This window comes from Dendrobates tinctorius, unplaced genomic scaffold, assembly GCF_039654945.1.
Source record: "Dendrobates tinctorius isolate UK_male_01 unplaced genomic scaffold, ASM3965494v1 ptg000011l, whole genome shotgun sequence".
Lineage (NCBI taxonomy): Eukaryota > Metazoa > Chordata > Amphibia > Anura > Dendrobatidae > Dendrobates > Dendrobates tinctorius.
The window spans coordinates 82228834-82300922 of NW_027361679.1; the positions used below are offsets into that span (position 1 = coordinate 82228834).

At 43.9% G+C, this 72089-nt stretch overlaps 1 long non-coding RNA gene across 1 annotated transcript; it reads left to right on the forward strand.

Annotated features, from left to right (window-relative positions):
• The first annotated feature begins 15054 nt into the window (after nt 1-15054).
• On the forward strand, nt 15055-33761 carry LOC141100112 (uncharacterized). Its single transcript, XR_012234602.1, has 3 exons — nt 15055-15101; nt 17787-17848; nt 33729-33761. It is a non-coding gene; the product is annotated as an uncharacterized lncRNA (long non-coding RNA).
• Nucleotides 33762-72089: the final 38328 nt, after the last annotated feature.

Consider the following 72089-nt stretch of genomic DNA (forward strand, 5'->3'; position numbering starts at 1 on the left):
TCCGTCACTGTGGCCGCCTTAGGCCCATAAACCAACAGTACTCCTACTGAACAGTCGTCTCTCTCAATACGGTATGCTTTACCTCAGTGCCTCGTCTTTTCTGCGGTACTTTCCTGTCAGGACCACCCCCCTGACGTTCTCTCTCCTCAGTCCCCCCTGCTTTGGTTTTCCTCAGAGTGCACAGACTGTCGTAGTCCTCCTGTCACTTGAGATCCCCCTGGGGACTGGAACTTTCTGGAACCCTCCCTCAAATTTATACTTTCCTGGTTCCCTGTAACTCCGCCCCCCATGACCAATGGTTTCCTAAGCCCTAAGCTGATGTCAAGTCCTTTGCTCACACTCCTCCCTGCCGTCTAATGGTCAACCCAGGTACTGCACGTCCACTACACTTTCCTAGCTGTTTCCCCACTGTAGTAACTGACAACTATCTGAACTGCGCAAACCTTTCCTTCTCTATACTGACTGGTCCGTCCGTCCGTCAGGTCACCTTCTCTACAGGTGTGTCACAGAATTTTATACCATTGGGCAGCCATGCGGAGAGACTATGTTTGGCTGTTGTCCAACATTAAAAGACGCTTTTTATTGTAAAAAATAGTTTTTGCATCACCACATTTTGAGAGCTATAATTTTTCCATATTTTGGCTCACAGAGTCATGTGAGGTCTTGTTTTTTGTGGGACGAGTTGACGCTTTTATTGGTACCATTTTCGGGTACATGACATTTTTTGATCGCTTTTTATTCTGATTGATAAAGCAGTTTTATTCTTCGGGTCAGTATGATGACAATGATACCTCATTTATATTTTTTTCATGTTTTGGTGCTTTTATACAATAAAAACTATTTTATAGAAAAAATAATTCATTTTGCATCACTTTATTCTGATAGCTATAACTTTTTTATTTTTTCGCCGATGAAGCTGTATGGCAGCTCATTTTTTGGGGGGACGCTTTTAGTAGTACCATATTTATTTATATCTGTCTTTTTGATCGCATGTTATTCCACTTTTTGTTCAGCAGTATGATGATAAAGCATTGTTTTTTTCCTTGTTTTTTTATGGGGTTCATTAAAGGGGTTAACTAGTGGTACAGTTTTATAGGTCGGGTCATTACGGACGCGGGGAAACCAAATATGTGTACTTTTATTCTTTAGATTTTTTTTTATTCAAATATTTAATTAGTGATAGAATAAATATTGATTTTTTATTATTTATTTTTTATATTTTTACAATCATTTAAAAAAAATTTTTAAATTCATTCTATGTATTACACTTTGTACCACTATGGGACAAACATTTTTCGCAGGCTGATCGTTTCTATAGCATGCAGATGTAGCAGCATCTGCATGCTGTAGAAGCTGTCAGCGCTGCAATATGTGCACACTGACTTGAGAGACTTCCTGATCATGCACTGCGCATGACAGGAAGTTTCTTAGCTCTGGTAACCCGGATGTCGTCATGACGACATCTGGTTACCATAGCAGCGATCGGGACCCCGCGTCACACTGAGGGGTCTCCGATCCAAAGGCAGAGGGGCTGTCAGCCATCTGCCTGCTCCCACAATGCTGCAATCGAGTTCGATCGCAGTATTCCGGGGGTTAAAGTGCCGGGAGCGGTCTGTGACTACTCCTGGCACCTAGTGCCGGGTGTCAGTTGTAAGACGTCCATGTGCGCGGCCGATCGCTACAACGTACTATTCCTTCCATGGGCAGTAAGGCCCAGGTCAAATGGACGGAATAGTATGCTTGATGGCAGAAAGGGGTTAAAGGTAATCCGTCACTCAATTTTTGCCACCTAATCTGAGAGCAGAATGATGTAAAAACAGACCCAGAATCTATCAATGTGTCATTTACTGAGCTGTTTGCTGCAGCTTTGATAAAATCATTGTTTTATTTTATCAGCAGGAGCTCATCATTAGGTCACGTTCACATGTTCAGTATTTGTACCTCTCTTGGTTTTGGCTTATAAATACTGATGTAAAGTTCTGATCAAGCAGAGGAAAAGTATAAGGCCACATTCACACGTGCAGCATTTGTTCAATATTTTACATCAGTATTTGTAAGCCAAAAACAGGAGTGGAACAATCAGAGGAAAAGTATAATAGAAACATGTCACCACTTCTGGATTTATCACCCACTCCTGGTTTTGACCTACAAATACTGATGGGAAATACTGACCAAATACTGAATGTGTGAATGTGGCTTAATAGAAATACGTCACCACTTCTGTAATTTTCCCCGACTCCTGATTTTGGCTTACAAATACTGATGGAAAATACTGACCAAATACTGAACATGTGAACGTGACCTTAGGCTGAGTACATACAGTACGTTGAGTATTTGGTGAGGTATTTACCTCAGTATTTGTAAGCAGGCCCGGATTGGTAATATAACCAACTGGGCATTTTCCCGCTGGGCCGCTGTCATGTGGGCCGCGGGCGGCAGCGCCAGATCATCTGGCCACTTGCCAGCTGATGCGGCCACTGGCCTGGCTGTTGCTCCTGCACGGCGGTTATAGTTTCCAACACTGCAGGGAGATAAGCCGCCACGCCCCCCCACGCACCCCATCCTCACATGAGACCTCCCCCCGCAGCCACCACAGCGTCGCTTGCCTGCTCTCCTCTCTGTTCACAAGACCTGTGATGAGGTCACAGGAGGGGAGGAGTCAGCTCATGCTTCCTCACAATTTGGTTTCTCAAGTCCTCAGACAGTTCTTTGGTCTTCTTTCTTTTCTCCATGCTCAATGTGGTACACACAAGGACACAGGACAGAGGTTGAGTCAACTTTAATCCATGTCAACTGGCTGCAAGTGTGATTTAGTTATTGCCAACACCTGTTAGGTGCCCAGGTAAGTTACAGGTGCTGTTAATTACACAAATTAGAGAAGCATCACATGATTTTTCGCACAGTGCCAATACTTTTGTCCACCCTCTTTTTTATGTTTGGTGTGGAATTATATCCAATTTGGCTTTAGGACAATTCTTTTTGTGTTTTTTCATTTAAGACAAATTAAATGAAGATAATAATACCAAAGAATTTGTGTTTGCAATCGTTTTCAGGAAGAAACTGAGTATTATCTGACAAAATTGCAGGGGTGTCAATACTTTTGGCCACAACTGTATAAGTCTCCGTACGCCGACTTGGCACTTTCCACAAGGAGAATTTTCACCCCATTAATACATCTAGAATCATAGAATCATCTGGTCCAACCCCCTGCTCAAAGCAGGATTCACTAAATCATCCCAGTCATATGTCTGTCCAGCCTCTGTTTGAAGACTTCTGTTGAAGGAGAACTCACCACTTCTCGTGGCAGCCTGTTCCACTCATTGATCACTCTAACTGTCAAAAAGTTTTTTCTAATATCTAATCTGTGTCTCCTCCCATTCAGTTTCATCCCATTGCTTCTAGTCGTTCCTTGTGCAAATGAGAATAAAGATGATCCTTCTACAATGTGACAGCCCTTGAGATATTTCTATGACAGGGCAGAATTGATACAGGAACATATTCCTGGCAGAAATGTTGTACTTTAAATATAAAAGCCACTGCCCCATTTGGAATGTAATGACATGGGTCCTGCACCGTCAGCCAAAAGCCACATGGTATATAGCACCTTTGTTATACAGGGGATCGGATCTTCGATAGTTACCCTATAGGGAACATTGAAAAAGATTTGTAAAGTATTACACAATTTGCTTTATTATTATGCAGTTGCTTGATATATTTTTAACAATGTTACTAAATGAGAGTTGTGACTTTTCAATATGTTTTACACCACTTTTCTGGCAAAAACACTGAGGAATAACCCTAAATATGGTAATGTACTGAACATTGAAACTTCAAGATCATCAACTTAACCCCTTCACCTCCAAGGGTGGTTTGCACGTTCATAACCGGGCCAATTTTTACAATTCTGACCACTGTACCTTTATGAGGTCATAACTCTGGAACGCTTCCATGGATCCCAGTGATTCTGACTTTGTTTTCTCGTGACATATTGTACTTCATGTTAGTGGTAAAATTTCATTCAAATAACTTGCGTTTATTTGTGAAAAAAATGGAAATTTGGCAAAATTTTTGAAAATTTCGCAATTTTCCAACTTTGAATTTTTATGCCCTTAAATCACAGAGATACAGCACACAAAAAACTTGATAACTAACATTTCCCATATGTTTACTTTACATCAGCACAATTTTGGAACCAAAATTTTTTTTTGTTAGGAAGTTATAAGGGTTAAAAGTTGACCAGCGATTTCTCATTTTTACAACACCATTTTATTTTTAGGACCACATCACATTTGAAGCCACTTTGAGGGGTCTATATGATAGAAAATACCCAAAAGTGACACCATTCTAAAAACTGCACCCCTTAAGGTGCTCAAAACCACATTCAAGAAGTTTATTAACCCTTTAGGTGCGTCACAGGAATTTTTTTGAATATTTAAAAAAAAAATGAACATCTAACTTTTTTTCACAAAAAAAATACTTCAGGTTCAATTTTTTTTATTTTACCAAGGGTAACAGGAGAAATTGGACTGCAAAAGTTATTGTGCAATTTGTTCTGAGTATGCTGATACCTGATTTGTGGGGGGGAATGACTGTTTCTGCGCATGGCAGAGCTCAGAATGGAAGGAGCGCCGTTTGACTTTTTCAATGCAAAATTGGCTGGAATTCAGATCGGACGCCATGTCACGTTTGGAGACTCCCTGATGTATCTAAACAGTGGAAACCCCCTACAAGTGGCCCCATTTTGGAAACTAGACCCCCCAAGGAACTTATCTAGATATGTGGTGAGAACTTTGAACCCACAAGGGCTTTACAGAAGTTTATAACGTACAGCGGTACATATTTTTTCCGCAAAAATGATCTTTTCACCCCAATTTTTATTTTCCCAAGGGTAACAGGACCCTAAAAGTTATTGTGCAATTTGTCCTGAGTACGCTGATAACCCACATGTGGGGGTAAACCACTATTTGGGCGCATGGCAGAGCTTGGAAGGGAAGCAGCGCCATTTGACGTTTTTGGCTGGAATTGAGATCAGACACCATGTCGCGATTGGAAAACCCCTGATGTACCAAAACAGTGGAAACCCCCCACAAATGACACCATTTTGGAAACTAGACCCCCTAAGGAACTTATCTAGATGTGTGGTGAGAACTTTGAACCCCCAAGGGCTTCACAGAAGTTTATAACATACAGCCGTGCAATTAAAAAATCATATTTTTCGCACAAAAATGATCTTTTCACCCTCAATTCTTATTTTTCCAAGGGTAACAGGACCCTAAAAGTTATTGTGCAATTTGTCCTGAGTACGCTGATATCCCACATGTGGGGGTAAACCACTATTTGGGAGCATGGCAGAGCTCGGAAGGGAAGCAGCGCCATTTGACGTTTTTGGCTGGAATTGAGATCGGACACCATGTCGCGATTGGAAAACCCCTGATGTACCAAAACAGTGGAAACCCCCCACAAATGACACCATCTTGGAAACTAGACCCCCTAAGGAACTTATCTAGATGTGTGGTGAGAACTTTGAACCCCCAAGGGCTTCACAGAAGTTTATAACATAAAGCCGTACAATTAAAAAATCATATTTTTTCCACAAAAATGATCTTTTCACCCTCAATTCTTATTTTTCTAATCGTAACAGCACCCTAAAAGTTATTGTGCAATTTGTCCTGAGTACGCTGATACCCCACATGTGGGGGTAAACCACTATTTGGGCGCATGGCAGAGCTCGGAAGGGAAGCAGCGCCATTTGACGTTTTTGGCTGGAATTGAGATCGGACACCATGTCGCGATTGGAAAACCCCTGATGTACCTAAACAGTGGAAACCCCCCACAAATGACACCATTTTGTAAACTAGACCCCCCAAGGAACTTATCTAGATGTGTGGTGAGCACTTTGAACCCCCCAGTGCTTCACAGAAGTTTATAACGCCCGGGCGTGAAAATAAAAAATTCGTATTTTTTCCACAAACATGATATTTTAGTCACCATTTTTTTATTTTCCCAAGGGTACCAGGAGAAATTGGACCCCAAAAGTTGTTGTCCAATTTGTCTTGAGTATGCTGATACCCCATATGTGGAAGAAAACTACTGTATGGACACACGTCAGGGCTCGGAAGGGAAGTAGTGACGTTTTGGAATGCAGACTTTGATGGAATGGTCTGCGGGTGTCATGTTGCCTTTGGAGAGCCCCTAATGTACCTAAACAGTGGAAACACCCACAAATGACCCCATTTTGGAAACGAGAACCCCTAAGGAACTTATCTAGATGTGTGGTGAGCACTTTGAACCCCCAAGGGCTTCACAGAAGTTTATAATGCCCGGGCATGAAAATAAAAAAATTGTATTTTTTCCACAAACATGATCAATTAGTCCCCAATTTTTTCACTTTCCCAAGGGTAACAGGAGAAATTGGACCCAAAAAGTTGTTGTCCAATTTGTCATGAGTACTCTGACACCCCATATGTGGGAGAAAACTACTGTATGGACACACGCCGGGGCTCGGAAGGGAAGCAGTGACGTTTTGGAATGCAGACTTTGATGGAATGGTCTGCGGGTGTCATGTGCGTTTGGAGAGCCCCTTATGTACCTAAACTATTGAAACTCCCCAGAAGTGACCCCATTTTGGACACTAGACCCCCCACGGAACTTATCTAGATGTGTGGTGAGCACTTTGAACCCCCAAGTGCTTCACAGAAGTTTATAACGCTCAGACGTGAAAATAAAAAAATCATTTTTTTCCACAAAAATGATATTTTTGCCTCCAATTTTTTATTTTCCTAAGGGTAACAGGAGAAATTGGACCCCAAAAATTGTTTTGCAATTTGTCCTGAGTAGGCTGATACCCTACATGTGGGGGTAAAACACTGTTTGGGCGCATGGCAGAGCTTGGAAGGGAAGAAGCACCATTTGACTTTTTCAACTCAGAATTGGCTGGAATTGAGATCAGACGCAATGTTGCATTTGGAGAGCCCCTGATGTGCCCAAACAGTGGAAACCCCCAATTCTAACTCCAACCCGAACCCCAACACACCCCTAACCCTAATCTCAGCCCTAACCCTAACCCTAGCCCTAACCCTAGCCCTAACCCTACCCTAACCCTAGCCCTAACCCTAACCCTAATGGAAAAATGGAAATAAATACATTTTTTTTTATTTTACTATTTTTCCCTAACTAAGGGGGTGATAACGGGGGGTTTGATTTACTATTTATGGCGGTTTTTATGTTTGGCAGCTGTCGCACGCTAAAACACGCTTTTTATTGTAAAAATAGTTTTTGCATCACCACATATTGAGAGCTATAATTTTTCTGTATTTTGACCCACCGAGTCATGTGAGGTCTTATTTTTTGCGGGACGAGTTGACGTTTTTATTGGTATCATTTTCGGGCACGTGACATTTTTTGATCGCTTTTTATTCCGATTTTGGGGACGCAGAATGAACAAAAACCAGCGTTTCATGAATTTCTTTTGGGGGAGTGCGTTTACACCGTTCCGCGTGCTGTAAAATTGATAAAGCAGTTTTATTCTTCGGGTCAGTACGGTTGCAGCGATACCTCATTTAGGTTGTTTTTTATGTTTTGTCGGTTTTATGCAATGAAAACTATTTTATATAAAAAATAATTATTTTTGCATCGCTTTATTCTGCGAGCTATAACTTTTTAATTTTTTCGCTGATGATGCTGTGTGGCAGCTCGTTTTTTGCGGGACAAGATGACGTTTTCAGCGGTACCATGGATATTTATATGCGTCTTTTTGATCGCGCGTTATTACACTTTTTGTTTGGCGGTATGATAATAAATCATTATTTTTTGCTTCGTTTTTTATTTTTATTTTTTAAGGGGTTCGCTAAAGGGGTTAACTAATGGGACAGTTTTATAGGGCGGGTCATTACGGACGCGGCGATACCTAATATGTGTACTTTTATTGTTTTTTTTTTATTTCCAAAAAATGGATTTATTTGGGGGAATATTTTTTTTTTTTTTCTAATTTATTTGGCGATTTTTTTAAAATTATTTTAACACTTTTTTTTTTTTTTAACTTTATTAAATAGTCCCAGGTGGGACATCACTGATCGCTGATCTGTCACATCACAGATCACTGTGACAGATTAGCAATCTGTCACAGGCATTGAAGAAGACTTCCTCTTGCCTGCGCTTTGCAGGCACTGAGGAAGCCAGCTTCCTGCAGGCCCCCGAAGGCCCCCGTCGCCATCTTGGATTCGGGGGCCTGCAGGAAAGGAGCCCCCCGCAGCAGCGCTGCACATTGCGCTGCCGTGGGGGGCTCAAGGAAGCACGGAGGGAGACCCCTCCCTGCCGATGCTTCCCTTTAACCCCCGGTACACCGCGATCGTGTTTGATCGCGGTGTGCAAGGGGTTAACGTGTCGGGGCAGTCCGTGACCGCCCCTGACACATTGTGCCGGGTGTCAGCTGTGATAATCAGCTGACACCCGGCCACGATCAGCGGCGCTCACCACGTGCTTTAGATGGTAATCCTAGTTGGTTTTCAAGAAAATCTCACCTTAGAATAGCAGGTAAGGTTCATTCCAGCTTCCCATTTTGTTTTGTTAGATCGTTGTGACATTTTGACTTTTTCTTGACTGGATGGGTTTCCATTGTAGTGTAAATGTCAAAGACTCATAGTGCAGTTACAGGCTACATAGTGCAAGGGGTTCACTTTCTTTACACAGTAAGTTAAAGTTGATAGCTCTCCCTTCAAAGAGTTATATGGTAAAAACAACTTCAGCATTTTTGGGAGTTCATATAATCTATAATCTTTACATATTAACCTGGGGTACCTCTGATTTTAGTTACAGTATATCAAATATGGCTTATACGATATTATGGGGGATATCGCATGTATTACAGGAAGTCGTATATCCCATTGTAACTAAATAAGTGTAAGAAAACTACGCTAAAAAATGCACATTGCAAATAGACTAGAACTCTAGTGCAATCTATGAGAGGTAGAAATCCTAAAAGTCAATATCAACCCTTTAAAAAGTTTGCCAAATGTCTTAGGATAACCAGCCAATGTTTCTCCTCATAGAGAATGCTATGTAGGGTTAGGGAGAATTATAGATGTGCAATGGTCTCCTGGAAATTTAGATTTGCAAATACAGTCCTGGCCACTCTGAAGAGACTGCTTTCATATTTACATTTCCAGAGTTGCTTTGCATGGCCTATAAGTCTCCGTACGCCGACTTGGCACTTTCCACAAGGAGAATTTTCACCCCATTAATACATCTAGAATCATCTGGTCCAACCCCCTGCTCAAAGCAGGATTCACTAAATCATTCCAGTCAGATGTCTGTCCAGCCTCTGTTTGAAGACTTCAATTGAAGGAGAACTCACCACTTCTCGTGGCAACTTGTTCCACTCATAGATCACTCAAACTGTCAAAAAGTTTTTTCCAATATCCAATCTGTGTCTCCTCCCCTTCAGTTTCATCCCATTGCTTCTAGTCTTTCCTTGTGCAAATAAGAATAAAGATGATCCTTCAACAAAGTGACAGCCCTTGAGATATTTCTATGGCAGGGCAGAATTGATACAGGAACATATTCCTGGCAGAAATGTTGTACTTTAAATATAAAAGCCACTGCCCCATTTGGAATGTAATGACATGGGTCCTGCTCCGTCAGCCAAAAGCCACATGGTATATAGCACCTTTATTATACAAGGGATCGGATCTTTGATAGTTACCCTATAGGGAACATTAAAAAATATTTGCAAAGTAATACAGAATTTGCTTTATTATTATGCAGTTGCTTGATATATTTTTAACAATGTTATTAACCCCATCACGACCCATGACGCCTATGTAGGTGTCATGAAAAGTTATGCCCAAACGACCCATGACGCCCCCGTAGGTGTCATGCTATAAATAGGGTTCCTGCGGGTTGGGTGACCGGGGTCACTGAAATGTCACCCGACCCGCAGATACAGGACAACATTGAGTTAAGCCCAGGGGGTTGGCTTCTCCCCCACGTGGTTAGGATCGCTCTGATTGGCTGTTAAAAGTGAAACAGCCAATCAGAGCGAAAGTAATATTTCATCAATGAAAACTGATGAAATATTACAATCCAGCCATGGTCGATGCTGCACTAGCATCGGACATGGCTGGAGACACTAATTTAACCCCCCCACACCGGCTGGCGGGGGCGATTGGCCCCCGCCACGGACTGACGGCAGCGATGGGCCGCTGCCATCACGATCTGCTCCCCCTCCCCTTCCCTCCTGTCCCCCCTGCTGTCCGATCCCCCCTCACCCTCCCCGGTACCTCCTATGTCCCGCTCTGCCTCCCGGTGTCCCGCCGTCCTTCCTGCATGGGCGCCGCCATCTTGGAAGATGGCGGGCGCATGCGCAGTGCGCCCGCCGGCATTTCCCGGCTGCAGATTCAATTTTTTTTATTTTGATCACTGTGATAAACTCTCACAGTGATCAAAATAAAAAAAAAGTAAATCACCACCCCCTTATCACCCCCATAGGCAGGCACATGTAATAAAATAAAGAAAATATTTTTATTTTTCAATTAAGGCTAGGGTTAGGGCTAGGGTTAGGGTTAGGGCTAGGGCTAGAGTTAGGGCTAGGGTTAGGGTTGGAATTAGGGTTAGGGTTGGAATTAGGGTTAGGGTTGGTATTAGGTTTAGGGTTGGTGTTAGGGTTGGAATTAGGGTTAGGGTTGGAATTAAGGTTAGGGTGGGATTAGGTTTGGGGTTAGGGTTGGAGTTAGGGTTAGGAATAGGTTTAGGGGTGGGTTGGGGTTGGGATTAGGGAAAGGCTTGTGGTTATGGTTAGCGATGTATTGGGGTTAGGGTTGTGTTAGGGTTACGATTAGGGTTGGGATTAGGGTTAGGGGTGTGTTGGGGTTAGGATTCGAGCTAGAATTGAGGGGTTTCCACTGTTTAGGCACATAAGGGGGTCTCCAAATGCGACATGGAGCCACCATTTATTCCAGCCAATTTTGCGTTCAAAAAGTCAAACAGTGCTCCCTCCATTCCGAGCCCCGACGTGTGCCCAAACAGTGGTTTACCCCCACATATGGGATATCAGCGCACTCAGGAAAAATTGCACAACATCTTTGGGGGTCTAAATTCTCCTGTTACCCTTGGGAAAATAAAAAATAGGGGGCTAAAAAAATTATTTTTGTGGAAAAAAAATTATTTTTTATTTTCACGCCTGGGCATTATAAAATTCTGTGAAGCACTTGGGGGTTCAAAGTGCTCACCACACATCTACATAAGTTCCTTGGGCAGTCTAGTTTCCAAAATGGGGTTACTTGTGGGGGGTTTCCACTGTTTAGGCACATCAGGGGCTCTGCAAACGTAACATGACACCCACAGACCATTCCATCAAGTCGGCATTTCAAAACGTCACTACTTCCCTTCCGAGCCCCGACGTGTGCCCAAACAGTGGTTTACTCCCACATGTGGGGTACCATTGTACTCGAGACAAACTGGACAACAACGTTTGGGGTCAAATTTATCCTGTTACCCTTTTTAAAATAAAATATTGTGGGCTAAATAATCATTTTTTGAGGAAAAAAAATATTTTTTATTTTCACGGCTCTGCGTTATAAACTGCTGTGAAGAACTTGTGGGTTCAAAGTGCTCACCACACATCTAGATTAGTTCCTTGGGTGGTTTAGTTTCCAAAATTGGGTCAATTGTGGGGGGTTTCCTCTGTTTAGGCGCATCAGGGGCTTTGCAAACGTAACATGATGCCCGCAGACCATTCCATCAAGTCGGCATTTCAAAACGTCACTACTTCCCTTCCAAGCCCCGACATGTGCCCAAACAGTGGTTCCCCCCACATATGGGGTACAAGCGTACTCAGGACAAACTGGACAACAACTTTTGGGGTCCAGTTTATCCTGTTACCCTAGTGAAAATAAAAAATTGTGGGCTAAAAATAATTTTTGAGGAAAAAAAATGATTTTTTATTTTCATGGCTCTGCGTTATAAACTGCAGTGAAACACTTGGGAGTTCAAAATGCTCACCACACATCTAGATAAGTTCCTTGGGTGGTCTAGTTTCCAGAATGGGGTCACTTGTGGGGGGTTTCTACAGTTTAGGTACATCAGGGGCTCTGCAAACGTAACATGACGCCCGCGGACCATTCCATCAAGTCAGCATTTCAAAACGTCACTACTTCCCTTCCAAGCCCCGACGTGTGCCCAAACAGTGGTTCCCCCCCACATATGGGGTACCAGCGTACTCAGGACAAACTGGACAACAACTTTTGGGGTCCAATTTCTCCTGTAATCATTGTGAAAATAAAAATTAGTGGGCTAAAAATCATTTTTTGAGGAAAAAAAATATTTTTATTTTCACGACTCTGCGTTGTAAACTTCTGTGAAGCACCTGGAGGTTCAAAGTGCTCACTATGCATCTAGATAAGTTCTTTAGGGGTCTAGTTTCCAAAATGGGGTCATTTGTGGGGAAGCTCCAAAGCTTAGGCACACAGGGGCTCTCCAAACACGACATGGTGTCCGCTAACGAATGGAGCTAATTTTCCGCTCAAAAAGTCAAATAGTGCTCCTTCCCTTCTGAGCCCTGCCGTGCGCCCAAACAGTGGTTCCCCCCCACATATGGGGTACCAGCGTACTCCGGACAAACTGGACAACAACTTTTGTGGTCCAATTTATCCTGTTTCCCTTGGGAAAATAAAAATTAGCTTGCTAAAATATAATTTTTGAGGAAAAAAAATGATTTTTTTATTTTCTCTGCTTTGTGTTATAATCTTCTGTGAAGCACTTGGGGGTTCAAAGTGCTCACCACACATCTAGATAAGTTCCTTCGGGGGTCTAGTTTCCAAAATGGGGTCACTTGTGGAGGAGCTCCAATGTTTAGGCACACAGGGACTCTCCAAACGTGACATGGCAACCGCTAAATATTCCAGCATATTTTCCATTCAAAAAGTCAAATGGTGCTCCTTCCATTCTGAGCCCTGCCGTGCGCCCAAACAGTGGTTTATGACCACATATGAGGTATCGATGTATTCAGGAGAAATTGCCCAACAAATTTTAGGTTCCATTTTACCCTGTGGCCCACGGGAAAATGAAAAAAACTGAGGCTAAAAGAAAATTTTTGAGAAAAAAAGTACTTTTTTTCTTACGGATCAATTTGTGAAGCACCTGGGGGTTCAAAGTGTTCACTGTGCATCTAGATAAGTTCCTTGGAGGGTCTAGTTTCCATAATGGGGTCACTTGTGGGGAACCTCCAATGTTTAGGCACACAGGGACTCTCCAAACGCGACATGGCAACCGCTAAATATTCCAGCATATTTTCCATTCAAAAAGTCAAATGGTGCTCCTTCCATTCTGAGCTCTGCCGTGCGCCCAAACAGTGGTTTATGACCACATATGAGGTATCGGTGTACTCAGGAGAAATTGCCCAACAAATTTTAGGATCCATTTTATCCTTTTACCCATGTGAAAATGAAAAAATTGATGCTAAAAAAATTTTTGTTGGAAAAATTAAAATATCCATTTTTTCCTTCCATGTTGCTTTAGTTCCTGTGAAACACCTGAAGGGTTAATAATCTTCTTGAATGTAGTATTGAGTAGCTTGAGGGGCGCAGTTTTTAGAATGGTGTCACTTTTGGGTATTTTCTGCCATATAGACCCCTCAAAGTGACTTCAAATGTGAGGTGGTCCCTAAAAAAAATGGTTTTGTAAATTTTGTTGTAAAAATGAAAAATCGCTGGTCAACTTTTAACCCTTATAACGTCCTAAGAAAAAAAAATTTGTTTCCAAAATTGTGCTGATGTAAAGTAGACATGTGGGAAATTTTATTTATTAACTCTTTTGTGTCACCTAACTCTCTGGTTTAACAGAATAAAAATTTTAAATTTGAAAATTGCGAAATTTTCGCCAAATTTCCATTTTTTTTCACAATTAAACGCAAAAATTATTGACCTAAATTTACCACTAACATGAAGCCCAATATGTCACGAAAAAACAATCTCAGAATCGCTGGGATGCGTTGAAGCGTTCTAGAGTTATTATCTCATAAAGGGACACTGGTCAGAAATGCAAAAAATGGCCAGGTCATCAAGGTCAAAATAGGCTGGGTCATGAAGGGGTTAAATGAGAGTTGTGACTTTTCAATATGTTTTACACCACTTTACTGGCAAAAACACTGAGGAATAACCCTAAATATGGTAATGTACTGAACATTGAAACTTCAAGATCATCAACCTAATAGCCATGTATTGTACATGACTGTGTGTCTTATGTAATATCTATAGGAAGATAACATTATGAGTCTCTAGTGCAGCTATGGAAATAGTATTTTTATCTAAAGAATATTTTTTTCCTATGTAATTCTAGACAATGTTGCATTACTGTACACACCATGCAAAACATGGCAGCTATCTGAATGTTTGGCGATACCCTTAATCACAGCCTTGGCCCCATGGATGATAATATGAGTAAAACACCTATACCTGCAGTGATAGTGCCATAAATGTATTGTCCAGGGTGCTAATAACTAACTTCCATTACCGTAAATATAAGGCTATGTTCACACATCAGTTTTTTTTTATCAGTATTTCATAAGTATTTGTGTTCCAAAACCAGGAATGTTCCCAAAACACAGAACAGATGTCAATCTTTCAGTTTTTTTTGCTGTAAGTTACTCTTCTTGTTTTGGCATACAAGCACTAATGAAAAATACTGACCAAATACTGACGTGTGAATGAGGCGTAAAGCAGATGATGCCAAGATGATAAAAAATGGAAGCTGAGTTGTGATTGTTGGCTATGAGCAGCGTATCAGTTTTTGTTTTTTGACAGTTTACATCTTTCTGTTCATTTTAGAAGTCAAATGAAGCACATTAGTCAGGGCAGTATAAATGAGGAATTTTTCTTGATTTTCAGCTACATCCCTCTCAGGCTTCTACCTTCAGTTGATGACATCATAGGCTTCTTCCTTTATGACATCACAGCTAACGGAATGTAGAAATAATTCTGATGTCGCAGCATGCAGTCTTCATTCCATCAGGTAGATCTCAGACAAGACTAGCATTTACTCCATCCATGGAAGATCTTTAGATGGCAATCCTAGATGGTTTTCAAGAAAATCTCACCTTAGAATAACAGGTAAGGATCATTCCCATTTTCCATTCTGTTTTGTTAGATCGTTGTGACATTTTGACTTTTTCTTGACTGGACGGGTTTCCATTGTAGTGTAAATGTCAAAGACTCATAGTGCAGTTACAGGCTGTATAGTGCAAGGGGTTCACTTTCTTTACACAGTAAGTTAAAGTTGATAGCTCTCCCTTCAAACAGTTATATGGTAAAAACAACTTCAGCATTTTTGGGAGTTCATATAATCTTTACATATTAACCTGGGGTACCTCTGATTTTAGTTACAGTATATCAAATATGGCTTATACGATATTATGGGGGATATCGCATGTATTACAGGAAGTCGTATATCCCATTGTAACTAAATAAGTGTAAGAAAACTACGCTAAAAAATGTACATTGCAAATAGACTAGAACTCTAGTGCAATCTGTGGGAGGTAGAAATCCTAAAAGTCAATATCAACCCTTTAAAAAGTTTGCCAAATGTCTTAGGATAACCAGCCAAAGTTTCTCCTCATGGAGAATGCTATGTAGGGTTAGGGAGAATTATAGACGTGCAATGGTCTCATGGAAATCTAGATTTGCAAATACAGTCCTGGCCACTCTGAAGAGACTGCTTTTATATTTACATTTCCAGAGTTGCTTTGCATGGCCTATAAGTCTCCCTACACCGACTTGGCACTTTTCACAAGGAGAATTTTCACCCCATTAATACATCTAGAATCATAGAATCATCTGGTCCAACCCCCTGCTCAAAGCAGGATTCACTAAATCATCCCAGACAGATGTCTGTCCAGCCTCTGTTTGAAGACTTCCATGGAAAGAGAAATCACCACTTCTCGTGGCAGCCTGTTCCACTGATTGATCACCCTAAAGGCCCCTTTACATTTAGCGATGCACCAGCGATCCCGACCACGATACGACCCGGTCAGGATAGCTGGTGCATTGCTAAATGGTCGCTAGTGAGCTGCCACACAGGCAGATCTCACAGCGATGTAGCGACGCAGCAGCGGTCGTTACTTACCTTTCAGACGCGGCAATCCTGACGTCCTCCCGCCCGCGTCCACGCGGCGCTCGTCGGCGCCAGCAGGAAGCCCCAGCAGGAAGCACCCGATGAGAAATGGAGCTGCACGATCTCGCGCGATCAGCGACAGACAGCGGGGGAGCCAGTCGGAGGTAAGTATCACACATAGCGATATCACTAGCAATATCACTGCTGCGTCACAAAATCGGTGACGCTTTAGCGATATTGCTAGCGATATCGCTATGTGTAAAGCCTCCTTTACTGTCAAAAAGTTTTTCCTAATATCTAATCTGTGTCTCCTCCCTTTCAGTTTCATCCCATTGCGTTTAGTCTTTCCTTGTGCAAATGAGAATAAAGATGATCCTTCTACAATGGAACATTGAAAAACATTCATTAAGGGTGGTTTCACATTAGCATTTCAGGGTGCAGCGACGGCCTGTGCCTCCTCCGGTAGCTCCGCCTACAGGCGCATGACGCTGCATGCGTCCTGCGTCCCCTATCTTTATCACTAGGGAAGCAGGCCATGCGCAGTATGCATTTGGCGGCGCATGCGTACTTTTGACGGTGCACCGACCAGCGCCAAACGCAACCTGTTGCAATTTGGTTGTGGTCAGCGCACCGTCAAAAGGACGCATGCGCCACCAAATGCATACTGTGCACGGCCTGCTTCCCCAGTGATAAAAATTGGGGACGCAGGATGCATGCAGCGTCGTGCGCCCGTAGGCGGAGCTACTGGAGGAGGCGCAGCAGGGGGCTTGGCTTAGCAGCGGCTGTGCGCAGGCCGATGCTGCGGCCTGAAAAGCTAATGTGAAACCACCCTATGTAATACAGCATTGTTATGCACTTGCTTGATTTATTTTTATCAACGTTATTAGAATAGAGCTATACTATAAAATATAAAATAAAAAAAGAAGCAAGGCATAAATAAAAACCCCAAGCAATAATCAGACAGTATCTCTCATTTGGAAAACTCTTTTTTGCTTTCTGTGATCAAACCTCAAATTTTTAACACAATTGCCAATGTAATCAATGACCTCAGCTATTATCATAATAATAAGCCATTTCCGTATTTCTTCTTTAGTGAAAAGTTCTTATTGCAGTAGCACAATAGTCTTTACCTTACATGATGTATGCTCCATTCACAAAACAATAGGGCCTTTAGCATTAAACTAATGCACAGGGGCACAATGCGTCGGCATACTATAAATAATGAACACATCAACTCCAACATTGCTGTAAACATTAAAACCGTAATGTACTTAGCGTTTTTTGATGAAAGAGCACAAAAGCCGTCCAATCACATCAAGGTGTACTTTTACTATGAATGGTCCCTAACCACTATATGTCCCACCTCTCCTTGTGCCAAACCAGTCCTCATCTGAATGGGGAGAGAAAAGGAAACTGTAGCTCGGAAAAGGCGTAGCTCGGGATTAAACCCTTGCACGGAAATGATGGGTGGGTATGAGTGCTGAGCTGTGGAAGGTGCCAGAGGTATACATAGTGGTTAGAGAACATCCATATAAAAAAAAGTACACCTTGGCGTGGTTGGATGACGTTAATGGTTGACATTAACGTTTTTTTAATGTTTACAGCAATATTAGAGTTCTTGTATTCATTAGTCGCAATATGCTCAATTTCCAACCGTAAAATGATTTTCTATCATTTTTGCTCAGATGGACGGACTTCAGAAAGTAGATTCAGGATATGTGGAAGAAATTCTCTTGAAGAGTAGCAGGTAAGTAAAACATTATCTCAAAGATTCGAGGCACCAGAATATTTCTCCTCAGGAAAAACATAGCTTTTATTCAATCATTAAAATATGTAGCAACAATACATGGCAACATTTTGTCTGTATCCAGCCTTTATCGAACCAAAAATTAAAGATAAATCAAGTCCAAACAATTTCACATTTCACCTATTGATCTGCCAGTAGAATTGGCCTCCGCTTCTTCCTCCTCCTCCTCCAAGCCCATCCCCATCATCATGGCATCTTTAAAGCTGTTGAATGAGCAAGAAAAAAAAAAACAGTTAAAAAAAACATTTAAATTGTACATGTACATTGTGGAGAACAGACTCCAGTTCCTATATATAACCTACATGCCGATCCCAGCGGATCATTAGAGAATGACCTGTACAGAGGTCTCCTGAGGCTGACGCGAGGTAAGCGTCTTCCTAGTCCTTATAGGCCCTTTGCTATGATATAATTTAGCCCACCCCTACATAACCACCATTCAACGCGATAGTGTTTTGCATGTGACTCATCTAATTGCAGGTGTGAAAAATGTCACTATAGGACAGGGGAGATGTAGAATTTCTGAACACACTTGTGGACACTGTTGGATTGTGTGAGGCCCAGAGAATATCACACCGCTATGTCACAGGCTCAATGTTGCAGGTGTGAAAAATGTCACTATAGGACAGGGGAGATGTAGAATTTCTGAACTGTGGACACTGTTGGATTCACATGTAAGGTCCAGTGAATATCACACCGCTATGTCACAGTCTCAATGTCGCAGGTGTGAAAAATGTCACTATAGGACAGGGGAGATGTAGAATTTCTGAACACACTTGTGGACACTGTTGGATTGTGTGAGGCCCAGTGAATATCACACCGCTATGTCACAGGCTCAATGTCACAGGTGTGAAAAATGTCACTATAGGACAGGGGAGATGTAGAATTTCTGAACACACTTGTGGACACTGTTGGATTGTGTGAGGCCCAGTGAATATCACACCGCTATGTCACAGTCTCAATGTCAAAGGTGTGAAAAATGTCACTATAGGACAGGGGAAATGTAGAATTTCTGAACACACTTGTGGACACTGTTGGATTGTATGAGGCCCAGTGAATATCACACCGCTATGTCACAGGCTCAATGTCACAGGTGTGAAAAATGTCACTATAGGACAGGGGAGATGTAGAATTTCTGAACACACTTGTGGACACTGTTGGATTGTGTGAGGCCCAGTGAATATCACACCGCTATGTCACAGGCCCACTGTCGCAGGTGGGAAAAATGTCACTATAGGACAGGGGAGATGTAGAATTTCTGAACACACTTGTGGACACTGTTGGATTGTGTGAGGCCCAGTGAATATCACACCGCTACGTCACAGGCTCAAAGTCGTAGGTGTGAAAAATGTCACTATAGGACAGGGGAGATGTAGAATTTCTGAACACACTTGTGGACACTGTTGGATTGTGTGAGGCCCAGTGAATACCACACCGCTATGTCACAGTCTCAATGTCGCAGGTGTGAAAAATGTCACTATAGGACAGGGGAGATGTAGAATTTCTGAACACACTTGTGGACACTGTTGGATTGTGTGAGGCCCAGTGAATACCACACCGCTATGTCACAGTCTCAATGTCGCAGGTGTGAAAAATGTCACTATAGGACAGGGGAGATGTAGAATTTCTGAACACACTTGTGGACACTGTTGGATTTTGCGAGGCCCAGTGAATATCACACCGCTATGTCACAGGCTCAATGTCGTAGGTGTGAAAAATATCACTATAGGACAGGGGAGATGTAGAATTTCTGAACACACTTGTGGACACTGTTGGATTGTGTGAGGCCCAGTGAATATCACACCGCTATGTCACAGTCTCAATGTCGCAGGTGTGAAAAATGTCACTATAGGACAGGGGAGATGTAGAATTTCTGAACACACTTCTGGACACTGTTGTATTGTGTGAGGCCCAGTGAATATCACACCGCTATGTCACAGGCTCAATGTCGTAGGTGTGAAAAATGTCACTATAGGACAGGGGAGATGTAGAATTTCTGGACACACTTCTGGACACTGTTGGATTGTGGGAGGCCCAGTGAATATCACACCGCTATGTCACAGGCAGAAATTGGCTAGTGTATGACAAACTACAAGGTGTATATAGAATTGGGCAGAATAGGAATCTCCCTAGAGTGTAGGTCTGTAAGAACGGAACAAGTCCTCGACTTATCCTTACAGAGTCACACACAGATAGCTTCACTGTGGCCGTGATAACAGCCGTTACACGGTACTGAGAGAGGAGCGTGCATGTACACCGTTGTCCAGTGTCCGTAAAATTGTCAAGCTCCGTGTTTTTTAAGTATACGGACTGACACACGCTGTCTCTCTATAGTTTTGAATGTGATCAAACAGCAAATATACTTAACTGTTTGAAAACCAGACAAAACTAGAAGGTGGAGGTCTGTAAGAACGGAACAAGTCCTCGACTTATCCTTACATAGTCACACACAGATAGCTTCACTGTGGCCGTGATAACAGCCATTACACGGTACTGAGAGAGGAGCGTGCATGTACACCGTTGTCCAGTGTCCGTAAACTTGTCAAGCTCCGTGTTTTTTAAGTATACCGACTGACACACGCTGTCTCTCTATAGTTTTGAATGTGATCAAACAGCAAATATACTTAACTGTTTGAAAACCAGACAAAACTAGAAGTTGGAGGTCTGTAAGAACGGAACATGTCCTCGACTTATCCTTACAGAGTCACACACAGATAGCTTCACTGTGGCCGTGATAACAGCCGTTACACGGTACTGTGAGAGGAGCGTACACTGCTGTATGGTGTGAAAAAATGGACGCTCAGTACCTCACCAGGACAAAAAAAAAAATTTGGATTGCTTTTAAAAAAGCAGCTTGCAGAGCAGTGGGAAAACAGCAATGCAGCTATCAGGAAGCCTTATAAGGCAGCCTAACAACCAGCACAGCTGATCCAGCAAAATATAGCCTCCACTTGCACTGCACACACAGTGACTGGTGTGTTGTACAGCAAAATCGCTAGCAGCAGAAGCAGTTTTTGGTGTCTTCTTCCCTGCCTAACGCTCTCCCTACAGAATCAGCAGCAGCAGCTCTCCCTATTCTGAGATCAGCATGAGTAACATGGCGGTCGGCGTGCACGCCCTTTTATACCCCCTGTGACGCCCCCCAAAGCAAGCCAATCACTTGCATGCCCTTCTCAAAGATGGTGGTGACCCCTGCCTATGTCATCACGTTGCCCACAGTGTCCGTGGATCCTGATTGGCTGAAAAAGGGCGGAAAACAAACTTTTGAAATACGACTTTGGCGCTAAAGTCGCCGAGCTCGTGGCCGACCTCACCCTAGGGTCGGGTTTCGTTTCATGAAACCCGACTTTACCAAAAGTCGGTGACTTTTGAAATTTTTTGACCCGTTTCGCTCAACTCTATTTACAATGTGTTTCGGTGCCATAAAATGATGTGTATAAATTGCAATTGCTCTGCTATTTAAAGATTAACCATAAGGTTCTTTTCCCCCATAAATCAATAGTACACATAAAATTAAGAAACTTTGCAATATATTTTGTTAGAGAAATTATCTTCTTTCTCCTCCTGGACTGATAAGTCTTTTTCAAAATTCTCAATTCTGAGGTCAAATCTGTCTTTATTAAAGACAGATTTGTACATTACTGAGATAGGAGGTGACAGTTGGTGCTGATAAGATTCCATGGAAGGAGAGGAGGGAGGAGCTCTGTCTCTAACTCCCCCCTCTCTGCCTTCACATAGAATCTCATCTGTAGCAACTGCCAATCTTCTTTCTCATTAATGTAAACATTTGCCTTCACTGATTTTACGCTAGAAATAAAAATTAAAAAGGAATTTGAGCTGCAGTAGTGGCTGCTTGAAAGGAGAAATTGCATTTTCAAGTTGTGTCTGGAGATGCATTGGGGCGTAGTGATGCACTGTCCTACCTGGCTGATTGACAGGTCGTTTACTCCAGTACTAGTCCACTGACCTTTCAATCAGCCAGGGGAATGTGCTGCTAGATAGAAAATACAGTGTGAGACTGACAAGCTAGAAGTACATCATCACGCCCCAATGCTCTTCCACCCACAACTTCAAAATATGACTTCTCAATGGTGGAGCAGCACTTTGGGGTAATAAAGGGATCAACTTATTTATCTTTTAAAGGGCTGCACATTTATATTAGTGGTTTAGGGGGAGGATAAAAGTTTCAGACAGGTTCCTCTTAAAGGTTCCCATATACAATAGGCTAAAATCAGCCGATTCTTTAAATTGGGATAAGATTCGCCTACCTTGTAATATGCATTATGTGCTTCTCCATCTTTTAGGTCTAAATGAGCTAAAAGGTCACTTTCAAAAATATATAAGCCACAGAGATCTCTGAAGTAGACATTGCCATACATATTGAAACATTCCCATTCAGCTGCTTTTATAAATTTGAGCTAACACAGCATACCTAGCAATTTACGTTATGTGCTTCGATGACATTTATTCTCTCTATGCTGGGTAAACAATATTGAATATTTAATTTGAAGTTGAATTCTAGAGACACAGTGAGTGACAGCTCAGTTATCCAATAGATGGCAGGGGCATACTGGGCTTTCAGTATAGTGAATGGGATAGCCCAGTCGCCCAATCAGAGACTGGAGCATGCTGACTATCCTCATGCTAATTAGGGATAGATCAGCTGCCCCGCCATGGGCTGGGGCATGCTGGGCTGTCCCCGTCATGGGCTGGGGCATGCTAGGCTGTTCCCATGCAAATTTACTATTGCTAAGCAGTCCAATCAAAGGTTGGGCCTGCAAGGCTTCCTCCAGGTCTCTCCCTTTCAGGGTGATCGCCTGGCTATTTAGTTGGCTGGCAGTGGTCAGACACATTGTAAGGCCGGTTTCACATTAGCACTTTTTAAGCGCACGCACGGCCGGGGGTAGCTCCGCCCCCGAGCCGGCTCTCTGCCCGGCGTGCCCGCCCCTTGCTTGTAGCGCCGCCTCCTAGTGGACAGCGGCGCCTGCGATCGGCGCACCCTATCTTTAGCATAGGGTGCGCAGATCGTGCGCAGGCCGTGCGCTAGTTGCGCTTTGACCTGCGCTGCACACTTTTGACGGTGCGCCGTGCGCGCCAAAATCAAACTTTCCGGATTTTGGCGCGCACGGCGCACCGTCAAAAGTGCGCAGCGCAGGTCAAAGCGCAACTAGCGCACGGCCTGCGCACGATCTGCGCAACCTATGCTAAAGATAGGGTGCGCCGATCGCAGGCGCCGCTGTCCACTAGGAGGCGGCGCTACAAGCAAGGGGCGGGCACGCCGGGCAGAGAGCCGGCTCGGGGGCGGAGCTACCCCCGGCCGTGCGTGCGCTTAAAAAGCGCTAATGTGAAACCGGCCTTACTTGTATCTTTGCGCTATGGAGTGCCTGACTTGTGGTTTAGTGTTCTGCTGTTCCTTGCCTTTAACTATTAGTTTGCCTAGCCCCTTTTGTCTTGATCTGCACCATTTTGGACTGCTGACTTCAAACTGTGACTTGTTTACTTTTTTGTCTTGGCCCTCTGCCCTAGATGTACACTCTTGGTACTTGACCCCAAACTTCTTGACTCCTTTGTCTCCCAGCTTGTCCGTGAGAAGTGACAATAGCCATGGTCACAGCAGAATTGCAATATGACCCATCATTTTGTCTCTAATTGAGATAAGCTGTAGCCAGAGGTGTGAGGCTATGACTTATTTCTTTCTCCCTATTCACAATACATACATATTTGGACAAACCAAGCATGGTTCTGTTTAGGGAACTCAACGAGAATAGCTAATGCTCAATATACTAAAATCAGCCGATTCTGTAAATGTGGATAATATTTGCCTACCTCGCAGTTTGCATTATACGGTTCCTTTAAAAGATATATATATGCTAGACAGATCTCTGCAGTAGACATTGCGGAACTGTGTACAACATTCTTCCTCTACTTTTCATAAATTATCAGCAAATCGCAGAGGCTTTTTTTTTAAATACCAAAATGGTAGAAAAACACATCTATATTGGAGATGGAAAGGAGGCTTTGAGAGGATATGGAAGAGGCCTATATATGGTATTTTTTTGTTTTTTTCGATTATGTGTCATTTATGTGAGTGGATACTCTACCACTCTGTCTACACATTTGAGTGTGTCGCTCTATTCTCTGAGAGTACTTATGTGGGCAGGTAGGGTTAGGACTGGGTAACTTTCCCTTGGCTTAGCTTCTGTCTCCTTCATGTGTGCGCTTAGGATAGTTGAGTTACAGAGCAAGTCCAACTCTCAATCTATCAATTAATCTAAAAGTTGACGTACATTTTAGACTAAAATCAACCACTTTTGCAGATTTGAGCAAAAGCTGCCTACCTTGCGTTAGGTGTTGGGATTTTCCCGCAGTGCGGGATAGATCCCAAGCATTGCCTGGTGCTGGGTCTCCCATTCTGACCCAGCTGCTGCTAATGCTGCTCAGCACAGATGTTGGACCCAGCATCTTGCACAGGCTCGTGGTATTTGTTTGGTTACTGCTGGCTCCCCAGCCAAGTTTATGGTAATCAGCGTTATGCAGCTGCAGCCTGACGCTTGGGAGTCTAAGTGCAGAGATCACCCTACTGAGCATGTCCGTTATGTGGCGCCTGCTCATTGGTGGTAGGACGTTTGCTGCTCTGGTGAGGTGGCAGCAACGGAATGGTCCGCAGGCGACGTCTTGGCCAGCTGGGTATGAGTGTTTGTGGTAGAGTCTAGTGTATAAAATGCCCCCAGCGGCACTCGTGGGCCCGCTGGTATCACTTATGTGTGGTTTATGTGAGTGGATACTCTATCAGTCTGTCAGCACATTTGAGCGTGTCGCTCTATTCTCTGAGAGTACTTACGTGGGTAGGTAGGGTTAGGACTGGGTAACTTTCCCTTGGCTTAGCATCTGTCTCCTTCATGTGTGCGGTTAGGACAGTTGAGTTACAGAACAAAAAGTCCAACCCTCAGGCTGTATTTCTCTGGGAAAGCGACAGGGTCTTGCACCTAGCGTCACATGAGTTCTCTTCCTTGACTCAACATCTGCTTTATTACATGTGTGCGGCTAGCACAATTTACTTGCAGAGCGAGCTCTACCCACGTGCTATTTCCCCTGTGACGTTTAACAGCGTTTGGTACCTTGCTTACTTTTAGCAGTACCACTCTGTGCAGTAACTGAGCTGGGTACTCTGAGTTCTGTTCACAATGCATGGCATTTAACACAGCGCGTTTAAGGTGATCGCTTAAGTTCCATCATTGTTCACTAGCAGCATTTATACATCTATGTACGGTGGACCCCGGGTAGCGATTGCACTTTGTTATTTATTTTTATTCAGTGGAACCCGCCAACCCTAACATGAAGTTTTGACCTTAAAATATCTTATTGTTCCTCAGTTTTGAAATGTTAGCCACATGTACATGTTGCAAGGCTTTGATAACTACCAGCCATGGTACCCAGATCAAGACATAGGAAGTGTTTGGTACAAAACTCTCCTTGCACTTTTCCAAAATTATGAGCAAATAGATTGATGTTACTTGTTGTATCTGTTGTTATATATTATGTTGCCTCTTTGCCACAAAGAATTCCTTGTATATATGTAATATGTACTTGGCGATAATAAATTTGATTTGATTGATTTGATTTGATTTTATAAAAATGGTAGAAAGAACACTTATATTGGAGATGGAAAGGAGGCTTTGAGGGGATATGGAGGAGGCCTATGTTTTTTAATTTTATTTTTAGGTGTGCAATTATCTGTTTTCTGATAATCTTGGAAAAGTAGCTAAAATGAATGAAACTGTCAAAGTTGTTAATTTTTAAGTTGTGGAATTTGTGAAAATATGTTTTTGTGGCTCCTTTAAACAATAGACTAAAATCAGCCAATTCTGTAAATGTGTATAAGAACCACTTACCTTGTAATTTGCAATATGCGTTTCTCCGACCTTTTAATTCTAAGTGAGCTAAAAAGTTGCTATTGAAGATATATTTGCTAGTCAGATCTCTGAAGTAGACATTGCGGAGCTGTGTCCATTCTTATTCGACTTTTCCTAGATTATGAGCAAATCGCTGACCTTTTTTTCTCTACTAAAATTTTAGAAAACACGCCTGTATTGGCAATGGAATGGAGGCTTTGAGGGGATATGGAGGAGGCCTATGTGTTTTTTCCGAGTTTCTTATTTGTGCGTGCAATCATCTGTTTGTTAATAATTTTGCAAAAGTTGATAAAATGTAGGAAACTCTGATGTTTGTTATGTTTAAAGATGTTTAATGTAAGAAACGTACTTTGTACAATGATGCGTAAGGAATATTGTTTCGATCGCGGACGCAGCGGGGATTACAGCCAACGCTCCCGTGTCGTCGAGCTATAATGACTACGGGGTATGCGTCCCAGGTGATCGTGGAATGTGGACCCACTGGACCACAGGGGGGACTCGGACCTACCCGTACTAGGGAAGAGTAGTGACCAGCGTCTGTGGCAGCTGAGCATGTGGACAAGATGGCCATAAGCAGGACTAAAAGACACCGCACAACTTCAGGTGTGAAGAAAAATAAAATGAACTGAAATAAGGCAAAAACATAGAAACACCAGTTTCCGGAATATGCACATCATGAAGGAAACCCATCTCAGGTAGACAGGTCAAGCAGGAGGTCATCATGGGTTGACTCAGTCCAGGATTGTCTAGCACGGGCTTACTAGGGGGAACCGCACATGCGGGTGGTCATGCAGCGCAGCGGAACCATGCACGCACGGCTACGGACATAACACAAGCGCAGCAGGAGAATGTCTGACGCCGACCTCAGGTGGACTTCAGATGATGGTGGACTTCAGATGATGGCAGGGTCATCAAGGGTAAGACCCCAGGGAACTTGCAGGACATCAGAACAGGACTCGGATAGCACAGGTCCAGGAATGTTGGCACTACAGCACCGGGCATAGGCTGGTCAGATCCAGGACTCGCAGGCGGTACCATCACCGGGGAGCAGAGCTGGAGACTCCCGGAAACCATGGAGGAGTATTCCATCCAGGAAGGAGAACGGGACCGGTTTAAGAGCACAAATTTGACCACCAGAACCACGGACTGGATATCTGGACATAGGCTGGACATCAGAACTCGGAGAGATATCCGGTCTCGGAGTGGATATCAGGAACACGGAGTGGACATCAGGAACACGGTGTGGACATCAGGGCACCTAGGTGGACATCAGGGAGGCATCAGGCATCAGGACATCAGGACATCTGGTGGACATCAGGACATCGGGTGGACATCAGGACATCGGGTGGACATCAGGACACCAGGTAGACATTAGGACATCTGGGCGCCAGGTGGACATCAGGTGGACATCGGGATGCCAGATGGACATCAGGACATCAGGTTATCATCAGGACATCGGGTGGACATCAGGACATCTAGACGCCAGGTGGACATCAGGACATCAGGTGGACATCAGGACATCAGGTGGACATCAGGACACCAGACAGGACATCTGGAAGAGGTCGTCAGACACCGGACATCTGGCCGTAAAATGCAGTGACTCTGGGCATCCCAGCAAAGTCAGTGGGTTTCAAGATATGACATTCAGACACATTGTTTTGTGATGATCCGTTTTTGGGCTGTATGAGCCTGTCAGTTTGTGTGGTGTTTTTCTTATCTGCTTTTGCCATGGAAAACATCTATGAGCTCAAAAACCTTTCAGGAGATGCGGTTTTTTAAAAAGCTGATTTGCTTTTACAGCTGAAAAACGTATCCTCAAAAAACGCAGCAAAAACGCTGTGTGTGAATGTAGCCTTAGATCAGGAATAGAACAGTCATTTATAGGACATTTCATAACTTTCCCAAAATCCTATGAAAAAATATTCAGCACATTCTGCATTGAATTACTGTACCCAATTTATTATATATTTTATGAGACGGAGTCGGTCCATTTTATACCGACTCCACCAAAATGAGAACCGACTCCACAGCCATGGTGATAACACTATAAACTAGTGGGGATAACTGGAGATTTCTGGGATGTGAGAACACTATAAGCTTGAGGGGGCAATTGGAGGTATCTGGGATGTGATAATACAGCGTGTCCGTAAAGTCAGGGTGCACTTTTGACCAGTCACTGGAAAGCAACAAAAGATGATAGAAATGTGAAATCTGCTCCAAATAAAAGTAAAACTCTCTCAGAAGCCAGAGAAGGATGGAGATGGATGGAAAATCAGAAGGAGGAAGGTATACTGAACTGCTCGGCCGTGCCAAGTGTGCACAAAGATTCTGTGCTTGGTTTGAACATTCATTTTTTGCTAAGAGACTCACTTTAACCCCTTTCAGACCAGGCGATTTATCATTTGTGCGCTTTAGTTTTTTCCTCCCTTCTTCTAAGAGCCATAAATCTTTTTTTTCTGTTGACATGGCTGTATGAGGTTTTGTTTTTTTGCAGAATGACTTCAAGTTTTGACAATATTCATTTTAACCCCATTCAACATCTTGGTATTTTCAGTTACTGCATTTCTTTTTCCTCCCCTTGCTCCTAGAGCCATACCCTTTTTTTTCCCGTCAATATAGGTATGTGAGAGCTTGTTTTATCCAGGACGAGTTGTACTTTTGAAAGACACTATCAGTTTTAGCATATAGTGTACTGGCAAACAGGAAAAAAAAAATAAAAGTGCGGTGAAACTGCAGAAAAAATACAATTCCACAATTGTTTTTTTATAACATGTTCACTAAATGTTAAAACTGACCTGCCGTTATGTTTCTCCAGATCAATACGAGTTTGCAGACACCAAATATGTTACTTTTTATTTAAGTGGTAAAAAAGGTGCCATTTTCTGGGACCCTTAGTGTCTCCATTTTTTGGGATCTGGGGCTGGGTGAGGGCTTATTTTTTGCGCACGAGCGGACGTTTTTATTGATACCATTTTGGCATAGATACCATGCTTTGATCGCCCGTCATTGCATTTTAATTGCAATGTTGCAGCCACCAAAAAAGTACCAATCGGATTAATTATTTTTATTTATTGATGGATTGGGAGATTCTGATCACAGCGATATCAAATGTGTATTTATTTTATTTTGAATGGGGTGAATGGGGGTGATATGAACTTTTATATTTTAATTTTTTAAATATTTGTAAACTTTTTTTTCTACTTTTTACTTGCTTCAATAGTCTCCTTAGGAGACTAGAAGCTGCGATCTTCTGATTGCTTGTGTTACACAATCCACTGCTATGTGTAACAAAAATGCACATCTGCTATTAGCGCTGGTCACTGGGCGACTTTTATAGCTATCCAGCAACGACAACAGCAGGGGTCTCCTGCAGACCCTGGGTAGTCATGCCAACCCATCGGCGACCTGCGGTCATGTGGCATGGGTACCGCTAAGACCCGCTTCCGATGCAGCCATGCTAAATGCAGCTGTCTTGAGTTTGACAGTGGCATTTAACAGGTTAAGGCTGGTTTCACATTAGCGTTTTTTTGCCCAGCGCATCGTGCGTGTCCATGCGTCATGCGTACCTATGTTTAACATGGCGTGCAAATGGTCTTGCGTTTGCATGCGTTTTCGTGCGCATGCTTTTTTTCAAGGTGTGCACCTAGGTGCGCCAGACGCAACCAGTTGCATTTTTGGGTCCGTCGAAAGGCGTCAAAAAAACGCATGCACACGTTGTGCACAGAATGCGACAAAATTGCGCATTACAGTCTATGGGAATGCAGGCGTGCGCATGGACATGCGTTCATCTGCGTTTTTGCACGCATGCGTTTTTGGCGTAAAAATGTGTAGACACTGGTTTTAACCCCTAGAGAACGAATGCAAATAAAAAATGCAAACGCATGCAAAAAAGCAATATGCGTTTTTTGCATGCGCATCTATTGTGCACTATGCGCTGCGCAAAAAACCGCTAATGTGAAATTAGCCTAACAGCTGCGGGTGGATCACAATTCCACCAGCGGCTGTGACGGACACATGACAGCTGATCAGATCAAAGGTGCAGGCTCATTGCCGGAGCTCACATCAAAGAGGGCTAGGAAACCTATGACAGATATATCAGTCATAGGGCGTTAAGAGTTTAAAGGGAATCTATCAGGTGTGCAATCTGAAGACAGCATGAGGTAGAGGTTAAAACACAGATTTCAACTATGATTCTTAAGGCCCCATCACACACATCGCTGTGTGTGATGGGGATCAGTGACCGGCCCCCTCGCTGGGTATCGCTGATTGCGCTCGAACGTCCTGGGCCGTTTTTTGATCGCTGGTCTCCCGCTGGCCAGCACGCATCGCTGCGTGTGGCAGCAAGAGACCAGCGATCAGCGACGCTGGTTTCTAATGTAAACATCGGGTATCTAAGAGCCGCACGGCTCTTGGATACCCGCTATTTACCTTGGAAATGAGCGTACACTGGGACATCGTTATGTTTAACGGGGCCTTTAGGTTTTGTTTGCTTACAATGATTGTTTTAGAACCAGTAGCGCATCATTGTGGTGACTAGCTGGTGAGTGAGCACTGGTACCACATGCCCCCTCCTGTGATAAACAGCTCACTGCCTATATACTTTGTACATGGAGAGCCTGGTGGGGGCAGGGTTTGCTTCCTCAACTCTGCTTCATTGCTAATTCTAAAAACTGCACCCACTAATCTAAGTGATACATTGATGAATTCAGCTTCTATATGCCTACACTGCTCTCAGATGAGGTAGTAAAAACTTGCCGACAGATTCCATTTGAATGGTTGACAGCTGAAGGCAGAACTCAGCTCTGGCCATGGCTGTTAGACACAGATGCCAACTATGTAATGCATCTGACGTCTAACATATGTTGAGGGAGCGATACTAAATACATTTTTCATCCTTTGCATTCATTACCATGTCTATTTCAATTTAATGAATTAAGCGTACCTTCTTTGTGGCCTTCGCCTCCCCAAAAAAGCTACTCCAGTGAAAAACTGGACTGGTGTTAGAAGGGCTGGCAGTTGTAATTAACATGACAGGTGGGTGTGGCAAGGTTTCCTAACACCCCGCTTCCTGCCCTGCTTTGCTCATTTAGGCAGAATGGCTTCAAATTGGAGTGAAGACGCTAAAAGTCATAAAATAATTTGTGCCTTTTCAAAGCTTATTAATTATACCTTATTATATATCTCTGGCGTAAAACTTTGATGAATCGACCTCATGTGTCTAGAGAAAAATCAAGTGGATATATCAGTTTTTAACATTTTATTAAAGAATACACAATTATGTAAACATACAATACTGTCATCGTTCATTTGACTTTGCTCACAATATACAGTAAATCAACGACTGAATAAAATAAAGATATGAAAATGCAAAGCATTAGTTCCACTTTTAAGTTGTTGTGAATAACCAGGAAAGATAAAAAACTAAATAAGTCACATTACTATGTTTATAGGCTAGACTACCTGGGCAGAACTTCAGTAAGGGCTGATGAGTAACACCACTTTCCCCAATACTTTAAAATTTAATTTTGTATGAAACTGTATTATTTATTTACTATTTATTCGGTCTCCCATGACAGCACCACGAGAGAGGGGAAATCCGCCTTTTAGGGAAATCTCATACAAATGAGATCTACATATCTTCTTCCCATTTATTGTTAGATTTTCCATTTTTCATATCTGTGGAACATCCTCTTATGACCTAGTGTATACCTCTCCAATAAAAAAATAGTGAAATCCTATTAGATTATATTTTTATTTATATCCCTGTCTCTGAACTATTGCTAGGGACAAACATATCTCGTTGAACACATTCTGGCTTCATATCTATGAACCTGTGTTCTCCCCTCCCTTTTGTTATTTTCTTTCATAGGTGGATTCACATTTTTAATTTATTTGTTTGATTTCAGTATGATTTATCATTAGGTCTATTCCTTCTCCGCCACTAGATAACCAGGGTTAACGTGTTCTGTACTGCTACAGGCAGTCCAATTTTTGGCTAGGGTGTCTAGGATGCCCATAGTATACTTTTAAAAAATGTACCCCTATGGGGAAATGTTTATCAGCCCATTCACTACGTGTATGGGCATTACGAGTCTAGGAAACCCGCACCTTTGCAATGGGAATTTTTTTTAGGAGGCCCTCCTCCATGTTTCGGCCAAGAGGGGATTGTGGTGCATGCAAATTTGGGTCAAGGCGGCCCTTGCAATCAATGCATAAGGAAACTGTATGGCAGGAGCAACTTAAGACTGTGAAGTGGGTTTTCATGTGGCCTTCCAGTATGTGGGTTCAAAGGCTTATTGGGGTGCATATGACTTGGCAGCAGGGCAGGCCTTGCTGTCAATGCATAAGAAAAGAATATGGGAGTACAAGATGAATAATGTGAAGTGGATTTTCCTGTGCCCATCCAGTATGTGAGTTCAAAGGCTTATTGGGGTGCATATGACTTGGCAGCAGGGCAGGCCTTGCTGTCAATGCATAAGAAAAGAGTATGGGAGTACAAAATGAATAATGTGAAGTGGATTTTCCTGTGCCCATCCAGTATGTGAGTTCAAAGGCTTATTGGGGTGCATATGACTTGGCAGCAGGACAGGCCTTGCTGTCAATGCATAAGAAAAGAGTATGGGAGTACAAAATGAATAATGTGAAGTGGATTTTCCTGTGCCCATCCAGTATGTGGGTTCAAAGGCTTATTGGGGTGCATATGACTTGGCAGCAGGGCAGGCCTTCCTGTCAATGCATAAGAAAAGAGTATGGGAGTACAAAATGCATAATGTGAAGTGGATTTTCCTGTGTCCATCCAGTATGTGGGTTCAAAGGCTTATTGGGGTGCATATGACTTGGCAGCAGGGCAAGCCTTGCTGTCAATGCATAAGAAAAGAGTATGGGAGTACAAAATGCATAATGTGAAGTGGATTTTCCTGTGCCCATCTAGTACGTGGGTTCAAAGGATTATTGGGGTGCATATGACTTGGCAGCAGGCATTTGTATTTTTTTAAACTAAGCAATGTTACAGTTGAAAAATGCATAAAAAACGCTGTGTCTGAACATAGCCCAAGTGGGGGCGGGACATTTTGGTCTGGGGTTAATTATTTTGCCTTATATACAAGTCATTAACCTGGAAAGGATATGCCTTAACATATTTCCCAGCAAATCCCCTGGTTACAAATACCAACCCATAGCCACCCAAGAAATGGCGCATCTCTAAGATGCGCCAATTCTGACACTTAGCCCCTCTCTTCCCACTGCCGTGTAGTGGTGGCATATGGGGTAATAATGGGTTAATGTCACCTTGCTATTGTAAGGTGACAATAAACCCGGCTAATAATGGAGAGGCGTCAATAAGATGCCTATCCGTTATTAATCTAAGTAATAAAGGGTTAAAAAAAACCACACACATAAGAATAAAGTATTTAATTAAATAAAACACAACACATTTTTTCATAATTTTTATTACACGCCCAGATCCTAGCGAATCCATCGATCACCTGCAAAATAAAATAAAAAAAACAAACCAACAGTATACTCCCTGTCCGACGTAATCCCATTAACAATGATGGTCCCACGACGATCTCCCCTATAGAGCTGTCACATCAGCAGATGTGACCTCTCTATAGACCTCCGATGACACACTGATCGGAGATAACCCTCCAGCAGTGTGTCATTGGAGATAAGCCTCTCGCTTTATGGCACTACGTCGTGAGAAAATTCTCACGCTGTAGTGCCGCAAAGTGACAGGTGAACTCAGGTGACCTGTCAGCAGCGGAGTGATACAATGCGGAAGATTATCTCAGTCATTGTATCACTCGAGCCCCTGGAGAGAAGTCGCATCAACTGATGTGAAAGCTCTCCACGAGAGATCGTCTTGGGACACAGGGAGAATATTGTTGGTTTATTATTTTAATTTTTTTCAGGTGACCAAGGGCTTCGGGGATTAGCAGAATATGGTGAGTATGAACTATATATGTGTGTATGCCCGCACAGACCCCCGCACAGCCCCACAGACCCGCACAGACTCGCACATACCGCCGCACATACACCCGCACATACCCCTGCACAGACCCGCACATACCCCCACATAGACCCACAAATACCCCCGCACATAAGCCTGCACAGACCCGCACATATCCCCACACAAACCCACACAGACCGCGCATAGACCTGCACAGACCCCCGCACAGCCCCGCAAACCCTTGCACAGACCCCCGCACACCCCCGCACAGACCCCCCCGCACAGACTCCCACACATACTCCCGCACAGCCCCGCATAGCCCCGCACAGACCCTCACAGACCGCTGCACAGACCCGCACAGACCCCCACACAGCCACACCACACACGCACACACACATGGCCCGCACATACCATACAGGCACACAGTGCTGGCACATGCACAGTTAAAAAAACGGAATCCGTCGCCGGATTCCGTCATTTGTCACTGTCCGATTTTTCGGCGTAGACAAAAAACTTTCCTATGTCCGTTGTCTCTGGCCATTGGACATAGAATTTCCGATGGATCCATCAAACGACGAATGTTAACGTGCGGCCATCCGTTGCAATCCGTCGCTAATACAAGTCTATGAGAAAAAAAAGGATCCAGCAGCATCAGTCACCGGATCCATTTTTTTTCAAGAAACAACGGATTGCAACTGATGGAAAAAAACTGATATGTGAAAGAGGCCTTAGTGCAGTTGTGGCTTGTTGATGCTAAGGCTGCAGGTCGTTGCATGTGGTGTGTGGATGGTGCTGCATGGTGGACTTGTCTGACTAGTTAGTGCCAGGCAGCGGCCACATTAGAGCTGCCCAGAGTTTTGTAAACATGTGCCAGAGATAATAGGTTGGCAATCAGTGCCTGCCCCTGTGTGTATGCTATAAGGATGCAGGACTGTGTCTGCCTACAAGGTCACCGCTCTGCCAGCCATCATTGTGTGTCTGTATGCCTGTGCCAGGCCTGACATTGCCACTACCCCCTTAACGACCAGGGGTAGTTTTGGTTTTGCATTTTCATTTTTCCCTCCCCTTCTTTCCAGAGCCATAACTTTTTTATTTTTCCGTCTATATGGCCATGTGAGGGCTTATTTTTTTGTGGGACGAGTTGTACTTTTAAATGACACCATTGGTTTTACCATGTCATGTACTCGAAAATGGGAAAAAAATTCCAAGTGCGGTGAAATTGCCAAAAAAGTGCAATCCCACACTTGTTTTTTGCTTGGCTTTTTTGCTAGCTTCACTAGATGCTAACCTGCTAACCTGCCATTATGATTCTCCAGGTCATTACGAGTTCATAGACACCAAACATGTCTATGTCCTCTTTTATCTAAGTGGTGAAAAAAAATTCCAAAGTTTGCTAAAAAAAAAAAAAATTGCGCAATTTTCTGAGACCCGTAGCGTCTCCATTTTTCATGATCTGAGGTCGGGTGAGGGCTTATTTTTTCCGTGCCGGGCTGACGTTTTTAATGATACCACTTTTGTGGAGATACGTTCTTTTGATTGCCCGTTATTGCATTTTAATGCAATGTCTTGGTGACCAAAAAAACGTAATTCTGGCGTTTTGAATTTTTTTCTCGCTACGCCGCTTAGCGATCGGATTAATGCTTTTTTTTATTGATAGATCGGGCGATTCTGAACACGGCGATACCTAATATGTGTATGTGGGATTTTTTTTTACTGTTTTACTTTTATTGGGGCGAAAGGGGGTGATTTGAACTTTTAGGTTTTTTTATTTTTTTTATTTTTAAACATTTTTTTTTTACTTTTGGCATGCTTCAATAGCCTCAATAGCTAGAAGCATGCGCAACCCGATCGACTCTGCTACATATGGGCGATGCAAAAAAAGGGGGAGACAAAAAAGCGCAATAGGGTCTTATCCACGTTACAAAAGACAGTATATCATGAAATATGCTCACCTGGTTAGGATGAGATAAGAGCGTGTAGGTAGCGGCTGCTGCAGATCCACAGGTCTTCAGTGACCAAAGAAATGATGAATCCAAAGGGAGTTTGTAGCTATATTCCGCGCTGCCGCTTTAGACAAATTCCAGGAGAATGCTGTATGATTGCAGTGGTTTTTATTCTACGCGTTTCAGGGGTCTCATGCCCCCTTCATCAGGAAATACCACCGATGAGCAGATCGCCCATATGTAGCAGATTTACTGCTGTGTTTTCAGCGCCGACCACCGGGTGGCGCTGAAAGCCATATGCCTTGAACAACCATAGAGGTCTCATAGAGACCTCTGGTGGTCCAGGCAACATGACGCCGACCCCCAATCACGTGACGGGGGTCGTCGATGACGTCATTTCCAGCCCGGCGGCCGGAAATGCTATTTAAATGCCCACTGTCAGCTTTGACAGCGGGATTTAACTAGTTAATAGGCGCGGGCGGACGGTGATTCCGCTCGCGCCTATTGCGGGCACATGTCAGCTGTTCATAAAAGCTGACATGTCCCGGCTTTGATGCGGGCTCAGCGCCGGAGCTCTCATCAAAGCAGGGGATATGTCTGATGATGGACTGTGTCCGTCATTGGGCATTAAGGGGTTAATGACCCTTGTTCTGGATTCTTCTGTGTTGTTCTTTTATGTGCATGTGATGGTGCTGACATCCTTGTATTTGGACATCTTTACCCCTTAATACATCTATGAGGCTGTGTGCCCACGTTGCGCTTTTTAAGCGTTTCCGCCACATTTTTGCCTCAGCTGAAATGCTTAAAAAACGCATTTCCATGCAATCCTATGGGATTCCGCAGTTGCTGTGCCAATGCTGCGGATTTTTCCGCTGCAGAATCGCATAGCGGTAAAATACGCAGCATGTCCATTATTTCTGCAGAATCGTGGCGATTCTGCCGCCATAAGTTTGCATTAAAATGCTCACTTTACGCATGTGGCTATGCCCACCATGCGTAAAGTGAGTACTTCATGTGCGGATGGTACCCAGCGTCTGGAGGAGAGGAGACTCTCCTCCATGCCCTGGGTACCATATTCCTGTAGAAAAAATAGAATTAAAATAAAAATAGGGATATACTTACCCTCTGTCGGCCCGCGAAGTCCTCCCGGCCCTCAGTGGTGCTGGTGGCATCAGAGGTCATTCGCGCAATGCATCCCTGAGAATGGAAGTTGTCACCAGCACCGCTGAGAGCCGGGAGGACTTCGGGGGCTGACAGAGGGGAAGTATATCCCGATTTTTTATCTTTTTAAATTATTTTTAACATTCTATCTAATATGAGTAGAACACGTATACCTGTGTAAAGTATAAATTAGGAATTTTTCTTGATTTTCAGCTACATCCCTCTCAGGCTTCTACCTTCAGTTGATGACATCATAGGCTTCTTCTTCCTTTATGACATCACAGCTAACGGAATGTAGAAATAATTCTGATGCCGGAGCATGCAGTCTTCATTCCATCAGATAGATCTCAGACAAGACTAGCATTCACTCCATCCATGGAAGATCTTTAGATGGTAATCCTAGATGGTTTTCAAGAAAATCTCACCTTAGAATAGCAGGTAAGGATCATTCCCATTTTCCATTCTGTTTTGCTAGATCGTTGTGACATTTTGACTTTTTCTTGACTGGACGGGTTTCCATTGTAGTGTAAATGTCATGGACTCATAGTGCAGTTACAGGCTATATAGTGCAAGGGGTTCACTTTCTTTACACAGTAAGCTAAAGTTGATAGCTCTCCCTGCAAACAGTTATATGGTAAAAACAACTTCAGCATTTTTGGGACTTCATATAATCTTTACATATTAACCTGGGGTACCTCTGATTTTAGTTACAGTATATCAAATATGGCTTATACGATATTATGGGGGATATCGCATGTATTACAGGAAGTCGTATATCCCATTGTAACTAAAGAAGTGTAAGAAAACTACGCTAAAAAATGTACATTGCAAATAGACTAGAACTCTAGTGCAATCTATGGGGTGTAGAAATCCTAAAAGTCAATATCAACCCTTTAAAAAGTTTGCCAAATGTCTTAGGATAACCAGCCAAAGTTTCTCCTTATAGAGAATGCCATGTAGGGTTAGTTAGAATTATAGACGTGCAATGATCTCCTAGAAATTTAGATTTGCAAATACAGTCCTGGCCACTCTGAAGAGACTGCTTTCATATTTACATTTCCAGAGTTGCTTTGCATGGCCTACAGTTGTGGCCAAAAGTATTGACACCCCTGCAATTTTGTCAGATAATACTCAGTTTCTTCCTGAAAATGATTGCAAACACAAATTCTTTGGTATTATTATCTTCATTTAATTTGTCTTAAATGAAAAAACACAAAAGAGAATGAAGCAAAAAGCAAATCATTGATCATTTCACACAAAACTCCAAAAATGGGCCAGACAAAAGTATTGGCACCCTCAGCCTAATACTTGGTTGCACAACCTTTAGCTAAAATAACTGCGACCAAGCGCTTCCGGGAACCATCAATGAGTTTCTTACAATGCGCTGCTGGAATTTTAGACCATTCTTCTTTGGCAAACTGCTCCAGGTCCCTGATATTAGAAGGGTGCCTTCTCCAAACTGCCATTTTTAGGTCTCTCCACAGGTGTTCTATGGGATTCAGGTCTGGACTCATTGCTGGCCACCTTAGAAGTCTCCAGTGCTTTCTCTCAAACCATTTTCTAGTGCTTTTTGAAGTGTGTTTTGGGTCATTGTCCTGCTGGAAGACCAATGACCTCTGAGGGAGACCCAGCTTTCTCACACTGGACCCTACATTATGCTGCAAAATTTGTTGGTAGTCTTTAGACTTCATAATGCCATGCACACGGTCAAGCAGTCCAGTGCCAGAGGCAGCAAAGCAACCCCAAAACATTATTGAACTTCCGCCATGTTTGACTGTAGGGACCGTGTTTTTTTCTTTGAATGCCTCTTTTTTTCTCCTGTAAACTATGCTGATGCCTTTGCCCAAAAAGCTCTACTTTTGTCTCATCTGACCAGAGAACATTCTTCCAAAACGTTTTAGGCTTTTTCAGGTACGTTTTGGCAAACTCCAGCCTGGCTTTTTTATGTCTCGGGGTAAGAAGTGGGGTCTTCCTGGGTCTCCTACCATACAGTTCCTTTTCATTCAGACGCCGACGGATAGTACGGGTTGACACTGTTGTACCCTCGGACTGCAGGGCAGCTTGAACTTGTTTGGATGTTAGTCGAGGCTCTTTATCCAACATCCGCACACTCTTGCGTTGAAAGCTCTTGTCAATTTTTCTTTTCCGTCCACATCTAGGGAGGTTAGCCACAGTGCCATGGGCTTTAAACTTCTTGATGACACTGCGCACGGAAGACACAGGAACATTCAGGTCTTTGGAGATGGACTTGTAGCCTTGAGATTGCTCATGCTTCCTCACAATTTGGTTTCTCAAGTCCTCAGACAGTTCTTTGGTCTTCTTTCTTTTCTCCATGCTCAATGTGGTACACACAAGGACACAGGACAGAGGTTGAGTCAACTTTAATCCATGTCAACTGGCTGCAAGTGTGATTTAGTTATTGCCAACACCTGTTAGGTGCCCAGGTAAGTTACAGGTGCTGTTAATTACACAAATTAGAGAAGCATCACATGATTTTTCGAACAGTGCCAATACTTTTGTCCACCCTCTTTTTTTATGTTTGGTGTGGAATTATATCCAATTTGGCTTTAAGACAATTCTTTTTGTGTTTTTTCATTTAAGACAAATTAAATGAAGATGATAATACCAAAGAATTTGTGTTTGCCATCATTTTCAGGAAGAAACTGAGTATTAACTGACAAAATTGCAGGGGTGTCAATACTTTTGGCCACAACTGTATAATCCTCCGTACGCCGACTTGGCACTTTCCACAAGGAGAATTTTCACCCCATTAATACATCTAGAATCATAGAATCATCTGGTCCAACCCCCTGCTCAAAGCAGGATTCACTAAATCATCCCAGTCAGATGTCTGTCCAGCCTCTGTTTGAAGACTTCTGTTGAAGGAGAACTCACCACTTCTCGTGGCAGCTTGTTCCACTCATTGATCACTCTAACTGTCAAAAAGTTTTTTCTAATATCTAATCTGTGTCTCCTCCCATTCAGTTTCATCCCATTGCTTCTAGTCTTTCCTTGTGCAAATGAGAATAAATATGATCCTTCAACAAAGTGACAGCCCTTGAGATATTTCTATGGCAGGGCAGAATTTGATACAGGAACATATTCCTGGCAGAAATGTTGTACTTTAAATATAAAAGCAACTGCCCCATTTGGAATGTAATGACATGGGTCCTGCACCGTCAGCCAAAAGCCACATGGTATATAGCACCTTTATTATACAGGGGATCGGATCTTCGATAGTTACCCTATAGGGAACATTGAAAAAGATTTGTAAAGTATTACAGAATTTGCTTTATTATTATGCAGTTGCTTGATATATTTTTAACAATGTTACTAAATGAGAGTTGTGACTTTTCAATATGTTTTACACCACTTTTCTGGCAAAAACACTGAGGAATAACCCTAAATATGGTAATGTACTGAACATTGAAACTTCAAGATCATCAACCTAATAGCCATGTATTGTACACGACTGTGTGTCTTATGTAATATCTATAGGAAGATAACATGAGTTTCTAGTGCAGCTATGGAAATAGCATTTTTATCTAAAGAATATTTTTTTCCTATGTAATTCTAGACAACGTTTCATTACTGTACACACCATGCAAAACATGGCAGCTGTCTGTATGTTTGGCGATACCCTTAATCACAGCCATTGCCCCATGGATGATAATATGAGTAAAACACCTATACCTGCAGTGATAGTGCCATAAATGTATTGTCCAGGGTGCTAATAACTAACTTCCATTATCGTAAATATAAGGCTATGTTCACACATCAGTTTTTTTTTATCAGTATTTCATAAGTATTTGTGTTCCAAAACCAGGAATGTTCCCAAAACACAGAACAGATGTCAATCTTTCAATCTTTCAATCTTTTTTTTTTTTGCTGTAAGTTACTCTTCTTGTTTTGGCATACAAGCACTAATTAAAAATACTGACCAAATACTGACGTGTGAATGAGGCGTAAAGCAGATGATGCCTAGATGATAAAAAATGGAAGCTGAGTTGTGATTGTTGGCTATGAGCAGCGTATCAGTTTTTGTTTTTTGACAGTTTACATCTTTCTGTTCATTTTAGAAGTCAAATGAAGCACATTAGTCAGGGCAGTGTAAATTAGGAATTTCTCTTGATTTTCAGCTACATCCCTCTCAGGCTTCTACCTTCAATTGATGACATCATAGGCTTCTTCTTCCTTTATGACATCACAGCTAACGGAATGTAGAAATAATTCTGATGCCGGAGCATGCAGTCTTCATTCCATCAGGTAGATCTCAGACAAGACTAGCATTTACTCCATCCATGGAAGATCTTTAGATGGCAATCCTAGATGGTTTTCAAGAAAATTTCACCTTAGAATAGCAGGTAAGGATCATTCCCATTTTCCATTCTGTTTTGTTAGATCGTTGTAACATTTTGACTTTTTCTTGACTGGACGGGTTTCCATTGTAGTGTAAATGTCAAAGACTCACAGTGCAGTTACAGGCTGTATAGTGCAAGGGGTTCACTTTCTTTACACAGTAAGTTAAAGTTGATAGCTCTCCCTTCAAACAGTTATATGGTAAAAACAACTTCAGCATTTTTGGGAGTTCATATAAACTATAATCTTTACATATTAACCTGGGGTACCTCTGATTTTAGTTACAGTATATCAAATATGGCTTATACGATATTATGGGGGATATCGCATGTATTACAGGAAGTCGTATATCCCATTGTAACTAAATAAGTGTAAGAAAACTACGCTAAAAAATGTACATTGCAAATAGACTAAAACTCTAGTGCAATCTATGAGAGGTAGAAATCCTAAAAGTCAATATCAACCCTTTAAAAAGGGTTTGCCAAATCCTAAGACATTTGGCAAATGTCTTAGGATAACCAGCCAAAGTTTCTCCTCATAGAGAATGCTATGTAGGGTTAGGGAGAATTATAGACGTGCAATGGTCTCCTGGAAATTTAGATTTGCAAATACAGTCCTGGCCACTCTGAAGAGACTGCTTTCATATTTACATTTCCAGAGTTGCTTTGCATGGCCTATAAGTCTCCATACACCGACTTGGCACTTTTCACAAGGAGAATTTTCACCCCATTAATACATCTAGAATCATAGAATCATCTGATCCAACCCCCTGCTCAAAGCAGGATTCACTAAATCATTCCAGACAGATGTCTGTCCAGCCTCTGTTTGAAGACTTCCATGGAAAGAGAAATCACCACCTCTCGTGGCAGCCTGTTCCACTCATTGATCACCCTAAAGGCCCCTTTACATTTAGCGATGGACCAGCGATCCCAACCACGATACGACCCGGTCAGGATAACTAGTGCATCGCTAAATGGTCGCTAGTGAGCTGCCACACAGGCAGATCTCACAGCGATGTAGCGACGCAGCAGCGGTCGTTACTTAACATTCAGACGCGGCGATCCTGACGTCCTCCCGCCCGCGTCCACGCGGCGCTCGTCGGCGCCAGCAGGAAGCCCCAGCAGGAAGCTCCCGATGAGAAATGGAGCTGCACGATCTCGCGCGATCAGCGACAGACAGCGGGGGAGCCAGTCGGAGGTAAGTATCACACATAGCGATATCGCTAGCAATATCACTGCTGCGTCACAAAATCGGTGACGCTTTAGCGATATTGCTAGTGATATCGCTATGTGTAAAGCCTCCTTTACTGTCAAAAAGTTTTTCCTAATATCTAATCTGTGTCTCCTCCCTTTCAGTTTCATCCCATTGCGTTTAGTCTTTCCTTGTGCAAATGAGAATAAAGATGATCCTTCTACAATGGAACATTGAAAAACATTAATTAAGGGTGGTTTCACATTAGCGTTTCAGGGCGCAGCGACGGCCTGTGCACAGCCGCCGCTATGTTCCGCCCCCTGCCGTGCCTCCTCTGGTAGCTCCGCCTATGGGCGCATGACGCTGCATGCATCCTGCGTCCCCTATCTTTATCACTGGGGACGCAGGCCATGCGCAGTATGCATTTGGCGGCGCATGCGTACTTTTGACGGTGCACCGACCAGCGCCAAACGCAACCTGTTGCAATTTGGTTGCGCTCAGCGCCCCGTCAAAAGGACGCATGCGCCACCAAACGCATACTGTGCACGGCCTGCTTCCCCAGTGAAAAAGATAGGGGACGCAGGACGCATGCAGCGTCGTGCGCCCGTAGGCGGAGCTACTGGAGGAGGCGCAGCAGGGGGCGGGGCTTAGCAGCGGCTGTGCGCAGGCCGATGCTGCGGCCTGAAAAGCTAATGTGAAACCACCCTATGTAATACAGCATTGTTATGCACTTGCTTGATTTATTTTTATCAACGTTATTAGAATAGAGCTATACTATAAAATATAAAATAAAAAAAGAAGCAAGGCATAAATAAAACCCCCAAGCAATAATCAGACAGTATCTCTCATTTGGAAAACTCTTTTTTGCTTTCTGTGATCAAACCTCAAATTTTTAACACAATTGCCAATGTAATCAATGACCTCAGCTATTATCATAATAATAACCCATTTCCGTATTTCTTCTTTAGTGAAAAGTTCTTATTGCAGTAGCACAATAGTCTTTACCTTACATGATGTATGCTCCATTCACAAAACAATAGGGCCTTTAGCATTAAACTAATGCACAGGGGCACAATGCGTCAGCATACTATAAATAATGAACACATCAACTCCAACATTGCTGTAAACATTAAAACCGTAATGTACTTAGCGTTTTTTGATGAAAGAGCACAAAAGCCATCCAATCACATCAAGGTGTACTTTTTCTATGAATGGTCCCTAACCACTATATGTCCCACCTCTCCTTGTGCCAAACCAGTCCTCATCTGAATGGGAAGAGAAAAGGAAACTGTAGCTCGGAAAAGGCGTAGCTCGGGATTAAACCCTTGCACGGAAATGATGGGTGGGTATGAGTGCTGAGCTGTGGAAGGTGCCTGAGGTATACATAGTGGTTAGAGAACATCCATATAAAAAAAGTACACCTTGGCGTGGTTGGATGACGTTAATGGTTGACATTAACGTTTTTTTAATATTTACAGCAATATTAGAGTTCTTGTATTCATTAGTCGCAATATGCTCAATTTCCAACCGTAAAATGATTTTCTATCATTTTTGCTCAGATGGACGGACTTCAGAAAGTAGATTCAGGATATGTGGAAGAAATTCTCTTGAAGAGTAGCAGGTAAGTAAAACATTATCTCAAAGATTCGAGGCACCAGAATATTTCTCCTCAGGAAAAACATAGCTTTTATTCAATCATTAAAATATATAGCAACAATACATGGCAACATTTTGTCTGTATCCAGCCTTTATCGAACCAAAAATTAAAGATAAATCAAGTACAAACAATTTCACCTATTGATCTGCCAGTAGAATTGGCCTCCGCTTCTTCCTCCTCCTCCTCCAAGCCCATCCCCATCATCATGGCATCTTTAAAGCTGTCGAATGAGCAAAAAAAAAAAACAGTTAAAAAAAACCATTTAAATTGTACATGTACATTGTGGAGAACAGACTCCAGTTCCTATATCTCACCCACATGCCGATCCCAGCGGATCATTATAGATTGACCTGTACAGAGGTCTCCTGAGGCTGACGCGAGGTAAGCGTCTTCCTAGTCCTTATAGGCCCTTTGCTATGATATAATTTAGCCCACCCCTACATAACCACCATTCAACGTGATAGTGTTTTGCATGTGACTCATCTAATTGCAGGTGTGAAAAATGTCACTATAGGACAGGGGAGATGTAGAATTTCTGAACACACTTGTGGACACTGTTGGATTGTGTGAGGCCCAGTGAATATCACACCGCTATGTCACAGTCTCAATGTCGCAGGTGTGAAAAATGTCACTATAGGACAGGGGAGATGTAGAATTTCTGAACACACTTGTGGACACTGTTGGATTCACATGTAAGGCCCAGTGAATATCACACTGCTATGTCACAGTCTCAATGTCACAGGTGTGAAAAATGTCACTATAGGACAGGGGAGATGTAGAATTTCTGAACACACTTGTGGACACTGTTGGATTGTGTGAGGCCCAGTGAATATCACACCGCTATGTCACAGTCTCAATGTCGCAGGTGTGAAAAATGTCACTATAGGACAGGGGAGATGTAGAATTTCTGAACACACTTGTGGACACTGTTGGATTCACATGTAAGGCCCAGTGAATATCACACCGCTATGTCACAGTCTCAATGTCACAGGTGTGAAAAATGTCACTATAGGACAGGGGAGATGTAGAATTTCTGAACACACTTGTGGACACTGTTGGATTGTGTGAGGCCCAGTGAATATCACACCGCTATGTCACAGGCTCAATGTCGCAGGTGTGAAAAATGTCACTATAGGACAGGGGAGATGTAGAATTTCTGAACACACTTGTGGACACTGTTGGATTGTGTGAGGCCCAGTGAATATCACACCGCTATGTCACAGGCTCAATGTCGCAGGTGTGAAAAATGTCACTCTAGGACAGGGGAGATGTAGAATTTCTGAACACACTTGTGGACACTGTTGGATTGTGTGAGGCCCAGTGAATATCACACCGCTATGTCACAGGCTCAATGTCGCAGGTGTGAAAAATGTCACTATAGGACAGGGGAGATGTAGAATTTCTGAACACACTTGTGGACACTGTTGGATTGTGTGAGGCCCAGTGAATATCACACCGCTATGTCACAGGCAGAAATTGGCTAGTGTATGACAAACTACAAGGTGTATATAGAATTGGGCAGAATAGGAATCTCCCTAGAGTGTAGGTCTGTAAGAACGGAACAAGTCCTCAACTTATCCTTTCAGAGTCACACACAGATAGCTTCACTGTGGCCGTGATAACAGCCGTTACACGGTACTGAGAGAGGAGCGTGCACGTACACCGCTGTCCGGTGTCCGTAAAATTGTCAAGCTCCGTGTTTTTTAAGTATACGGACTGACACACGCTGTCTCTCTATAGTTTTGAATGTGATCAAACAGCAAATATACTTAACTGTTTGATAACCAGACAAAACTAGAAGGTGGAGGTCTGTAAGAACGGAACAGGTCCTCGACTTATCCTTACAGAGTCACACACAGATAGCTTCACTGTGGCCGTGATAACAGCCGTTACACGGTACTGAGAGAGGAGCGTGCACGTACACCGTTGTCCGGTGTCTGTAAAATTGTCAAGCTCTGTGTTTTTAAGTATACGGACTGACACACGCTGTCTCTCTATAGTTTTGAATGTGATCAAACAGCAAATATACTTAACTGTTTGAAAACCAGACAAAACTAGAAAGTGGAGGTCTGTAAGAACGGAACATGTCCTCGACTTATCCTTACAGAGTCACACACAGATAGCTTCACTGTGGCCGTGATAACAGCCGTTACACGGTACTGTGTGAGGAGCGTAGACCGCTGTATGGTGTGAAAAAATGCACGCTCAGTACCTCACCAGGACAAAAAAAAAAATTTGTATTGCTTTTAAAAAAGCAGTTTGCAGAGCAGTGGGAAAACAGCAATGCAGCTATCAGGAAGCCTTATAAGGCAGCCTAACAACCAACACAGCTGATCCAGCAAAATATAGCCTCCACTTGCACTGCACACACAGTGACTGGTGTGTTGTACAGGCAAAATCGCTAGCAGCAGAAGCAGTTTTTGGTGTCTTCCCTGCCTAACGCTCTCCCTACAGAAACAGCAGCAGCAGCAGCAGCTCTCCCTATTCTGAGATCAGCATGAGTAACATGGCGGTCGACGTGCACGCCCTTTTATACCCCCTGTGACGCCCCCCAAAGCAAGCCAATCACTTGCATGCCCTTCTCAAAGATGGTGGTGACCCCTGCCTATGTCATCACGTTTCCCACAGTGTCCGTGGATCCTGATTGGCTGAAAAAGGGCGGAAAATAAACTTTTGAAACGCGACTTTGGCGCTAAAGTCGCCGAGCTCGGGGCCGACCTCACCCTAGGGTCGGGTTTCGTTTCATGAAACCCGACTTTACCAAAAGTCGGCGACTTTTGAAATTTTTTGACCCGTTTTGCTCAACTCTATTTACAATGTGTTTCGGTGCCATAAAATGATGTGTATAAATTGCAATTGCTCTGCTATTTAAAGATTAACCGTAAGGTTCTTTTCCCCCATAAATCAATAGTACACATAAAATTAAGAAACTTTGCAATATATTTTGTTAGAGAAATTATCTTCTTTCTCCTCCAGGACTGATAAGTCTTTTTCAAAATTCTCAATTCTGAGGTCAAATCTGTCTTTATTAAAGACAGATTTGTACATTACTGAGATAGGAGGTGACAGTTGGTGCTGATAAGATTCCATGGAAGGAGAGGAGGGAGGAGCTCTGTCTCTAACTCCCTCCTCTCTGCCTTCACATAGAATCTCATCTGTAGCAACTGCCAATCTTCTTTCTCATTAATGTAAAAATTTGCCTTCACTGATTTTACCCTAGAAATAAAAATTAAAAAGGAATTTGAGCTGCAGTAGTGGCTGCTTGAAAGGAGAAATTGCATTTTCAAGTTGTGTCTGGAGATGCATTGGGGCGTAGTGATGCACTGTTCTACCTGGCTGATTGACAGGTCGTTTACTCCAGTACTAGTCCACTGACCTTTCAATCAGCCAGGGGAATGTGCTGCTAGATAGAAAATACAGTGTGAGACTGACAAGCTAGAAGTACATCATCACGCCCCAATGCTCTTCCACCCACAACTTCAAAATATGACTTCTCAATGGTGGAGCAGCACTTTGGGGTAATAAAGGGATCAACTTATTTATCTTTTAGAGGGCTGCACATTTATATTAGTGGTTTAGGGGGAGGATAAAAGTTTCAGACAGGTTCCTCTTAAAGATTCCCATATACAATAGACTAAAATCAGCCGATTGTTTACATTGGGATAAGATTCGCCTACCTTGTAATATGCATTATGTGTTTCGCCATCTTTTAGGTCTAAATGAGCTAAAAGGTCACTTTCAAAAATATATAAGCCACAGAGATCTGTGAAGTAGACATTGCCATACATATTGAAACATTCCCATTCAGCTGCTTTTACAGATTTGAGCTAACACAGCATACCTAGCAATTTACGTTATGTGCTTCGATGACCTTTATTCTCTCTATGCTGGGTAAACAATATTGAATATTTAATTTGAAGTTGAATTCTAGAGACACAGTGAGTGACAGCTCAGTTATCCAATAGATGGCAGGGGCATACTGGACTTTCAGTATAGTGAATGGGAAAGCCCAGTCGCCCAATCAGAGACTGGAGCATGCTGACTATCCTCATGCTAATTAGGGATAGATCAGCTGCCCCGCCATGGGCTGGGGCATGCTGGGCTGTCCCCGTCATGGGCTGGGGCATGCTAGGCTGTTCCCATGCAAATTTACTATTGCCAAGCAGTCCAATCAAAGGCTGGGCCTGCAAGGCTTCCTCCAGGTCTCTCCCTTTCAGGGTGATCGCCTGGCTATTTAGTTGGCTGGCAGTGGTCAGACACATTGTTACTTGTATCTTTGTGCTATGGAGTGACTGACTTGTGGTTTAGTGTTCTGCTGTTCCTTGCCTTTAACTATTAGTTTGCCTAGCCCCTTTGTCTTGATCTGCACCATTTTGGACTGCTGACTTCAAACTGTGACTTGTTTACTTTTTTGTCTTGGCCCTCTGCCCTAGATGTACACTCTTGGTACTTGACCCCAAACTTCTTGAATCCTTTGTCTCCCAGCTTGTCCGTGAGAAGTGACAATAGCCATGGTCACAGCAGAATTGCAATATGACCCATCATTTTGTCTCTAATTGAGATAAGTTGTAGCCAGAGGTGTGAGGCTATGACTTATTTCTTTCTCCCTATTCACAATACATACATATTTGGACAAACCAAGCATGGTTCTGTTTAGTGAATTCAACGAGAATCGCTAATGCACAATATACTAAAATCAGCCGATTCTGTAAATGTGGATAATATTTGCCTACCTCGCAGTTTGCATTATACAGTTCCTTTAAAAGATATATATATGCTAGACAGATCTCTGCAGTAGACATTGCGGAACTGTGTATAACATTCTTCCTCTACTTTTCATAAATTATCAGCAAATCGCAGAGGCTTTTTTTTTAACTACCAAAATGGTAGAAAACACATCTATATTGGAGATGGAAAGGAGGCTTGAGGGGATATGGAGTAGGCCTATATAAGGTATTTTTTTGGTTTTTTCGATTATGTGTCGTTTATGTGAGTGGATACTCTACCACTCTGTCTACACATTTGAGTGTGTCGCTCTATTCTCTGAGAGTACTAATGTGGGCAGGTAGGGTTAGGACTGAGTAACTTTCCCTTGGCTTAGCTTCTGTCTCCTTCATGTGTGCGCTTAGGACAGTTGAGTTACAGAGCAAGCCCAACTCTCAATCTATCAATTAATCTAAAATTGACGTACATTTTAGACTAAAATCAACCACTTTTGCAGATTTGAGCAAAAGCTGCCTACCTTGTGTTAGGTGTTGGGATTCTCCCGCAGTGCGGGATAGATCCCAAGCATTGCCTGGTGCTGGGTCTCCCATTCTGACCCAGCTGCTGCTAATGCTGCTCAGCACAGATGTTGGCCCCAGCGTCTTGCACAGGCTTGTGGTATTTGTTTGGTTACTGCTGGGTCCCCAGCCAAGTAGATGGTAATCAGCGTTATGCAGCTGCAGCCTGACGCTTGGGAGTCTAAGTGCAGAGATCACCCTACTGAGCATGTCCGTGATGTGGCGTCTGCTCATTGGTGGTAGGACGTTTGCTGCTCTGGTGAGGTGGCAGCTACGGAATGGTCCGCAGGCGACGTCTTGGCCAGCTGGGTGTGAGTATTTGTGGTAGAGTCTAGTGTATAAAATGCCCCCAGCGGCACTCGTGAGCCCGCTGGTATCACTTATGTGTGGTTTATGTGAGTGGATACTCTATCAGTCTGTCTGCACGTTTGAGCGTGTCGCTCTATTCTCTGAGAGTACTTACGTGGGTAGGTAGGGTTAGGACTGGGTAACTTTCCCTTAGCTTAGCATCTGTCTCCTTCATGTGTGCGGTTAGGACAGTTGAGTTACAGAACAAGTCCAACCCTCAGGCTGTATTTCTCTGGGAAAGCGACAGGGTCTTGCACCTAGCGTCACATGAGTTCTCTTCCTTGACTCAGCATCTGCTTTATTACATGTGTGTGGCTAGCACAATTTACTTGCAGAGCGAGCTCTACCCAGGTGCTATTTCCCTTGTGACGTTTGACAGCGTTTAGTACCTTGCTTACTTTTAACAGTACCACTCTGTGCAGTAACTGAGCTGGGTACTCTGAGTTCTGTTCACAATGCGTGGCATTTAACACAGTGCGTTTAAGGTGATCGCTTACTGTTAAGTTCCACCATTGTTCACTAGCATCATTTATACATCTCTGTTCGGTGGACCCCAGGTAGCGATTGCACTTTGTTATTTATTTTTATTCGGTGGAACCCGCCAACCCTAACATGAAGTTTTGACCTTAAAATATCTTATTGTTCCTCAGTTTTGAAATGTTAGCCACATGTTCATGTTTCAAGGCTTTGATAACTACCAGCCAAGGTACCCAGATCAAGACATAGGAAGTGTTTGGTACAAAACTTTGATTGCACTTTTCACAAATTATGAGCAAATAGATTATTTTTTCTTTTATAAAAATGATAGAAAGAACACTTATATTGGAGATGGAAAGGAGGCTTTGAGGGGATATGGAGGAGGCCTATGTTTTTTAATTTTATTTTTAGGTGTGCAATTATCTGTTTTCTGATAATTTTGGAAAAGTAGCTAAAATGAATGAAACTGTCAAAGTTGTTAATTTTTAAGTTGTGGAATGTGTGAAAATATGTTTTTGTGATCTATCACATGCTTTTTAAAATAGGCTCCTTTAAACAATAGACTAAAATCAGCCAATTCTGTAAATGTGTATAAGAACCACTTACCTTGTAATTTGCAATATGTGTTTCTCCGACCTTTTAATTCTAAGTGAGCTAAAAAGTTGCTTTTGAAGATATATTTGCTAGTCAGATCTCTGAAGTAGACATTGCGGAGCTGTGTCCATTCTTATTCGACTTTTCCTAGATTATGAGCAAATCGCTGACCTTTTTTTTCCGCTAAAATGTTAGAAAACACACCTGTATTGACGATGGAATGGAGGCTTTGAGGGGATATGGAGGAGGCCTATGTTTTTTTTTCGAGTTTCTTATTTGTGCGTGCAATCATCTGTTTGTTAATAATCTTGCAAAAGTTGATAAAATGTAGGAAACTCTGATATTTGTTATGTTTAAAGATGTTTAATGTAAGAAACATACTTTGTACAATGATACGTAAGGAATATTGTTACGATAGCGGGTGCAGCGGGGTTTACAGCCAACGCTCCCGTGTCGTCGAGCTATAATGACTACGGGGTATGCGTCCCAGATGATCGTGGAATGTGGACCCACTGGACCACAGGGGGGACTCGGACCTACCCGGAATAGGGAAGGGTAGCGACTGGTGTCTGTGGCAGCTGAGCATGTGGACAAGATGGCCATAAGCAGGACTAAAAGACACCGCACAACTTCAGGTGTGAAGAAAAATAAATTGAACTGAAATAAGGCAAAAACATAGAAACACCAGGTTCCGGAATATGCACATCATGAAGGAAACCCATCTCAGGTAGACAGGCCAAGCAGGAGTTCTTCATGGGTTGACTCAGTCCAGGATTGTCTAGCACGGGCTTACTAGGGGGGACCGCACATGCGGGTGGTCATGCAGCGCAGCCGAACCACGCACGCACGGCTACGGGCATAGCACAAGCGCAGCAGGAGAATGTCTGACGCCGACCTCAGGTGGACTTCAGATGATGGCAGGGTCATCACGGGTAAGACCCCAGGGAACTTGCAGGACATCAGAACATTACTCGGATAGCACAGGTCCAGGAATGTTGGCACTACAGCACCGGACATAGGCTGGTCAGATCCAGGACTCGCAGGTGGGACCGTCACCGGGGAGCAGAGCTGGAGACTCCCGGGAACCATGGAGGAGGATTCCATCCAGGAAGGAGAACGGGACCGGTTTAAGAGCACAAATTTGACCACCAGAACCACGGACTGGATATCTGGACACAGGCTGGACAACAGAACTCGGAGAGATATCCGGACTCGGAGTGGATATCAGGAATACGGAGTGGACATCAGGAACACGGAGTGGACATCAGGGCACCTAGGTGGTCATGAGGGAGACATCAGGCATCAGGACATCTTTTAGGCATCAGGACATCTGGTGGACATCAGGACATCAGGTGGACATCAGGACATCTGGTGGACATAAGGACATCGGGTGGACATCAGGACATCGGGTGGACATCAGGACATCGGGTGGACATCAGGACACCAGTTAGACATTAGGACATCTGGGCGCCAGGTGTACATCAGGTGAACATCAGGACATCAGGTTGATATCGGGACGCCAGATGGACATCAGGACATCAGGTGATGATCAGGACAACGGGTGGACATCAGGATATCTAGACGCCAGGTGGACATCAGGACATCATGTGGACATCAGGACACCAGGTTGACATCAGGACACCAGACAGGACATCTGGAAGAGGTCGTCAGACACCGGACATCAGGCCGTGGATGTCAGGCTCCAGATGAGAGGCCACGGTCATCAGGCTCCGGACATCTGGAAGCGACCTAGAAAGGAACCCAAGCGGTTTGGTTACTGCTGGCTCTCCATCCAAGCTTATGGTAATCAGCGTTATGCAGCTGCAGCCTGAAGTTTGGGAGTCTAAGTGCAGAGTTCACTCTACTGAGCATGTCCGTGAAGTGGCATCTGCTCCTTGGTGGTAGGACGTTTGCTGCTCTGGTGAGGTGGCAGCTACGTAATGGTCCGCAGGCGACGTCTTGGCCAGCTGGGCGTGAGTGTTTGTGGTAGAGTCTAGTGTATAAACTGCCCCCAACAGCACTCACGGGCCCGCTGGTATCACTTATGTGTGGTTTACGTGAGTGGATACTCTATAAGTCTGTCTGCACTTTTGAGTGTGTCGCTCTATTCTCTCAGATTACTTACGTGGGTAGGTAGGGTTAGGAATGCGTAAATTTCCCTTTGCTTAGCATCTGTTAGGACATTTGAGTTACAGAACAAGCCCTACCCTCAGGCTGTATTTCTCTGGGAAAGTAACAGGGTTTTGCACCTAGCGTCACATGAGTTCTCTTCCTTGACTCAGCATCTGCTTTATTACACGTGTGCGGCTAGCACAATTTACTTGCAGAGCGAGCTTTGCCCACGTGCTATTTCCCCTGTGACGTTTAACAGCGTTTTGTACCTTGCTTACTTTTAGAAGTACCACTCTGTGCAGTAACTGAGCTGGGTACTCTGAGTTCTGTTCACAATGCGTGGCATTTAACACAGCGCGTTTAAGGTGATCGCTTACTGTTAAGTTCCACCATTGTTCACTAGCAGCATTTATACATCTCTGTACGGTGGACCCCGGGGAGCGATTGCACTTTGTTATTTATTTTTATTCAGTGGAACCCGCCAACCCTAACATGAAGTTTTGACCTTAAATATCTTATTGTTCCTCAGTTTTGAAATGTTAGCCACATGTACATGTTGCAAGGCTTTGATAACTACCAGCCATGATACCCAGATCAAGACATAGGAAGTGTTTGGTACAAAACTCTCCTTGCACTCAGTGCAATATGACTTCTCAATGGTGGAGCAGCACTTTGGGGTAATAAAGGGATCAACTTATTTATCTTTTAGAGGGCTGCACATTTATATTAGTGGTTTAGGGGGAGGATAAAAGTTTCAGACAGGTTCCTCTTAAAGATTCCCATATACAATAGACTAAAATCAACCGATTGTTTACATTGGGATAAGATTCGCCTACCTTGTAATATGCATTATGTGTTTCTCCATCTTTTAGGTCTAAATGAGCTAAAAGGTCACTTTCAAAAATATATAAGCCACAGAGATCTGTGAAGTAGACATTGCCATACATATTGAAACATTCCCATTCAGCTGCTTTTACAGATTTGAGCTAACACAGCATACCTAGCAATTTACGTTATGTGCTTCGATGACCTTTATTCTCTCTATGCTGGGTAAACAATATTGAATATTTAATTTGAAGTTGAATTCTAGAGACACAGTGAGTGACAGCTCAGTTATCCAATAGATGGCAGGGGCATACTGGACTTTCAGTATAGTGAATGGGATAGCCCAGTCGCCCAATCAGAGACTGGAGCATGCTGACTATCCTCATGCTAATTAGGGATAGATCAGCTGCCCCACCATGGGCTGGGGCATGCTGGGCTGTCCCCGTCATGGGCTGGGGCATGCTAGGCTGTTCCCATGCAAATTTACTATTGCCAAGCAGTCCAATCAAAGTTTGGGCCTGCAAGGCTTCCTCCAGGTCTCTCCCTTTCAGGGTGATCGCCTGGCTATTTAGTTGGCTGGCAGTGGTCAGACACATTGTTACTTGTATCTTTGTGCTATGGAGTGACTGACTTGTGGTTTAGTGTTCTGCTGTTCCTTGCCTTTAACTATTAGTTTGCCTAGCCCCTTTGTCTTGATCTGCACCATTTTGGACTGCTGACTTCAAACTGTGACTTGTTTACTTTTTTGTCTTGGCCCTCTGCCCTAGATGTACACTCTTGGTACTTGACCCCAAACTTCTTGAATCCTTTGTCTCCCAGCTTGTCCGTGAGAAGTGACAATAGCCATGGTCACAGCAGAATTGCAATATGACCCATCATTTTGTCTCTAATTGAGATAAGTTGTAGCCAGAGGTGTGAGGCTATGACTTATTTCTTTCTCCCTATTCACAATACATACATATTTGGACAAACCAAGCATGGTTCTGTTTAGTGAATTCAACGAGAATCGCTAATGCACAATAAACTAAAATCAGCCGATTCTGTAAATGTGGATAATATTTGCCTACCTCGCAGTTTGCATTATACAGTTCCTTTAAAAGATATATATATGCTAGACAGATCTCTGCAGTAGACATTGCGGAACTGTGTATAACATTCTTCCTCTACTTTTCATAAATTATCAGCAAATCGCAGAGGCTTTTTTTTAACTACCAAAATGGTAGAAAACACATCTATATTGGAGATGGAAAGGAGGCTTGAGGGGATATGGAGTAGGCCTATATAAGGTATTTTTTTGGTTTTTTCGATTATGTGTCGTTTATGTGAGTGGATACTCTACCACTCTGTCTACACATTTGAGTGTGTCGCTCTATTCTCTGAGAGTACTTATGTGGGCAGGTAGGGTTAGGACTGAGTAACTTTCCCTTGGCTTAGCTTCTGTCTCCTTCATGTGTGCGCTTAGGACAGTTGAGTTACAGAGCAAGCCCAACTCTCAATCTATCAATTAATCTAAAATTGACATACATTTTAGACTAAAATCAACCACTTTTGCAGATTTGAGCAAAAGCTGCCTACCTTGTGTTAGGTGTTGGGATTCTCCCGCAGTGCGGTATAGATCCCAAGCATTGCCTGGTGCTGGGTCTCCCATTCTGACCCAGCTGCTGCTAATGCTGCTCAGCACAGATGTTGGCCCCAGCGTCTTGCACAGGCTTGTGGTATTTGTTTGGTTACTGCTGGGTCCCCAGCCAAGTAGATGGTAATCAGCGTTATGCAGCTGCAGCCTGACGCTTGGGAGTCTAAGTGCAGAGATCACCCTACTGAGCATGTCCGTGATGTGGCGTCTGCTCATTGGTGGTAGGACGTTTGCTGCTCTGGTGAGGTGGCAGCTACGGAATGGTCCGCAGGCGACGTCTTGGCCAGCTGGGTGTGAGTATTTGTGGTAGAGTCTAGTGTATAAAATGCCCCCAGCGGCACTCGTGAGCCCGCTGGTATCACTTATGTGTGGTTTATGTGAGTGGATACTCTATCAGTCTGTCTGCACGTTTGAGCGTGTCGCTCTATTCTCTGAGAGTACTTACGTGGGTAGGTAGGGTTAGGACTGGGTAACTTTCCCTTAGCTTAGCATCTGTCTCCTTCATGTGTGCGGTTAGGACAGTTGAGTTACAGAACAAGTCCAACCCTCAGGCTGTATTTCTCTAGGAAAGCGACAGGGTCTTGCACCTAGCGTCACATGAGTTCTCTTCCTTGACTCAGCATCTGCTTTATTACATGTGTGCGGCTACCACAATTTACTTGCAGAGCGAGCTCTACCCAGGTGCTATTTCCCTTGTGACGTTTGACAGCGTTTAGTACCTTGCTTACTTTTAGCAGTACCACTCTGTGCAGTAACTGAGCTGGGTACTCTGAGTTCTGTTCACAATGCGTGGCATTTAACACAGTGCGTTTAAGGTGATCGCTTACTGTTAAGTTCCACCATTGTTCACTAGCATCATTTATACATCTCTGTTCGGTGGACCCCAGGTAGCGATTGCACTTTGTTATTTATTTTTATTCGGTGGAACCCGCCAACCCTAACATGAAGTTTTGACCTTAAAATATCTTATTGTTCCTCAGTTTTGAAATGTTAGCCACATGTTCATGTTTCAAGGCTTTGATAACTACCAGCCAAGGTACCCAGATCAAGACATAAGAAGTGTTTGGTACAAAACTTTGCTTGCACTTTTCACAAATTATGAGCAAATAGATTATTTTTTCTTTTATAAAAATGATAGAAAGAACACTTATATTGGAGATGGAAAGGAGGCTTTGAGGGGATATGGAGGAGGCCTATGTTTTTTAATTTTATTTTTAGGTGTGCAATTATCTGTTTTCTGATAATTTTGGAAAAGTAGCTAAAATGAATGAAACTGTCAAAGTTGTTAATTTTTAAGTTGTGGAATGTGTGAAAATATGTTTTTGTGATCTATCACATGCTTTTTAAAATAGGCTCCTTTAAACAATAGACTAAAATCAGCCAATTCTGTAAATGTGTATAAGAACCACTTACCTTGTAATTTGCAATATGTGTTTCTCCGACCTTTTAATTCTAAGTGAGCTAAAAAGTTGCTTTTGAAGATATATTTGCTAGTCAGATCTCTGAAGTAGACATTGCGGAGCTGTGTCCATTCTTATTCGACTTTTCCTAGATTATGAGCAAATCGCTGACCTTTTTTTTCCGCTAAAATGTTAGAAAACACACCTGTATTGACGATGGAATGGAGGCTTTGGGGGATATGGAGGAGGCCTATGTTTTTTTTTCGAGTTTCTTATTTGTGCGTGCAATCATCTGTTTGTTAATAATCTTGCAAAAGTTGATAAAATGTAGGAAACTCTGATATTTGTTATGTTTAAAGATGTTTAATGTAAGAAACATACTTTGTACAATGATACGTAAGGAATATTGTTACGATAGCGGGTGCAGCGGGGCTTACAGCCAACGCTCCCGTGTCGTCGAGCTATAATGACTACGGGGTATGCGTCCCAGATGATCGTGGAATGTTGACCCACTGGACCACAGGGGGGACTCGGACCTACCCGGAATAGGGAAGGGTAGCGACTGGCGTCTGTGGCAGCTGAGCATGTGGACAAGATGGCCATAAGCAGGACTAAAAGACACCGCACAACTTCAGGTGTGAAGAAAAATAAATTGAACTGAAATAAGGCAAAAACATAGAAACACCAGGTTCCGGAATATGCACATCATGAAGGAAACCCATCTCAGGTAGACAGGCCAAGCAGGAGTTCTTCATGGGTTGACTCAGTCCAGGATTGTCTAGCACGGGCTTACTAGGGGGGACCGCACATGCGGGTGGTCATGCAGCGCAGCCGAACCACGCACGCACGGCTACGGGCATAGCACAAGCGCAGCAGGAGAATGTCTGATGCCGACCTCAGGTGGACTTCAGATGATGGCAGGGTCATCACGGGTAAGACCCCAGGGAACTTGCAGGACATCAGAACATTACTCGGATAGCACAGGTCCAGGAATGTTGGCACTACAGCACCGGACATAGGCTGGTCAGATCCAGGACTCGCAGGTGGGACCGTCACCGGGGAGCAGAGCTGGAGACTCCCGGGAACCATGGAGGAGGATTCCATCCAGGAAGGAGAACGGGACCGGTTTAAGAGCACAAATTTGACCACCAGAACCACGGACTGGATATCTGGACACAGGCTGGACAACAGAACTCGGAGAGATATCCGGACTCGGAGTGGATATCAGGAATACGGAGTGGACATCAGGAACACGGAGTGGACATCAGGGCACCTAGGTGGTCATGAGGGAGACATCAGGCATCAGGACATCTTTTAGGCATCAGGACATCTGGTGGACATCAGGACATCAGGTGGACATCAGGACATCTGGTGGACATAAGGACATCGGGTGGACATCAGGACATCGGGTGGACATCAGGACATCGGGTGGACATCAGGACACCAGTTAGACATTAGGACATCTGGGCGCCAGGTGTACGTCAGGTGAACATCAGGACATCAGGTTGATATCGGGATGCCAGATGGACATCAGGACATCAGGTGATGATCAGGACAACGGGTGGACATCAGGATATCTAGACGCCAGGTGGACATCAGGACATCATGTGGACATCAGGACACCAGGTTGACATCAGGACACCAGACAGGACATCTGGAAGAGGTCGTCAGACACCGGACATCAGGCCGTGGATGTCAGGCTCCAGATGAGAGGCCACGGTCATCAGGCTCCGGACATCTGGAAGCGACCTAGAAAGGAACCCAAGCGGTTTGGTTACTGCTGGCTCTCCAGCCAAGTTTATGGTAATCAGCGTTATTCAGCTGCAGCCTGAAGTTTGGGAGTCTAAGTGCAGAGATCACTCTACTGAGCATGTCCGTGAAGTGGCATCTGCTCCTTGGTGGTAGGACGTTTGCTGCTCTGGTGAGGTGGCAGCTACGTAATGGTCCGCAGGCGACGTCTTGGCCAGCTGGGCGTGAGTGTTTGTGGTAGAGTCTAGTGTATAAACTGCCCCCAACAGCACTCACGGGCCCGCTGGTATCACTTATGTGTGGTTTACGTGAGTGGATACTCTATAAGTCTGTCTGCACTTTTGAGTGTGTCGCTCTATTCTCTCAGATTACTTACGTGGGTAGGTAGGGTTAGGAATGCGTAAATTTCCCTTTGCTTAGCATCTGTTAGGACATTTGAGTTACAGAACAAGCCCTACCCTCAGGCTGTATTTCTCTGGGAAAGTAACAGGGTTTTGCACCTAGCGTCACATGAGTTCTCTTCCTTGACTCAGCATCTGCTTTATTACACGTGTGCGGCTAGCACAATTTACTTGCAGAGCGAGCTTTGCCCACGTGCTATTTCCCCTGTGACGTTTAACAGCGTTTTGTACCTTGCTTACTTTTAGAAGTACCACTCTGTGCAGTAACTGAGCTGGGTACTCTGAGTTCTGTTCACAATGCGTGGCATTTAACACAGCGCGTTTAAGGTGATCGCTTACTGTTAAGTTCCACCATTGTTCACTAGCAGCATTTATACATCTCTGTATGGTGGACCCCGGGGAGCGATTGCACTTTGTTATTTATTTTTATTCAGTGGAACCCGCCAACCCTAACATGAAGTTTTGACCTTAAATATCTTATTGTTCCTCAGTTTTGAAATGTTAGCCACATGTACATGTTGCAAGGCTTTGATAACTACCAGCCATGATACCCAGATCAAGACATAGGAAGTGTTTGGTACAAAACTCTCCTTGCACTTTTCCAAAATTATGAGCAAATAGATCATTTTTTCTTTTATAAAAATGGTAGAAAGAACACTTATATTGGAGATGGAAAGGAGGCTTTGAGGGGATATGGAGGAGGCCTATGTTTTTTAATTTTATTTTTAGGTGTGCAATTATGTGTTTTCTGATAATTTTGGAAAAGTAGCTAAAATGAATGAAACTGTCAAAGTTGTTAATTTTTAAGTTGTGGAATGTGTGAAAATGTGTTTTTGTGATCTATCATATGCTTTTTAAATGAGGCTCCTTTAAACAATAGACTAAAATTATCAATTCTGTAAATGTGTATAAGAACCACTTACCTTGTAATTTGCAATATGCGTTTCTCCGACCTTTTAATTCTAATTGAGCTAAAAAGTTGTTTTTGAAGATATATTTGCTAGTCAGATATCTGAAGTAGACATTGCGGAGCTGTGTCCATTCTTATTCGACTTTTCCTAGATTATGAGCAAATCGCTGACTTTTTTTCCACTAAAATTTTAGAAAACAAACCTGTATTGGCGATGGAATGGAGGCTTTGAGGGGATATGGAGGAGGCCTATGTTTTTTTCTCGAGTTTCTTATTTGTGCGTGCAATCATCTGTTTGTTAATAATCTTGCAAAAGTTGATAAAATATAGGAAACTGATATTTGTTATGTTTAAAGATGTTTAATGTAAGAAACATACTTTGTACAATGATGCGTAAGGAATATTGTTACGATCTCGGGCGCAGCGGGGCTTACAGCCAACGCTCCCGTGTCGTCGAGCTATAATGACTACGGGGTATGCGTCCCAGGTGATCGTGGAATGTGGACCCACTGGACCACAGGGGGGACTCGGACCTACCCAGACTAAGGAAGGGTAGCGACCGGCGTCTGTGGCAGCTGAGCATGTGGACAAGATGGCCATAAGCAGGACTAAAAGACACCGCACAACTTTAGGTGTGAAGAAAAATAAATTGAACTGAAATAAGGCAAAAACATAGAAACACCAGGTTCCATAATATGCACATCATAAAGGAAACCCATCTCAGGTAGACAGGCCAAGCAGGAGGTCTTCATGGGTTGACTCAGTCCAGGATTGTCTAGCATGTGCTTACTAGGGGGGACCGCACATGCGGGTGGTCATGCAGCCCAGCCGAACCACGCACGCACGGCTACAGGCATAGCACAAGCGCAGCAGGAGAATGTCTGACGCCGACCTCAGGTGGACTTCAGATGATGGCACGGTCATCACGGGTAAGACCCCAGGGTACTTGCAGGAAATCAGAACATTACTCGGATAGCACAGGTCCAGGAATGTTGGCACTACAGCACCGGACATAGGCTGGTCAGATCCAGGACTCGCAGGCGGGACCCTCACCGGGGAGCATAGCTGGAGACTCCGGGAAACCATGGAGGAGGATTCCATCCAGGAAGGAGAACGGGACCGGTTTAAGAGCACAAATTTGACCACCAGAACCACGGACTGGATATCTGGACACAGGCTGGACATCAGAACTCGGAGAGATATCCGGACTCGGAGTGGATATCAGGAATACGGAGTGGACATCAGTAACACGGAGTGGACATCAGGGCACCTAGGTGTACATGAGGGAGACATCAGGAATCAAGACATCTTTTAAGCATCAGGACATCTGGTGGACATCAGGACATCAGGTGGACATCAGGACATCTGGTGGACATAAAGACATTGGGTGGACATCAGGACATCGGGTGGACATCAGGACATCAGGTGGACATTAGGACATCTGGGCGCCAGGTGGACATCAGGTGGACATCAGGACATCATGTGGACATCGGGACGCCAGATGGACATCAGGACATCAGGTGATCATCAGGACATCGGGTGGACATCAGGACATCTAGACGCCAGGTGGACATCAGGACATCAGGTGGACATCAGGACACCAGGTGGACATCAGGACACCAGGTGGACATCAGGACACCAGACAGGACATCTGGAAGAGGTCGTCAGACACCGGACATTAGGCCGTGGATGTCAGGCTTCAGATGAGAGGCCACGGTCATCAGGCTCCGGACATCTGGAAGCGACCTAGAAAGGAACCCAAGCGGTTTGGTTACTGCTGGCTCTCCAGCCAAGTTTATGGTAATCAGCGTTATGCAGCTGCAGCCTGAAGCTTGGGAGTCTAAGTGCAGAGATCACTCTACTGAGCATGTCCGTGATGTGGCGTCTGCTCATTGGTGGTAGGACGTTTGCTGCTCTGGTGAGTTGGCAGCTACGGAATGGTCCGCAGTCGCCGTCTTGGCCAGCTGGGTGTGAGTGTTTGTGGTAGAGTCTAGTGTATAAAATGCCCCCAGCGGCACTCGCGGGCCCGCTGGTATCACTTATGTGTGGTTTATGTGAGTGGATACTCTATCAGTCTGTCTGCACGTTTGAGTGTGTCGCTCTATTCTCTGAGAGTACTTACGTGGGTAGGGAGGGTTAGGACTGAGTAAATTTCCCTTGTCTTAGCATCTGTCTCCTTCATTTGTGCGGTTAGCACAGTTGAGTTACAGAACAAGTCCTACCCTCAGGCTGTATTTCTCTGGGAAAGCGACAGTGTCTTGCACCTAGCGTCACATGAGTTCTATTCCTTGACTCAGCATCTGTTTTATTACATGTGTGCGGCTAGCACAATTTACTTGCAGAGCGAGCTCTGCCCACGTGCTATTTCCCCTGTGACGTTTAACAGCGTTTGGTACCTTGCTTACTTTTAGCAGTACCACTCTGTGCAGTAACTGAGCTGGGTACTCTTAGTTCTGTTCACAATGCCTGGCATTTAACACAGCGCGTTTAAGGTGATCGCTTACTGTTAAGTTCCACCATTGTTCACTAGCAGCATTTATATATCTTCTGTACGGTGGACCCCGGCTAGCGATTGCACTTTGTTATTTATTTTTATTCAGTGGAACCCGCCAACCCTAACATGAAGTTTTGACCTTAAAATATCTTATTGTTCCTCAGTTTTAAAATGTTAGCCACATGTACATGTTGCAAGGCTTTGATGACTACCAGCCATGGTACCCAGATCAAGACATAGGAAGTGTTTGGTACAAAACTCTCCTTGCACTTTTCCAAAATTGTGAGCAAATAGATTATTTTTTCTTTTATAAAAATGGTAGAAAGAGCACTTATATTGGAGATGGAAAGGAGGCTTTGAGGGGATATGGAGGAGGCCTATGTTTTTTAATTTTATTTTTAGGTGTGCAATTATCTGTTTTCTGATAATTTTGGAAAAGAAGCTAAAATGAATGAAACTGTCAAAGTTGTTAATTTTTAAGTTGTGGAATGTGTGAAAATATGTTTTTGTGATCTATCATATGCTTTTTAAATGAGGCTCCTTTAAACAATAGACTAAAATCAGCCAATTCTGTAAATGTGTATAAGAACCACTTACCTTGTGGTTTGCAATATGCGTTTCTCCGACCTTTTAATTCTAAGTGAGCTAAAAAGTTGCTTTTGAAGATATATTTGCTAGTCAGATCTCTGAAGTAGACATTGCGGAGCTGTGTCCATTCTTATTCGACTTTTCCTAGATTATGAGCAAATCGCTGACCTTTTTTTTCCACTAAAATTTTAGAAAACACACCTGTATTGGCGATGGAATGGAGGCTTTGAGGGGATATGGAGGAGGCCTATGTTTTTTTTTCGAGTTTCTTATTTGTGCTTGCAATCATCTGTTTGTTAATAATCGGACCCAAAGAGTGGTCGTAAATGGCTGCACATCCAGTTGGAAGAATGTCTCAAGTGGGGTACCACAGGGCTCTGTCCTGGGCCCTGTATTGTTCAACATCTTTATCAATGATTTAGATGAAGGAATTGAGGGTAAACTGATTAAATTTGCTGATGACACAAAGCTAGGAGGGATAGCTAATACTAGAGAAGAGAGAGAGAGGATTCAAAAAGATTTAAATAAACTGGAGAAGTGGGCAGCAACTAACAGAATGGTTTTTAACAGGGAGAAATGCAAAGTACTACATCTGGGCAATAAAAATGAAAAAAGCATATATAGAATGGGAGGAATAGGGCTAAGTGACAGCACATGTGAAAAAGACTTGGGTATACTAATAGATCACAGACTGAATATGAGTCAACAGTGTGATGCAGCAGCAAAAAAGGCAAATGCAATTCTAGGATGTATTAACAGAAGCATACAGTCTAGATCACGTGAAGTCATTATTTCCCTCTACTCCTCTTTGGTCAGACCTCATCTGGAATATTGTGTCCAGTTTTGGGCACCACATTTTAAAAAAGACATCAACAAACTGGAGCAAGTTCAGAAAAGAGCGACCAGAATGGTGACCGGTCTGCAAACCCTGTCTTATGAGGAAAGGTTGCAGGATTTGGGAATGTTTAGTTTGCAAAAGAGAAGACTGAGAGGAGACTTAATAGCTGTCTACAAATATCTTAAGGGCTGTCACATTGTAGAAGGATCAACTTTATTCTCATTTGCACAAGGAAAGACTAGAAGCAATGGGATGAAACTGAATGGGAGGAGACACAGATTAGATATTAGAAAAAACTTTTTGACAGTTAGAGTGATCAATGAGTGGAACAGGCTGCCACGAGAAGTGGTGAGTTCTCCTTCAATGGAAGTCTTCAAACAGAGGCTGGACAGACATCTGACTGGGATGATTTAGCGAATCCTGCTTTGAGCAGGGGGTTGGACCAGATGGCCCAGGAGGTCCCTTCCAACTCTACGATTCTATGATTCTATGATTCTATGAATCTTGCAAAAGTTGATAAAATGTAGGAAACTCTGATATTTGTTATGTTTAAAGATGTTTAATGTAAGAAACATACTTTGTACAATTATGCGTAAGGAATATTGTTACGATCGCGGGCGCAGCGGGGCTTACAGCCAACGCTCCCGTGTCGTTGAGCTATAATGACTACAGGGTATGCGTCCCAGGTGATCGTGGAATGTGGACCCACTGGACCACAGGGGGGACTCGGACCTACTCGGACTAGGGAAGGGTAGCGACCAGCGTCTGTGGCAGCTGAGCATGTGGACAAGATGGCCATAAGCAGGACTAAAAGACACCGCACAACTTCATGTGTGAAGAAAAATAAATTGAACTGAAATAAGGCAAAAACATAGAAACACCAGGTTCCGGAATATGCACATGATGAAGGAAACCCATCTCAGGTAGACAGGCCAAGCAGGAGGTCTTCATGGGTTGACTCAGTCCAGGATTGTCTAGCACGGGCTTACTAGGGGGGACCGCACATGCGGGTGGTCATGCAGCGCAGCCGAACCACGCACGCACGGCTACGGGCATAGCACAAGCGCAGCAGGAGAATGTCTGACGCCGACCTCAGGTGGACTTCAGATGATGGTAGGGTCATCACGGGAAAGACCCCAGGGAACTTGCAGGACATCAGAACATTACTCGGATAGCACAGGTCCAGGAATGTTGGCACTACAGCACCGGACATAGGCTGGTCAGATCCAGGACTCGCAGGCGGGACCCTCACCGGGGAGCAGAGCTGGAGACTCCTGGAAACCATGGAGGAGGATTCCATCCAGGAAGGAGAACGGGACCGGTTTAAGAGCACAAATTTGACCACCAGAACCACGGACTGGATATCTGGACACAGGCTGGACATCAGAACTCGGAGAGATATCCGGACTCGGAATGGATATCAGGAATATGGAGTGGACATCAGGAACACGGAGTGGACATCAGGGCACCTAGGTGGACATGAGGGAGACATCAGGCATCAGGACATCTTTTAGGCATCAGGACATCTGGTTTACATCAGGACATCAGGTGGACATCAGGCCATCGGGTGGACATCAGGCCATCGGGTGGACATCAGGACATCGGGTGGACAACAGGACATCGGGTGGACATCAGGACACCGGGTGGACATCAGGACATCGGGTGGACATTAGGACATCTGGGCGCCAGGTGGACATCAGGTGGACATCAGGACATCATGTGGACATCGGGACGCCAGATGGACATCAGGACATCAGGTGATCATCAGGACATCGGGTGGACATCAGGACATCTAGACGCCAGGTGGACATCAGGACATCAGGTGGACATCAGGACACCAGGTGGACATCAGGACATCAGACAGGACATCTGGAAGAGGTCGTCAGACACCGGACATTAGGCCGTGGATGTCAGGCTTCAGATGAGAGGCCACGGTCATCAGGCTCCGGACATCTGGAAGCGACCTAGAAAGGAACCCAAGCGGTTTGGTTACTGCTGGCTCTCCAGCCAAGTTTATGGTAATCAGCGTTATGCAGCTGCAGCCTGAAGCTTGGGAGTCTAAGTGCAGAGATCACTCTACTGAGCATGTCCGTGATGTGGCGTCTGCTTATTGGTGGTAGGACGTTTGCTGCTCTGGTGAGGTGGCAGCTACGGAATGGTCCACAGGCGACGTCTTGGCCAGCTGGGCGTGAGTGTTTGTGGTAGAGTCTAGTGTATAAAATGCCCCCAGCGGCACTCGCGGGCCCGCTGGTATCACTTATGTGTGGTTTATGTGAGTGGATACTCTATCAGTCTGTCTGCACGTTTGAGTGTGTCGCTCTATTCTCTGAGAGTACTTACGTGGGTAGGTAGGGTTAGGACTGGGTAAATTTCCCTTGTCTTAGCATCTGTCGCCTTCATTTGTGCGGTTTGGACAGTTGAGTTACAGAACAAGCCCTACCCTCAGGCTGTATTTATCTGGGAAAGCGACAGGGTTTTGCACCTAGCGTCACATGAGTTCTCTTCCTTGACTCAGCATCTGTTTTATTACACGTGTGTGGCTAGCACAATTTACTTGCAGTGCGAGCTCTACCCACGTGCTATTTCCCCTGTGACGTTTAACAGCGATTTGTACCTTGCTTTCTTTTTTAGCAGTACCACTCTGTGCAGTAACTGAGCTGGGTACTCTGAGTTCTGTTCACAATGCGTGGCATTTAGCACAGCGCGTTTAAGGTGATCACTTACTGTTAAGTTCCACCATTGTTCACTAGCAGCATTTATACATCTCTGTATGGTGGACCCCGGGGAGCGATTGCACTTTGTTATTTATTTTTATTCAGTGGAACCCGCCAACCCTAACATGAAGTTTTGACCTTAAATATCTTATTGTTCCTCAGTTTTGAAATGTTAGCCACATGTACATGTTGCAAGGCTTTGATAACTACCAGCCATGGTACCCAGATCAAGACATAGGAAGTGTTTGGTACAAAACTCTCCTTGCACTTTTCCAAAATTGTGAGCAAATAGATTATTTTTTCTATTATAAAAATGGTAGAAAGAACACTTATATTGGAGATGGAATGGAGGCTTTGAGGGGATATGGAGGAGGCCTATGTTTTTTAATTTTATTTTTAAGTGTGCAATTATCTGTTTTCTGATAATTTTGGAAAAGTAGCTAAAATGAATGAAACTGTCAAAGTTGTTAATTTTTAAGTTGTGGAATGTGTAAAAATATGTTTTTGTGATCTATCATATGCTTTTTAAATGAGGCTCCTTTAAACAATAGACTAAAATCAGCCAATTCTGTAAATGTGTATAAGAACCACTTACCTTGTAATTTGCAATATGCATTTCTCCGACCTTTTAATTCTAAGTGAGCTAAAAAGTTGCTTTTGAAGATATATTTGCTTGTCAGATCTCTGAAGTAGACATTGCGGAGCTGTGTCCATTCTTATTCGAGTTTTCCTAGATTATGAGCAAATCGCTGACCTTTTTTTTCCACTAAAATTTTAGAAAACACACCTGTATTGGCGATGGAATGGAGGCTTTGAGGGAATATGGAGGAGGCCTATGTTTTTTTTTCGAGTTTCTTATTTGTGCTTGCAATCATCTGTTTGTTAATAATCTTGCAAAAGTTGATAAAATGTAGGAAACTCTGATATTTGTTATGTTTAAAGATGTTTAATGTAAGAAACATACTTTGTACAATTATGCGTAAGGAATATTGTTACGATCACGGGCGCAGCGGGGCTTACAGCCAACGCTCCCGTGTCGTTGAGCTATAATGACTACAGGGTATGCGTCCCAGGTGATCGTGGAATGTGGACCCACTGGACCACAGGGGGGACTCGGACCTACTCGGACTAGGGAAGGGTAGCGACCAGCGTCTGTGGCAGCTGAGCATGTGGACAAGATGGCCATAAGCAGGACTAAAAGACACCGCACAACTTCAGGTGTGAAGAAAAATAAATTGAACTGAAATAAGGCAAAAACATAGAAACACCAGGTTCCGGAATATGCACATCATGAAGGAAACCCATCTCAGGTAGACAGGCCAAGCATGAGGTTTTCATCGGTTGACTCAGTCCAGGATTGTCTAGCACGGGCTTACTAGGGGGGACCGCACATGCGGGTGGTCATGCAGCGCAGCCGAACCACGCACGCATGGCTACGGGCATAGCACAAGCGCAGCAGGAGAATGTCTGACGCCGACCTCAGGTGAACTTCAGATGATGGTAGGGTCATCACGGGAAAGACCCCAGGGAACTTGCAGGACATCAGAACATTACTCGGATAGCACAGGTCCAGGAATGTTGGCACTACAGCACCGGACATAGGCTGGTCAGATCCAGGACTCGCAGGCGGGACCCTCACCGGGGAGCAGAGCTGGAGACTCCTGGAAACCATGGAGGAGGATTCCATCCAGGAAGGAGAACGGGACCGGTTTAAGAGCACAAATTTGACCACCAGAACCACGGACTGGATATCTGGACACAGGCTGGACATCAGAACTCGGAGAGATATCCGGACTCGGAATGGATATCAGGAATATGGAGTGGACATCAGGAACACGGAGTGGACATCAGGGCACCTAGGTGGACATGAGGGAGACATCAGGCATCAGGACATCTTTTAGGCATCAGGACATCTGGTTTACATCAGGACATCAGGTGGACATCAGGACATCGGGTGGACATCAGGCCATCGGGTGGACATCAGGACATCGGGTGGACAACAGGACATCGGGTGGACATCAGGACACCGGGTGGACATCAGGACATCGGGTGGACATTAGGACATCTGGGCGCCAGGTGGACATCAGGTGGACATCAGGACATCATGTGGACATCGGGACGCCAGATGGACATCAGGACATCAGGTGATCATCAGGACATCGGGTGGACATCAGGACATCTAGACGCCAGGTGGACATCAGGACATCAGGTGGACATCAGGACACCAGGTGGACATCAGGACACCAGACAGGACATCTGGAAGAGGTCGTCAGACACCGGACATTAGGCCGTGGATGTCAGGCTTCAGATGAGAGGCCACGGTCATCAGGCTCCGGACATCTGGAAGAGACCTAGAAAGGAACCCAAGCGGTTTGGTTACTGCTGGCTCTCCAGCCAAGTTTATGGTAATCAGCGTTATGCAGCTGCAGCCTGAAGCTTGGGAGTCTAAGTGCAGAGATCACTCTACTGAGCATGTCCGTGATGTGGCGTCTGCTCATTGGAGGTAGGACGTTTGCTACTCTGGTGAGGTGGCAGCTACTGAATGGTCCACAGGCGACGTCTTGGCCAGCTGGGCGTGAGTGTTTGTGGTAGAGTCTAGTGTATAAAATGCCCCCAGCGGCACTCGCGGGCCCGCTGGTATCACTTATGTGTGGTTTATGTGAGTGGATACTCTATCAGTCTGTCTGCACGTTTGAGTGTGTCGCTCTATTCTCTGAGAGTACTTACGTGGGTAGGTAGGGTTAGGACTGGGTAAATTTCCCTTGTCTTAGCATCTGTCTCCTTCATTTGTGCGGTTAGGACAGTTGAGTTACAGAACAAGTCCTACCCTCAGGCTGTATTTCTCTGGGAAAGCGACAGTGTCTTGCACCTAGCGTCACATGAGTTCTCTTCCTTGACTCAGCATCTGTTTTATTACACATGTGTGGCTAGCACAATTTACTTGCAGAGCGAGCTCTACCCACATGCTATTTCCCCTGTGACGTTTAACAGCGTTTTGTACCTTGCTTACTTTTTTAGCAGTACCACTCTGTGCAGTAACTGAGCTGGGTACTCTGAGTTCTGTTCACAATGCGTGGCATTTAGCACAGCGCGTTTAAGGTGATCGCTTACTGTTAAGTTGCACCATTGTTCACTAGCAGCATTTATACATCTCTGTATGGTGGACCCCGGGGAGCGATTGCACTTTGTTATTTATTTTTATTCAGTGGAACCCGCCAACCCTAACATGAAGTTTTGACCTTAAAATATCTTATTGTTCCTCAGTTTTGAAATGTTAGCCACATGTACATGTTGCAAGGCTTTGATAACTACCAGCCATGGTACCCAGATCAAGACATAGGAAGTGTTTGGTACAAAACTCTCCTTGCACTTTTCCAAAATTGTAAGCAAATAGATTATTTTTTCTTTTATAAAAATGGTAGAAAGAGCACTTATATTGGAGATGGAAAGGAGGCTTTGAGGGGATATGGAGGAGGCCTATGTTTTTTAATTTTATTTTTAAGTGTGCAATTATCTGTTTTCTGATAATTTTGGAAAAGTAGCTAAAATGAATGAAACTGTCAAAGTTGTTAATTTTTAAGTTGTGGAATGTGTAAAAATATGTTTTTGTGATCTATCATATGCTTTTTAAATGAGGCTCCTTTAAACAATAGACTAAAATCAGCCAATTCTGTAAATGTGTATAAGAACCACTTACCTTGTAATTTGCAATATGCATTTCTCCGACCTTTTAATTCTAAGTGAGCTAAAAAGTTGCTTTTGAAGATATATTTGCTTGTCAGATCTCTGAAGTAGACATTGCGGAGCTGTGTCCATTCTTATTCGACTTTTCCTAGATTATGAGCAAATCGCTGACCTTTTTTTTCCACTAAAATTTTAGAAAACACACCTGTATTGGCGATGGAATGGAGGCTTTGAGGGGATATGGAGGAGGCCTATGTTTTTTTTTCGAGTTTCTTATTTGTGCTTGCAATCATCTGTTTGTTAATAATCTTGCAAAAGTTGATAAAATGTAGGAAACTCTGATATTTGTTATGTTTAAAGATGTTTAATGTAAGAAACATACTTTGTACAATTATGCGTAAGGAATATTGTTACGATCGCGGGCGCAGCGGGGCTTACAGCCAACGCTCCCGTGTCGTCGAGCTATAATGACTACGGGGTATGCGTCCCAGGTGATCGTGGAATGTGGACCCACTGGACCACAGGGGGGACTCGGACCTACTCGGACTAGGGAAGGGTAGCGACCAGCGTCTGTGGCAGCTGAGCATGTGGACAAGATGGCCATAAGCAGGACTAAAAGACACCGCACAACTTCATGTGTGAAGAAAAATAAATTGAACTGAAATAAGGCAAAAACATAGAAACACCAGGTTCCGGAATATGCACATGATGAAGGAAACCCATCTCAGGTAGACAGGCCAAGCAGGAGGTCTTCATGGGTTGACTCAGTCCAGGATTGTCTAGCACGGGCTTACTAGGGGGGACCGCACATGCGGGTGGTCATGCAGCGCAGCCGAACCACGCACGCACGGCTACGGGCATAGCACAAGCGCAGCAGGAGAATGTCTGACGCCGACCTCAGGTGGACTTCAGATGATGGTAGGGTCATCACGGGAAAGACCCCAGGGAACTTGCAGGACATCAGAACATTACTCGGATAGCACAGGTCCAGGAATGTTGGCACTACAGCACCGGACATAGGCTGGTCAGATCCAGGACTCGCAGGTGGGACCCTCACCGGGGAGCAGAGCTGGAGACTCCTGGAAACCATGGAGGAGGATTCCATCCAGGAAGGAGAACGGGACCGGTTTAAGAGCACAAATTTGACCACCAGAACCACGGACTGGATATCTGGACACAGGCTGGACATCAGAACTCGGAGAGATATCCGGACTCGGAATGGATATCAGGAATATGGAGTGGACATCAGGAACACGGAGTGGACATCAGGGCACCTAGGTGGACTTGAGGGAGACATCAGGCATCAGGACATCTTTTAGGCATCAGGACATCTGGTTTACATCAGGACATCAGGTGGACATCAGGACATCGGGTGGACATCAGGCCATCGGGTGGACATCAGGACATCGGGTGGACAACAGGACATCGGGTGGACATCAGGACACCGGGTGGACATCAGGACATCGGGTGGACATTAGGACATCTGGGCGCCAGGTGGACATCAGGTGGACATCAGGATATCATGTGGACATCGGGACGCCAGATGGACATCAGGACATCAGGTGATCATCAGGACATCGGGTGGACATCAGGACATCTAGACGCCAGGTGGACATCAGGACATCAGGTGGACATCAGGACACCAGGTGGACATCAGGACACCAGACAGGACATCTGGAAGAGGTCGTCAGACACCGGACATTAGGCCGTGGATGTCAGGCTTCAGATGAGAGGCCACGGTCATCAGGCTCCGGACATCTGGAAGCGACCTAGAAAGGAACCCAAGCGGTTTGGTTACTGCTGGCTCTCCAGCCAAGTTTATGGTAATCAGCGTTATTCAGCTGCAGCCTGAAGCTTGGGAGTCTAAGTGCAGAGATCACTCTACTGAGCATGTCCGTGATGTGGCGTCTGCTTATTGGTGGTAGGACGATTGCTGCTCTGGTGAGGTGGCAGCTACGGAATG